This window comes from Gossypium hirsutum, chromosome A10 (assembly GCF_007990345.1).
Source record: "Gossypium hirsutum isolate 1008001.06 chromosome A10, Gossypium_hirsutum_v2.1, whole genome shotgun sequence".
NCBI lineage: Eukaryota > Viridiplantae > Streptophyta > Magnoliopsida > Malvales > Malvaceae > Gossypium > Gossypium hirsutum.
This window is the reverse complement of record NC_053433.1, coordinates 102009142-102081230: the sequence shown is the minus strand read 5'-3', so window position 1 is coordinate 102081230 and position 72089 is coordinate 102009142. Positions and strand designations below refer to the sequence as shown.

General features: G+C 33.1%; 4 protein-coding genes and 1 pseudogene across 4 annotated transcripts; all 5 read left to right on the top strand.

The window, feature by feature from the left end:
• The first annotated feature begins 13549 nt into the window (after positions 1 to 13549).
• Positions 13550 to 15303, top strand: LOC107896401 (UDP-glycosyltransferase 73C6). Its single transcript, XM_016821562.2, has one exon. The coding sequence runs from the start codon at positions 13699 to 13701 to the stop codon at positions 15163 to 15165; it is 1467 nt and encodes a 488-aa protein (XP_016677051.2). The 5' UTR covers positions 13550 to 13698; the 3' UTR covers positions 15166 to 15303.
• A 13389-nt stretch (positions 15304 to 28692) lies between these two features.
• On the top strand, positions 28693 to 30312 carry LOC107896400 (UDP-glycosyltransferase 73C6). The gene has a single exon (XM_016821561.2). It carries the CDS (start codon positions 28763 to 28765, stop codon positions 30227 to 30229), a length of 1467 nt encoding a protein of 488 aa, XP_016677050.2. The 5' UTR covers positions 28693 to 28762; the 3' UTR covers positions 30230 to 30312.
• Positions 30313 to 39074: 8762 nt separating this feature from the next.
• LOC107895438 (UDP-glycosyltransferase 73C6) lies at positions 39075 to 40808 on the top strand. Its single transcript, XM_016820718.2, has one exon. It carries the CDS (start codon positions 39245 to 39247, stop codon positions 40709 to 40711), a length of 1467 nt encoding a protein of 488 aa, XP_016676207.2. The 5' UTR covers positions 39075 to 39244; the 3' UTR covers positions 40712 to 40808.
• Positions 40809 to 54301: 13493 nt separating this feature from the next.
• Positions 54302 to 55906, top strand: LOC107895941 (UDP-glycosyltransferase 73C6-like; annotated as a pseudogene).
• An 11043-nt stretch (positions 55907 to 66949) lies between these two features.
• On the top strand, positions 66950 to 68640 carry LOC107896402 (F-box protein At5g49610). Its single transcript, XM_016821564.2, has one exon. The coding sequence runs from the start codon at positions 67238 to 67240 to the stop codon at positions 68303 to 68305; it is 1068 nt and encodes a 355-aa protein (XP_016677053.1). The 5' UTR covers positions 66950 to 67237; the 3' UTR covers positions 68306 to 68640.
• Positions 68641 to 72089: the final 3449 nt, after the last annotated feature.

The following is a 72089-nucleotide window of genomic DNA, read 5'->3' as shown; positions in this document are numbered from 1 at the left end:
CATTTGCATTAGGATCTTGGACGGTTTTTACATGTTAGATACTTTTAATTGTGTGTGAAAGGGTTATGTTTGGTGGTTTGGCAGATGCAGGCTGTAGAGAAAGAAATAAAGGAGTGAAGGTTTTTTGGGGTAAAATGTTGGACAGTTTGCCATCTTGTATGCCGTGGCAATCCAAGAATATGACCTAGTTAACATTCAGTGCATACAAGTCTTAGCCCAACTTTACCTTTACCAGAAAAATCTGTCTAAAAAAGAGGAGAAAATATCGTGGGCTGTTGGAGTTACCTTAGGATGAAATGCTTATAAAAATCCAAAAAAGGAAGCCGTAGATGTGAAGATCCGGAGGCAACAATAGAGGGTAGCAGCTGAGTAGAGATAGAAAGAGGAGACCGAAGGCAATCCCTCTTAGCCACCACAAAATATCATACTAGTAGATTGCAAATTGGTTTGACAACAATCATCTTCCTAAGTTCTTCTTTAATGATTGAAGCATATATTTGATTTAAACTACTATTTCATTCAATTGTTTTTACTTCCCAATTGTATGCATTCCCTAGATATAGATGAGTGTGTAGAATGCCCCTATACTAAATCTAATTTTGAAAAGGTTGAATTAGTTGAGCCAAATTGAATAATGCAAGTGAGTATTTGATCGAATACTTGCAGCAGACTCTAGACATATACCAGTGTTTGTACAGAATGAAGACAAAACATTGCAGGGTATCGTCCTAAGGCCTATAAACACAAGGTAGGTAACTTGAGATCTAGCTATCAAATGAAGCAGGTCACATTAGGTCTCTTCTGAATAGTAGATTGAGTATGATTATACTGAAGCATTACTGAAAGTAAGGGCAGACTCTTAGTAATCCCAACCTTCCAAATCAACATTGTAGACCTTCAAACTATTGCCGCAGCATCTTTGCCATAGCAGTCTTAGTTATTTATTTATTCACTTAAGTTTTATTCACGTAAATATTCTCTTAATTGCCATTGCATTTTTACTCTTACTTTGCCTTAGCATTTTCCAATATTAGTTAGTATATATTTCACACTCAGCTTTATTATTTTAATTTATCATTGCGTACTTAACTCGACTTTTCCATAACATTAATCATTATCATAACTTGACCATTTCTATACTTAATCTTATCTTTGTGGAGACGATCTCTCTTATTACTTTATTACTTGATTCGACGTGTATACTTGTACAATTTGCTTATCATATTCACACGTGACAATCACCTCTTGAGCAATGATGATATTATCAGAAATAATTTTTGCCCACAGTGAACCCAACCTGCTCTTATACAATTATCTTGGGGAATACTACTTTGAATCTATTAGCTATAAATTTCATAACCAGTTTATAGAGTACGGAACAAAGACTAATGGGTTGGAATTTTGAGATCTCCTCAGGTTGGGCAATCTTTAGAATAAGAACAATGAGTGTTTTATTTAAATCTTGATCAATAGGCCTACCTTTAAAAAATTCTTTAACTCATTCGCAAATTGTATCCCCAATGCTATCCTACTGATTCTGAAAGAAGATAGCGCGATAGCCATCACTTCCAGGTGCTTTTAATGGTGCCATATCTAAAGTGTCATTTTAGTTTCGTCACTTAAGACTTCTTTCCCTAGAAATTCAATGTCACTCTACTCCAATTTAGGAAACAGGCTAGGAGGTAGCTCCCTCGTCTTACTTGGCATCTCTCTGTACAGTTTTTGAAAATAATTCACTGTTTCAGATTGAATTTCATCTGGATCATACAGTCACTCACCATTCCTATTACGTAGGGCATTAATGCGATTAACTTTCCTTCTATACATTGTACGACTTTGGAGAAAATTTGTGTTCGTGTCTCCTAATTTAAGCCTAGCACACATTGATTTTTCTTCCAAAGTAAGTCTTCATGATTCAGCACCTCTTCAAGTTCCTCTCTCATATCCATATCCCTTTTTAAAAACGTGTTTGAATCTGACCTTTCTATTTCCTTCTAAATTTGACTCAAGGATTGTACTAATTTTCGTTTGCAAACTTCAATATGCCCATACACATTCCTATTCCACTTTTTGAACCCACGGTGAGTTTACCTAAAGTGTCAAACATGTCTCCACAATAGTTTCAAAAATCTTTTACGATGTCTAAAAAGCTCTGATGTTGGGTCCATTCAGCCAGAAAGCAAAAATGACGTCCTTTTGGTAAGTTAAGCTCTAGACAAAGGTTAATGAAAAGAGGTTGATGGTCTGACTTGATTCGTACTAGATGTATTACTAGGTACCTTGGAAAAGTTTGAATCCAAGTCAAATTCCCCAAAGCTCAATCTAGTATTTCAAAGGTCTCGCCTCTCTGCTAGGTCAACAAAGGCCTTCTAAACCCAAAGTCTTCTAGCTCATTAGACTTAACAAATTCTTCAAAATAAGGGCAATGTCTCCTAACATTACCTCCTCTTTTTTTGTCACTCTCAAAAAGGATAACATTAAAGTCCTCTACTACCATACAGGGAATAGAAGTATTAGAGATAATTTCTTTTAATGCTTCCCAAAGCATTCTCCTTCTAGCTTTATTCAGAATTCCATAGATGAAAACAATTATAACAACCTATATGGGACTCCCTATAAATACCCTTGTCAAAATAAACTGAGGGTGGTTTTGAACAATTTCAATTCAGAGTGTATCCTTCTAACTAATCCAAATACCACCTAAAAATCCCCTTGCTTCGACCCGGTGCGAGTTCTAGAACCCTATCTTTGCAATTCTCCCATCTGCTCTACTATCACCTACTTTTTTTTAATAGCCTAACGACATCGAGTTTGTATTCCATATTATACTCTCTAAAAATGAGTGAAAACTTTACTTGTGCATACCCTTGACAGTTCTAAGTGAATGCAGATAAATTGGCATTCATTATTAAAAAATTGATAATGTAATATGCTTCTACTTCTACCGTCAGTCACTTTCTTAAACATTTGGGCTCACACCCACCTCCTTAGATACCTCAGTCACCAAACCTTGTTGGAAATGACTTTGTAACAGTTCTACAATGTTACTTAATGACTCAACCAAAGGAACTTTCAGGGAAGAGGTTTGAAAAGACTGCCCTTGTCCCTAATAATTTTATTCAGCTTTGTTCTCTTCTTATTCCCACTATAGTTACCCCCTCAAACGTGTAAAATTCCTTATGTTGGTCAATGACATATGGCGAGTGAACCTATCGAAGAACCGGGCCAAATATTTTCCTTAAATGCCACCACTGAATGCTGACTCAAATCCAATACGCCTTTTGTGTGGACATCATCACCTCCTGCAGTCCATAGAGTCTCGATCGTTGACTAGAGTGAGAGTTAGCTTCCGTGGTGACCTCTACAAGACATTTGTCTTCCGTTGCCTCTTTTCCCCACTCCCCAACAGACATCGTACTCTATGCATGCTCCTCTATGTTAGATCTCATTTGTTCCCCCATGCTAGACTTCATCAAACCGAGAAGGATTCTTACATCCGTCGAGGTGTCGCTGCCATGTACCAGGTTGGTATCCCCTTTCCCTCTAACCCTAATTGCTAACATGTTTGGGCCTTCTTTGACCAAACTAGCCCTCTCTAGTCCACCTTCACCAATCCTCCATTTGTTTCCTTCTACGAGGACTTTCCCTTCAATGGGCTTATGCTAGCCCAATCCCATAATTAGGGGACTCTTTTCATTAAACCGATGTTGCCCCAGGCTTAGGTTGGATGCACTTGTTTCTTCCCCTCTATCCAACTCAACAGGTCCCACTCATTTTTGGCCCATAGTAATTTCTAATCCACTTCCTTCAGCAGGCCTACTTCAACCCAGTGCTCTATGCTAGGAGCTACTCACAATATTCCCTTGTTGGCCTAGACCCATATATGATGGTCCTACCTCTTTCATTATGAGTGAAACCTCTGGGCCTGCTTTCCGTTTGATTCCTAGTCCAGTCCCTTGTTCCTGGATACCTCTACCTCAGGCAGAGTTTTCAAAGCATGAAACTATAAATTATTTTTGGTATTACGTCTTGGTCGCTGCTTTTCCTGGTTGTCCTCAGCAGTCGCCTGCCTCTCATTTCCACTAACATCCAAGGGCCATAGCCATTCAAGCTCTTTGGTGTGTCATCCGAGTTTGAAGCAATGCTTCTCATTTGTTCTCCTTCTCTATGAGTGACACTTTCCTCAGATTCTTTTGGTTCATTCACTCTTTTGTGGCAAATTTCCTATATGTGGCCATTATGGCCATACGAAAAAAAAATGGTGGGTAGGTACTTGTATTCAATTCTCTATAGTACTCATTTGACCAAAACTTGAGAGATTAAACCTTTCTCCAGATTCACGTATACCATCATCCTTGCGAACCTTCCCCTAACCATATTATCCATATTGAAATATAATTTTGCCACTTTCTTTACCAATCTTTGTAACAGCCCGATTTAGACCCTAACTGGAACGATGGTTTCGGGACCACGAATCTGAGTCAAAAAAATATTTTAAAATTATTTTCTGTGTTTATTTTGTGTGAATTTATATCTGTGAAATTTTCGTGTTTTAATTTTATCGTTTGAGTATCTGATTAAATAAAAGGGCTTAATCACGTAAAATAAAAATTTGGTGGTTAAACGTGAAAGTACTTATTTGTTGATGTCCTTGTAAGTGGAGGCATTTATGATGCAATTAGACCAAAAGTAAATATGGTGGACGGTCATGACCTTAGCATATAATGGTTTATTATTTAATGTTAAAGGTTAAATTAGTAAAATAAAATAAAAACATGTTAATATATGTTATATTAAAACATAAAATAAGCCATGTTCATTATTTTCTTCTTACACCGATTATAAACAAAAGAAACAAAGAAAGAACAAGGGCTAGGTTCGGCCATCTTTCTCATCTTGATTCAAGGTTCGTACTTAGTCGGTTTTTGATAATTTTTACGTTTTTGAGATCGTTGCTTCGAGTACTACAAAACCCAAGCTTTAATTTTTGATTTTGTTGAATATTTTGAATTGTGCCATTGTTTATTGTTGGTGATTTTTTTTGTTTGAGGATGAAAAATGAAAGATATGTTTTAGATTAACATGTTTTGTATTGGAGTTTTTGATGATTTTGAGTAATTAGGACTAAATTGCAAAAATAATAATTTGAGGGACTAAAAAGTGAAATTAATGAAATATATGGATTTGTATGGTAATGGGTAAGATTCAGCCAAACATAAGTATTTGGAAATTTTGTGTATTTTTTGTTTTGTGCAGTAGGGACTAAATTGTAAAAATTGTAAATGTCAGGGGTAAAATGGTAATTTCCCATTTATGTGTTTTTGGACTAAATTGAATGAAAATATGTTTGAATGAGCTTAATTTGAATATGTTTAGATTAAGAACCAAAGAAATCAGATTTGGACCGGGGAAAAATGAAAGTTGTCGACTAGCAGCCCCGTCCCGTTTTAGGACGTCCAAGGTAAGTTTATAGGCAAATAGACATGTTTAATTGTAGTTAAATGTAAATATTATATAATGTTATGAAATATGTGAACATATACATAGCTTTGGCCGAATATGATTAAATTTGGCTACTACACTTCTGAGTTCGATTCGACCGCGATATGACGTCTGAAAGCCCATTATGAACCATAGGAATAGCTAGGATACATATGTCATGACATAGGATTCCAATATGTGTGTGCGAATAAGACTATGGCATCGATTTATGATTCCGATATGTGGTTAAATGTAAGACCATGTCTGGGACGTTGGCATTGTACGATTTATATGATTATTCGAGTGTCCTATCCAATTCCGAATGGTTCATCGGGCAAAGGTAAATCACGATCGAATGTGTAAATGAGTTAAAAAGCCAGGTATGGTTTAGCTTGTTAGCTATTGTTAATGAGGTATGTGTGAGACTTGAAATTTGATAAGTTTTATGTGATGCAAAAGACAAATTTATAGGAAATAAACAAGTATATTGATTTGAACAAATATTATGAATATTATGGAATTAATTTTGGATATATAAATATATGTGTGATCATACATGTGTTCGGCCATACTAGTAGTAAATGTATATGACATTATTATTTGGATTCTTGTACTTATACGAATAAATATGTATATGTGTTTGGTTGTATAGTGATGCTATAACCTAGAAAGTTGATTTCACATTCGGTTAATATGGTTGTGATAGCATTCGACTATGGTAGTAATAAGCATGAAAATGTTATCATTTATTTCACTTATAAATTCAAAGTTAAGATTGGCATTGTTAATACAATTCGGCATAACTTTAAATGAATTAATTATATCTTGAAATTATTTATTTGCTTTAAACTTACTAAGCTATGTTAGCTTACTTGTGTATATGATTCTTTGTCTTATAGATTTTGAAGTCAAGCTACAAACTCGGGAGATTGTCAGCCAAGTTCATCACACTATCTACTGTTTTGGTACCTTAATAGCTAAACTTAAATTATGGCATGTATAGGCTGGAACATATTTTTGAAGTGTTGATTTTGGTTATGTAACTAAGGCCATGCGAAAATGGCTTGTTACTTATGTTTAGATTTAATTTTATATGTGCTTAGTTTTGGTGTCCATGATCTTGGTTTGATATATGCGAGTATGCTTGATTATGGTTTGGTTTGTGGTAAGTATTTTGTGTAATGATAATGGCTTTATATTTTAGGTTTGAATTCGGTTTGGGTTGAATTATTGTTTAAGTCTTTTGATAAATATATTATATGTTCTGGTCTTTTAAAATCCTTATGTTATTTTGAAAGTGTATTAAAGTATATATATAGCTTGTACTTGATAAACTGCAATTTATACATATTTTTACCTCATGCTTAACACATTTTATGGATGATTTTTCCCTAGAATTGGTGAATTCGATGCTCCTATTGCTTTAATTTCATGTTTTATACTTAGGTGAGCATAGGAAAGCGAAAGGAACGAGAAACAGGTCAAAAACGGAGAAAATGGGCCAAAGTACGAAATCAACACTACCTAGACTTCCTCACACAGACATACCACACAGCCATGTCATTCTAACAGGTTCGAGCACGGCCTGAAGTAATCGCACACGGGCGTGTCCCTGCCGATGCCAAGTTTAGTCCAATTCAGAAAAGGCCAATTTTGAGGGTTCTTAGGCATTCCAAAGCCTATAAATACACCATAGAGGAACCAGAAAAAAAGAGGCATAGGGAGGAAGGAAGGAATTACTCGAAGAAAGCCAATTGATCCATCTCAGAAGCCGGATTCATCATCAAGACTGAAGATCTCCCCTCAATTTCCCTTCAGGAGTTTTGGGTTTTCTTTATGTTTTGTATTCATTATTCTTCTGAGATGTTATCTTGTTTAGTTATGAACTAAATCCCCTAAATACCTAAGGGGAATGAAACCTAAGACGAATCTTGTTATTATTTTTCTGAATTGTATGATAAATATTTAACTTGTTCTTAATTATGTGTTCTTAATTCTTGTTTTGATATCCCAGGATACTGATTCAAGATAAGCTCTTATTCAGAGGAGAAATAGACCCTGTCTAAGAGTACAATTTTCATAATTAAGCGGAGTTGATTGCGCACCTAGAGATAGGGTGACAAGATTTTTCCGGATTAGGGTGAAACCTAATAAGGGGATCCATAGATCGAGTTAATGCAACCTTAGGATGTTAATTAGAGAAAAGTCTCAATTATTCAATCTAGGGATTAGACGTTATTAGTCTTGGATGGGGATAATAAAATAACTTAGGGATCTCTACGGAACAAGTTAAATGAATAAATCGTCCGATTCAGAGTCAGAATAACAAGAGAAGTCTAGGTGGGTTCTTCCTTAGGTATTGTCTTAATTCAATCGTTTTCCAAAAGTAATCCCCCAATTCTATTTTCTGTGAATTCTTAGTTTAGTTAATTAGTTAGTTAAAACAAATCCCATTATTCTTAGGCTAGATAATAAAAAGAAAGTTAATACTAGTACTTTTAGTTCCTTTGGGTTCGACAATCCGGTTTTGCTAAAACTATACTACTGTTCGATAGGTACACTTGCCTACATCGTGATAATAGTTAGTTTCAAGAACGATTAATTATAAATATATAAAACTTACCTGTCACGAAAATCGCGATCAGTACTTGTGGTTCGGCCATATGTTTATAAATGATGTTATTTATGCTAGGGTTTGCCATGTGTTTGTTAAGTAACAAATGTCATATGCTTGTGATAAATTAATGACCATCATAATTTATACTAGGACATATGTATATGTAACATTCGACCACATTGATTTAGTTGAAATTTTATTTATACTTTACTTGTGTATAAGATGATTATATTATAGATATTATGTATATATGTAAATATGCATGTGGTTGTTTTTATAAATGTGCAGGTTGCTTGCAAGTTATATGTGTTAGGTATTATGTGTTTTGAATCGGTTTGGTGGTGATGTTAGACACAATGAATAAAAATGTTGGATAAATGTACACTAGCTTAATTGATTCGTTTGCTAAGTGATAATATTTGCATGTGTCTTGTGAATATTTGGCCAATTGTTCTATCATGTATTCAATGCTAAATGTGATCGCTACTTCAAGGTTGATTGTGTATTATGTACATGTACATGTTAACCTATTCGGCCATGGTGTAAAGTATTAAATATTTATATGTGATTACTTATTAATTATATAGTATGGTTGCATGATTAGACATGGATTCTCAGGATTTGCTCTTAATATTAAATCGTGAATGACATTAAAAGATTAATAGTTAAGAAGTGCAAGTACTGATTTACTTTGATTAAAGGATAAAGCATGCAAGTTCAATTTGCCTATTTTTTTTAAGTCGCATATAAGGTGGTTTAAAATATGTTTTATGGCTTATTAAATTAAAAAAAAATTGTGTATGCGATTTGGTTACCATATGAATAACCACATAACTAGTATTAGAAGTATGCTTGACCATGTTGGTATTAGTTAGTATTACGCATGTAAATGCCTTGATGCAGTAAGCAATACGTTGAGTTTAGTTGCGACTTGTTTATGCGAGATGTATATCTATATGTGTTCTGAAATGTGAATTGATTTTATTTTAAATTATAAATGAATTTGACTTGAGTGAATATATATATAAATGTTTGGAATTAAACTGTTGATTAGTAAAGCCTCATAATCCTATTCCGGCAACGGATACGGTTTAGGGGTATTACAATCTTTCTATTTCCCGCAAGATTCTCCATTTGTACATGTGCCCTGGCAATTCAGGAAGCCAAATCCACTCCATGACCATACGTGGGTAAGGTTGTGTTGTGTTGAAATTCATAGACCATAGTTGTACAGTTAGGTATTGCCCATAAACAATCCAAGGTCCTTGACATATGACATTTTCAAAGTCCTCCGGGCTCTAGAATTTAGCTAGGAAGTAATCTTTTTCAATGTCCATTAGGCAAAAAGGTTCAGACAGTTTCCACAAAGAATAGACCTTTATTATAAAGCGCAGAACACCCAATGCTTCTTCCCAGAAGCTTGATTACCATTGTATGAGCCATGTTGTTAATTAGGATTTGGTTCACCCATTCAAAAAAACTAATCGATGGGATGCCATTAACTGAAGAACGCACGACATGTGTTTCCAATAACTCGACTTCCCCTTCATCAAAAAAATCATGTGTGGTTGTTGTTTGTCATTCAACCTGAAGGTTAGTCCCCATTAAGCGATCCTTCCATAACAAAGGTTTCTCTGTAATAGGAGCTGAATCCATTGCCACATCCGGATCTCCCTCTGTCTCCCTGATACGAACCTTTTTTGTCGAATGCTTTGCAAGTTCTCATTCGTCACTACTCTCGCGTTCCACAGAATTCATCATCGTCGATTAGCTAAATATAGATATTAATTATGTTATTTTGATAATATCCATAACACAAAGCTAAGGATTAAAAGAGTCCAAATACTATTTAAGTTGATTAAAAAAACAACTATTTAGTTAAAATTAACAAAAAATTATTATTATTAAGAAGAGCATCATAAATTTCAAACATAAATAATAAAATGAATATAAAAATATCGAAAAAAATTTATCAAATAGATCAATCAATCCCGCAGTCCAAAAGTTTAACAATTTTGATCTATCAAATTTATCATATTTGTATAATGTATTTAGATTTTAATTCATATGAAATCTATTTTTTACCTATCCTGTTAACCTTGTATGCCACATATACGAGTTTATCATGATCTATGGTATTGACATTAAATCTTAATTAATAATTTCATGTGAATTTAGCAATAATGAAATCTATCACAATAAGCAAAACAGAACAACAAAAATAAAGGACAAGCAAGACCGACTTGAAAGCAAATTAGACAACGGGATGGGTCTAAACTCTCACATCATCATTCAAACATCAAACACGCAATTAAGGTAAGGCCAAGTACTAGTATTTCAGTTGAATTTTTAGTAATTCAATTTGATTCTTATTTAATTATTCTAATATTTAAGACTTCAATTAATGTGAACGTCTTGTTTTTAACACGTAATATTATTTTATTTTACTTATTTATATTTTTTAATAAAATATAATAAATTATCTCAATAATTATGGGAACAAAAAATATTTTTTAATTAAGAATAAATTATTTCTTTATATAGTCTGAAATCCCGAAGCACTTTCTTTTTCCAAAATTCTCTTCTATTTAATTAACTCTTTTAATTTTTAAATCTCTAATGATGAGAAACAAATTTTTAGCTTTCTTTTCTTTTTTTTTTACACCATACTCCAAAATTTTCTTTACAAGAAAAAATGAAAATGGGAAAGAAGATTGAATTATGTGAAAGAATGAATGCAAGTGGAGAAGTGGTGAGATACAAAGCAAATCTTGTCGTTAAAAGGCTATAAGTAAAAGCATGGGATGTATTATGATGAAGTCTTTACATCGAAACTAGAAACAATTTGTTTGTTTATTTCCTTGGCGACTTAAATAAAGTGGAAAATATATTAACTTGATATGAGATCGACATTTCTTAACGGTTTCTTGAAAGAAGAAGCGTACATTGACCAACCCATTGGATACAAAGCCCAAGAAGATAAATGCCTAAGCTTGAAAATGCATTATATGAGTTAAAACAAACACCTCATGCATGGTATAGCCGCATCGACAAGTATTTTTCAAGACAATGAGTATTTTTACAAAACTTCTCAAGGTTGAAAGTTTTTGAAAAATGCATAGAAATTTTGGCATAATTAAAAAAATTCAAATTATGTGGAAGTGTTGAATATTACAATTTGTAGCATTCTAGAATATACTTGCTCATTACTTACATGTACTTGTATTTAAATGAATGTATTTGCTCATGCTAGAATGTAATTGATTTTGGACCAATTAATAGTTTTAAAATATATTATTACAATATGTAATTCTATATCATATATAAAAATAGTAGTACATAATATATTAATTATTAATTATTATTGTTTATTATTATATTGGTTGAAATATGCTTTAAGTCCCTATACTATTTGTACATTTGAAAGTTAACCCTCATACTATATTATATAATGTTATATCATATCATATCATATATTACCTATACGCATTACGGTTGGGTGAGGTAATCAATTGATTTGATGTTGTCAATTCGATTCGATTCCAATTTTGATTCAAAACTATTTAAACCAAATGAACCAAATTTACATATGTTACATATAATATATATTTAAACTCAAACCCAAAACTAAATCCAATTTAAATTTTATTCAAAACCCAACCTAAATAAAAATAAACCCATCCCAAACAAAAATTAATATAAAGATAATAATGTTAATAAAATTTTAAAAATTAATCAATAAAAAAACTAAAAGCAAAACCTAATTTCTCATATTATTAAAATTAAATTTATTAGTAATGTTTTTGGTATTGCAAAATAAATTATGTTGAATCATTTGTGATAAGTAACACTAATGATCATATTATTAAATTAATATCTTATGTCATTATAATTTTATATTATCATTTTAATAACGATTAATATATTTACTATTAATATATAATTTTAATATTAAAAATATTTGTATATTCCTTTTAAAAATTTATTTTACTGTATAGTTTAACCTAAAAATTTATTATTAATTAATTTTACTATTAATGAAATTTTAATATAAATATGTAAGGCTTGTGAACATAATTTTCATAAAAAAATTATTTTTTATTTTAAAAAATATCATAAAATTATATTATTTATTAATGTCTATTGTGACTATTCAATTATAAATTCGAGTTTTTTCAAATTTTAAATTTTTTTTATTTTAGACTCGAACTGAATCGATCTTGTACTCGAATTCTTACAGACTCGGGATTTATCTCACATTTTAACTTCATTATCTCATCGAAGAATAAAAGAAAATTATTTTGAAGAAATGGAACCAAAATACATTGAAGAATATAAAAAAACCAAAAAGAGATAAGATTTGGTGTATCGGCCCATCGTCAAATTATAACAAAGGGAAACCATATATGGGTAAGCGAGGAAACAACGTAGCTTCAGTTGATGTAACCCAGTGCTCGCAGTGGCTCGATTTATTGCCTAAAAATTCACGCGTGTACGCTTGCCATGGAACACTAAGTTGTGTTGAACCTATACAACTTATTGAATTGGCCATGGGTTAGAATCATCAAAGAGGCCATTCATATGGGTCATAAGACAAGGATATAAATAAGATGAGTTGAACAAATTGAGGCTATGGGTAAGAAAATGGATGGAGGAGAAGGAGAAAAGAGAAATGGAGCATGGGGTGTTCGCATTTGAAAACAATGGAGCATCTTATATTAATGTCAGGAGATTAATCGAAGTTATAGAACAGATCAGTGGGAGAAAAGCAACTGGCTATTTGCTGCATTGAAAACAACTATATATCTTATAAAAGGTCAAAGATTTATGGCTTGAATTTATCTTTAGTGTCGACACCAATGGCATTAAAATGTTGCCATATTTCCAAAGCTTTTTCTGTCTTGGACCTCAAGGATCCGCAATGTAGACACTCAAAGAGTCATAATTCAAGGTTGAATACCCAATCTCTTTATTATTAAGATTTTGGGTCTAGTCCTAATGTCACGTTGGGTGACTAAAAGTTGTAAAATTTTTGGATTAAAATTTTATGAGGATAATTTGCACTATAATTTATAATTTTTTTTGCCAAGTAAGAATAAAATTTTATTAATAAAGAATTTTAAGCAAATTAGAGAGCTCAAGAACCAAAACATAAAACATATGTCAAACCAAAGCAAATTACTAAGAAGTCCCTCAATTCCTTAGACATGGTCAACCTAATACAACTACTATATAATATTGTTATATTTCTTTACAAGATACCTCTTGCCTGTCTAATTACATTTGGATGTTGTCACAACATAAAGCAGTGTTAAATCAATCGGAAATTGAATATTAAGCATTTCTCTCTCTTTCCTTCAAAGATACCAACCAAAACCAAAATTGACCAAGATGACATAAGTCATGATTTCCAACATCAGTTCATGTTCTACATGCCCATGTATATCCTTACATAATACTAGACCCACTACAGCATGTATAAATAACCCACTTTATCAAACTAATGAAAACAACCATAAAAAAAACACCATATTCCAATTCGTTTGAGATTTTTCATTCATTGTTACTGGTTCGTCATAGCTTAAACACTGAGAATTTCGATGGCCTTAAACTCATTTTCTCAACCTCATTTTGTGTTGATACCATTTATGTGCCAGGGACACCTTATTCCCATGGTAGATATAGCCAGGTTATTGGCAGAGCGTGGTGTGATCGTTACCGTAATCACCACACCTAAGAACGCTGCCCGCTTCAGCAGTTCAATCAATGGCGCCATCAAGTCTGGTCTAGCTATTCGTGTCAAACAGCTCGGGTTTCCTGCTGCAGAGGTTGGTTTACCCGAGGGATGCGAAACAATAGATAATCTTCCGTCGATGGAGCTCATGAGCCGCTTCTTCGCCGCAGTGAGCTTGCTGCAACAACCAGTGGAGAGGATGTTGGAGGAGCTAAAACCCCGACCAAGCTGCATCATATATGACAGAAATTTCACATGGATAATTACATTGGCTTCCAAGTATCAGATTCCGAAGATCTGGTTTGATGGAAAGAATTGCTTCTCTCTTTTGTGTTACCATAATATAATCACATCTAGGGTCCATGAATGTGTCCCCCAAGGGGAGACCTTTCCGGTGCCTGGACTGTCTGATAGAATCGAACTCACACCAGCACAGATACCTGGATTTCTACCTACCATGAAAGAACATGCTGAAAAGGCAATGGAGGCCGAAGGGGGAGCAGATGGGGTGATTATAAACAGTTTTCAAGAGTTGGAAACTGAATATTGTGAATCACTTGGAAAGGTTAAGAAACAAAAGGTGTGGTGTATTGGTCCCGTGTCACTAAGCAACAAAAACGATTTCGACAAAGCTCGAAGAGGAAACGAGGATTCAATAACCGATGAAGACAAATGCTTGAAATGGCTTGATTCATGGCCACCAAGCTCCGTAATCTATGTTTGTTTCGGGAGCCTCAATCGACTAATACCAACACAGTTGATTGAACTCGGTTTATCCTTGGAAGCATCAAAAAGGCCATTCATTTGGGTTATTAGAGGAGGGTATAAGAAGGAAGAAATGGAGAAATGGCTAAAAGAAGATGGATTCGAGGATCGAATCAAAGGACGAGGACTCTTGATAAGGGGCTGGGCGCCACAAGTTTTGATCTTATCCCACCCATCGATCGGAGGATTCTTGACACACTGTGGGTGGAACTCGACACTCGAAGGGATCTGCGCCAGCGTGCCAATGATAACCTGGCCTTTATTCGCCGAACAATTCATGAACCAGAAGCTACTTATACAAATACTGAAAGTTGGCGTAAGTATAGGTGTTGAAGTTGCAGTGCAAATGGGAGAGGAAGAAAAATTTGGGGCAATGGTGAAGAAGGGAGATATTATGAAAGCAATGGAGAGTTTAATGAATAGAGGAGATGAAGGAGAAGATAGAAGGAAAAGGGCAAAAAAGCTTGCGAAAATGGCGAGGGTAGCAGTTGAAGCAGGAGGGTCATCTTATCTTAACATTACGCTACTAATTGAATATATCATGCAACAAGCCACCAGTCAAAATTAAATGCTTTCATGTAAATCTTTGATCATTGTAAATGTAATTCAGTCGACACTCTAGCTTCCAATATTCCTCAATAATTATTACATGAAATATTTGTTTAAGGGTTGGTATTAATAAATGTATACTAGGATTATACCTGCAACATGCGCAGGTCAATATTAAAATATTTAATATAATTTTATTTTATATTTATTTAATTTTATGTTTTAGTGTTATATTTATATTTTTTGTATTTGTATTAATAATATGTTTTGTTCAACGAATTAACAATATGTTGATTAATTTTTTTAATTAGTGCTAATAGTTTTTCATAAGATATAATTTAAATATCTATTATAATTTAATTGTATAAAAATAAATTTCTTTCAAAAAGAATAAATAAAATAAATAAATTTATTAATATTACAATAATATATATATATAAACTAAAATTTATAAGCCATATTAAGGAGATGCTCATTATTTCCTAAAGATTTAATATAAGAATTGATCCATTATTTTTTAAAAGCAATGTAATTTTTATCACCCATATTAATGATATATTCATAATTATTATTTCATATATAAATATTGAATCCAAAGAGAATCATAGTTGTACTAAAAAATTGAATATATAGAGAATTAATCCTTGCAATTAAGAATAACATTTAAAATGTAATTAATTGAATTAAATATAAAATTAAAAATTGTAAATTAAAAAATAATGAGAATTTCGATTAAAGATGTTTATAAGTCTAATCAAATCATATCTCGACTTAAGTATGATATCATCACTTTTATATTTTCTTAAACTTAACATGGTCTAAATATTAACATGGTCTAAATATGTGTCTCAAATTTAGTCCATATTTATTGATATTTATAAATGCCGAACCAAATCTCAGTGTTTATCCATGTTAGTTTCTTACTTTTTTCCAAAATATGTTACTTTTAATTAATATTTAACTGTTCTATATATTTTTATTAAAATTTTAAATATGGAAGGAATATATTATGAAAATTATAAATGGTTTGAAATGTGCTTGTAAAGGTGAGTAAAACTCAATTCGATTCGATTTGAAAAAATTTTAAATTTTGAGTTAATGAAATTGAGTTATTTGATTCAGTTCAACTTGACTTGAATTTCATTTCACTTGACTCGATTTGAAAAAATTTCAAATCAATTTAGGATGATAAAATAGGACTCGTCAACTCGATTAACTTGATTTCTTTTCACTTGATCAAACGCTCATCCCGGTGCTCGTGCTTTAATGTTGGACTGTAAGTCAAAGCTATTTTTTTAAGGCTTAATATAACATTTGGTATCAGAACTTGACATTTTTTTGTTAATTTGGTACCTAAACTTTTTTTTGGCCCAATTTAGTACCTAAACTTGACACTTTTTCCTAATTTGGTACCTAAACTTTTTTGGGCCCAATTTGGTACCTAAACTTGACACTTTTTCCTAATTTGGTATCTAAACTTTTTTGGGCAGAATTTGGTACCTAAACTTGACCTTTTTTTCCTAATTTGATATCTAAGCTTTTTTTTAGGTTCAATTTTGTAACACCCCAAATTTCGTATGTTTGATTTTTTAAATTTTATAATAATTAAGTATCTATATCAGTGGTTAAGTGCCTTAATTATGTGTTTGAGGTTGTGGATTCATGTTGCACTTCTTTGGAAATTCAATTATTTTGTTTTTAGCCTTATCCTTAAGTGTTTGACTTATATTATATTTTCGGTCAACTCATGTTAGAATGAGCCTATTGGTTTAAATGGTAAGGTGTTAACTTGCCCTGAAATTTTGTGTTTGAATCCTCGCGTGGGCGAATGGTGGTAATTTTTTCTTCTGGGTGTGTATGCCATGGTGTAGTAGAGGTTTGGTGGAATTGAAATTTTGTGCTAGTTGGATGAAGATTAGTGGGTCGAATTTTGTGGGATTTGGTTGGTAGTGAGGATAGTGGGGGTTGAGAGTATTATCTTGAAATTTATTTTATTTTTATTTTTTAAATTTGTTTCCAAAATTCCCTCTTTTCTCCACATTTTGTTTCTCTACAAATTTCCCTCAGACATTATTTTTTTTAGTCCCTTCCTCTTTTTACTTTCTTCAATTCTGACAGCTTTTTGCTTGATTGGACTGCTGTGGCTTGGATTCTTTTGGTTCTTCTTAAGGTCTGGTAAGTAGGGTTTATGTGGGTTCGTTTGGTTTAGGGGTAACTTTAAGGTTCGTTGTGGAATCGGTTTTATTATCATTTTTGTTGATTGTATTATTGGGCTTGTGAACAGTGGAGAATTGTGAGGATTGGAACTCCCCCTTGTGGATCAATGGTGTTAGGAATTGTTTTGGAAGTTTGGGTAAGTGTTTGAACGCTTGGGTTTTCGAGTTTCGACTTAGTAGAGTATTAATGTTCATTGTGACTAAGTGGATGATTTTGGTTTACTTGAGGAATCGTGGCTAATTTGAGTGTTAATTGTCGATTTTAGGTACGAGAGGTCTCGTAGTTGCTTCCCTATCAGAATCGAATCAGGTGTGCTACGAGAAACCCAGAAAATAGCAAACAACAAAAGTCGAAATTGGACACTATCGACGCCACACTGTCATGTGTGACATGTAGTCTAGGCTATTTGGGGCCGTGTGGACCACATGGGTGTGTTGGCCGTGTGCCAGGCCGTGTGGGCCACACGGGTAAGCCATTTTGGGACGTGTAGGCTACACAGACGTGTGGACCCAAATTTTAAAATTTTCCTTAGGACCGTACACGTCATCTCGATCAACTGTGGGCTTTCTGTGGGGTCGGTATGTGAATATATATGCTATAAAACATGAAATCTGTCAATTTGTTAGTATAAAACTTGATGAAATTACATGTATAACACGTATGATTTGTTATGTTTAAAGCATGTTCTATGTCTGTTATAAGAACATGTCTGAGATGTAAGTTCTGGCATCTGTTATTTCTGTTTGTATCTGATTATAAGGTGGGACATATATTATGTGAAGGAAGTGTTTTGTGTAAGGTATTATACCGGCAACACTGTTGTGATTATTTTGAAAAGTGTCGTAAAGACACTAAGCGATGCGTAGGAATGAGTGGGTGTTTTATATCCCACATGGTGTGTTGAAATGGTTGAAGTTGGTGTGTAGATGATGGGGGTAGGATTATACATATCTACATCTGTACTATTCTTATATGATTCTGATTCTATATAAGATGTTTATCTGCATCTGTTTTACCATGTAATTAATTCTGAAACTCTATTTTCTTACGAGTTACACACTGAGTTATAAAAACTCATTTTCTATTTGTCTAATAATTTCAAGTAACCCTCAAACTTAGGCGGGTCGGTACGACGGGAGCTCGGTTACGTTTATCCTTCCGTAAACTAATTTTACTTAAATTAAACCTATTTAAAATTCTGGTTTAAGAGTTTTGTAAATTTTGGACTCTTTTGAATTTTGGGATTTATTTCTAATTTGGACTTTATTTTGGGATTTCTAGCATGACGTTTGATAAAACGACTTTATGAAAAATGACTGTTTTTTGCAATCAACTGTTTTCGAGAAAACAAACTTGATTTTCCAAAATACAACGTTTTAGGAAATTTTGCTGCAAAATATTCTGTTCATTTAAAAGATATAAACAAACAAAAATTTTAATTAAATAAGTATGAAAACACGTTTTCCAAATAAAACGGGCATTTTGAGTAACAAAGGTTCACACTATTTTTTTAATAAACAAAAGCAAGGTTTCAATCCATTTTATGTAATCACTCCAGATTCGGCCATAACTTCTAAGCCAGGTTTGGGGTGTTACATTTAGTGGTATCAGAGTTAGGTTACAAAACTCGGGCTGTGAAAATTTTGGGTTCAAAATTGTATTTATGAAGAACTATTTTTCCGAGTAAAGTTTATTTTTCTGAGAAGTAAGTTTGTAGAATGCCGAGTCTCCAACGCCAATCCTGTAAGTACTTCTAACTTAGAAATACTTTAGTTTAGAAAATTCTGATAAGTTAACTAGACATTGAAACATCTCTGAGACTCTTGAAATTTCTTCTAATCTTATTTGAAGCATAAATACTTGCTAATAAATATTGAAACTGATGCAAAAATTTTGTAATGTAGAAAATTTATGAACCCGATGAGTACTCATGGAACACGTGGATGCGGTACCCGTGGGCACGGTGGACGCCATAAAGGGACTCGAGCTAAGTCATCCTCGATAGGTATTATGTCTAATCTGGATACGAGTGAAACACTGGCTACACCAACTGCTAAGATCGGGTCTCAAAGTCGCTTCGCTGGGGACAACGCATTGTCCCATGACCTGCTTAGAGTGTTGGAGAGGGTCGTTGGATCTCATTTGGGTTTTAGGAGCCGGAGGTCGAAAAATGAACGAATTTGTTCTAATAGAAGTAAGTTATTTAGAGGTGTCACTAGAGTCACCTCGACTGTGGCCGAATATTGGTTGGAGGCCACTAGGAGGATCATGAATGATATTGACTGCACCCTTTAGTAGAAATTGAAGGGTATAGTATCTCTGTTTTGCGATGAGGCATATTAGTGGTGGTTAACAGTTGAAGAGGGTACTCAGCCAGATCAGATTACTTGGGATCAGTTTAAGAGCGCTATAACGACCCAATAGTTAGGGCTGTCGGAAAGCATTTTTCTAGGACTTCATACCCGTAAACCGGAACCATAAATATTTTTATTAAATATTTACAAAGCCAGGTTAGTAGCTAATTAATTTTTGGATTTTGTGAAATTGAAGTTATTAAGGTACAAGGACTAAATCGCGTAAAGGTTAAAAGTTGAATTATAAATTGAAATAAATTAAAGGGACTAAATAAGCAAATATACCTTTGTTCTCTTTAAAGTGGATGGTAATGGGCTAAAAACAATTAATATCATGTTATATATATATATATATATTATATAATATAATTATAAATTTACTTTAATATATATGTTATATAATAATAATTAAGACTACAACTATTAAATGCAAACATTAAAGAAAGAAAAGAAAGAAAGACAATGAGAAGAAGCTCACGGCACTAGGGGTTTTGAAGTTTAAATCTAAATTGGTTAGTGCAATTTAGTCCCTATACTTATAATTTTTACGTTTTTAAAATTTCGGCACTTAGAGCTACCCAACCCATGTTGTAATTTTTAGTATTGTTCAAGTTTTTAGATTAATTATTAGGGATTAAATAGATAGATTTTTAAATTAGAAATGGAAAAGGACTAAATTGTGGAATTAATTGTTGATTTTGAGTAATAGGGACTAAATTATGAAAAATTTGAAATTAAGGGTTCAAATTGGAAAAGAGGAAGCTAAATGTGGTCTAGAGTGAAATTAGCATAAAAATATGAAGTTAAATATGAAGGTTAGAATTTGTCTTGATTTAGGGACTAAGTTAAAGAATAAGCAAAATATAGTGTGAAAATTGAAATTTAATGTGAAATTGAAATGTGTAATATTAATGTCAGTTAATTGTTTTATTTCGTTGCTAAAGTCGTACCAAAATCCTTGAGTAAAAAGGGGAAGGATAAAATCAACTTCAAATAGCTCGAAATTCACGGTTTGTATTTCTATAATCCAAATTAAATAGTACATTATTGCACATATAATTGTTTGCATATGGTAAGCATTGAGGTGAGTACTTTGGTACTTTAGGATTGAATTAAATTCATAATTGAAATGAAATGGATTGATTTTATATATTATGAAATATATTGATTATGAATATATGTATATTGAGAAAAATGTGATTATTATCAAATCAAATATATGCTTATATGTGACGATATACATTCATGAAATTGAGACACTGGTTGTATTGAAAAGTGAAATGAAACCCTATTAATAGTATCGAGTTGAGTTGGATATAAATGACATGTCATAAGATAGGAAGAGTTTAGAGATTTCTTCGAAATCAAGTCAATGAGGCACTGGGTGCCAATTTGCTTCGATTTAATTGATGATACACTGGGTCTCAATTTATATAGCGTTAGGCACAATTACTACTTTGGATTTATTAGGCACAGTTATTACTTTGGATTTATCCAATGAGGCATTGGGTGCCAAACTGGTGTGTTGGTTGGATTCGTATATTCGTCTGAGTTCAAGTCGTGTTAATGGGGAAATTAAATAATAAGTTTATGTGATTGATATTGAAATGGCAAATATTAGAAATAAATATGAAATGAGAAAATATTAAAATGGAAAAGATGAGAAAAGAAATATCAAATGATGAAATGAGATGTGAAACTTGAAATGAATTCAAGTAGTGATCAAAGAGATGAATCGTGCCATTGTATGAGTTGATATATTCAAATGTTATATGAAATGCCATTGATATGTATATATATATTTGAATATGTGAAATCTTAGTAGATGTGAATAAGGAATGAGCAAAAATTATATTATTGAATTAAAACTTTTGAACATAGCTTAGTCTTTACATGTTGCTTGTTAAATGCTTATATCAAGTTTTATTATTCATATTATAAAAATACCACTGAGCTGTACTCAACGTACGGTTTTATTTTTCGTGCATAGACTAGGCATTGTTTGATTTACCGTCGACTCAGCGTCAAATCACAAATCCCAAGCTCAAGTGTGGTGATATTTCATTTTGTAATGACGTGTACCTAGGGAGTCTTTTTTGATATTGTTTATAAGGTGTCCTTATATTAGTTGCTAGTGAAATGATGGTTAAATGTGTATATGGTTGTGGTTGAGGCTATATTGGTATGTTAGCCTAGTTTATATTTTGGTATGTGATAGTTTAAAGTTTGATAGCTTAGCATAATGCTTGGTATGTACTTAGCTTCAAATTTGCACCTTTAGACGTTGAAAGTTAGTTCATTATGGTAAATATGATATGAATGGAAGTCTTGAATGTTTGATGTATTTGAACATATAAAATATGGTACCAATGAGGGTACATTGGTTAGGCACCTAATATGATTGTTTTGACATTTTTAAGTATATTTATCGTATTTTGAATAGGTTAAATGATTTTTTTGAGTTGCTTAATGCTCAAGCAAGTAAGAAATGATAAACTTGTTGTTTAAGGTACACTTTTGGTTCACACGGCCAAACACCCGCGTGTCGTCTGCTGAGTTTTAAGGGTGCAAGCCATTTAGCACACGGTTGATAGATGGGTGTATGGGGCTATTTCGAGAGTTACATGGCCTGGCACACTGGCGTGTGACACGACCGTGTGACCCTACTCAGTGAGTTACACGGCAGAGGCACGACCTGGGACATTGCCCTGTGTCTCTAGTTTGAATGTTACACGAGCAATGACACGGACTAGGACATAGTCATGTGTCTCTATTTCGATTGTTACACAACCTGAGACATGAGCGTGTGTCTCAGCCATGTGAGCCAGGCCTGAGGCACACGGCCTGGCCATACGACTGTGTGACCCCTGTATCAAAATTTTTGTAATTATTTCCTAAACTTCCAAAATTGTTTCAAATTAGTCCCTATCTATTTTCAAACTATTTTTAGGGTCTCATAGACTTAAAATAGGGGTTGTAAGAGAAAACTTTACTCTGAATTGGAATGGATTAGTAAACCTATATTAGTGCATTCTACTAACATCATCGAAGATTAAGAAAGTAAATAGTTAAAGTATTGACCTATACTCTGATGCTAATAATTGGAATAGTCTTGTGTGCAAACAACTTCTAGCACTAAAAGGGGATAAACAATGATAAGAGTGTAGACAGTGGAAGACTAAGTTTAGCAATGTATAAATAGTGATAAGAGTGTAGACAATGGAAGACCAAGTTTAGCATTGCATAGCATGGTTAGTTATTTAATTGTTTAAGGTTCTAGTATGAATGTATTAGATTGTCATGACCTGCCCCTGTATATTATAATGTTATTGTTTAGTTTACATGTTGGTTATGATTGATTAAGTGTATGATTCATTAGTAATGCCTGTGACCTTAATCCGACGACGGAGAGGGGTTAGGGGTGTTACAAGCGCCTCCCAGAGTAAATATGTGGGGGCGAGTTATGTGGATGCTCACAGACACGAGTTTATGAACCTTACCCAGGGGAATAGAACTGTGGCTGAGTATGGGGCTGAATTTCTAAGACTGAGTCACTATGCTGCTAGACGTCATGAGGACAGAGACGTTGTAACACCCTCACGCCCGAGACCGTCGCCAGAGTCGAGCACGAGGCATTACTAAACTTATTTGAGCACTTAAACAAATTCGGACAAGTTGTCCAACTGCATCACAGTTACTTAAAAATTCATATCTCGAATTCAAAAACTCGAAATCCAATTCCGTAAATTTATCCTTAAACTAGACTCATATATCTATCTACTAATTTTTTTCTAGAATTTTTGGTTGGGCCAATTAGTACAGTTGATTAGTTAAATTCTCCCTTGTATTAGGGTTCGACTGCTCTGACCTCTGTGTATTACAAATCATATATCTCCCTGTACAGAGTTTCAATAACTATGCCGTTTGTTTCTCCTGAAACTAGACTCAATAAGGATTCTAATAATATAAAATAAACCACCTAATTATTTTGGTACAATTTATGGTGAATTTCTAAAGTCAGAACAGGGGATCCAAAAATCACTCTGGCCCTGTTTCACAAAAATTGAAATATCTCATAAAATATAATTCATATACCTGTTTTGTTCAATCCATATGAAAATAGATTCATTAATATTAAATTTCATAACTTACTCATCATTTAATTCCATTTCTACCATTTTTGGATTTTTCAAATTTAAATCACTGCTGCTGTCAGATTCTGTTTTATGGCAGATTTCGCTTTACTAAGGATTTTCATGGACTAAATAGCATTTTAAACATACATAACATCAAATATGACTTAGATTGGCCATTCCAATGGCTAATCATTTACAAACCCTTTCGTTCCAAACCATAGCCATATCATAAGATCATTTACACAAAGTGAGTATTTTGCCATACATGCCACATTCAAACACACAAGCCATTTTACCAATTTAGGCCTTCGGATAGTGTGAACGAGTCTTCGACCTATCCCAATTCTCAAGCCGCTTGTTAAAACTACAATGAACGAAAAGGAGGGAGTAAGCATAAATGCTTAGTAAGTTCATATGCAAATAACAAGTAACATAACCATACAATTATACCAAATAACTTTAGCATGGTATCACCAAAACATATATCACATTTTTAAACATCATTCATCATCTTACCACCTTATCGTTGTTGTATCTATTTTCAACCCGAGGGTTAAGTACATACCTGTCCAAAGTGTCCATTTCATAACACTTACCAAAACGTCACTTGCATCTTAAGTATTCTTCCATTTCACTAGAAATTTTACCCGTTGAACACATCGGAATATAATTCGGATACATGGATAATTTGCACATAAGTGCCACATTTGTAGCCAAGCTACTCTGTACCCGCCCATAAGTGAACCCGGACTCAACTCAACGAGCTCGGGCGTTCGCATCCATAAGTGAACTCGGACTCAACTCAACGAGTTCGATGCCTAGTTACATCTCACGAACTCGGACTCAACTCAACGAGTTCGGACATTCCACATCCAAAGTGAACTCGGACTCAACTCAACGAGTTCGGATGCTCAACCATTCTAGTAACATGTCACTTGTATCCTAATCTATTCCAAAGGTTCAAACGGGATTTTCCTCGAACACATCTCCTTGCCATCTTCCGTAATATATCAAACCAAACTCGGTTGCACTTTATATTTAACAAATAATACACTTAATTTGCATTTTATTCGAAAATAACCACAACGCATATATTTCATGATAAAAATCAGCATATCATATATTTAACATCAATAACTTAAAAATAACAATTATGCTACCTTATTTACGCATGAACTTACCTCGGTACAAAATTTTTAACAATCGAGCCTATTCCTCGTAAACTTTGTTTTTCCCTCGATCACGACTTGAATCTCGTTTCTCTGATCTATAATACCAAATTAATCTTATTTAATACATACATTCATTAAAACAGTCCTTAATACGAACTTTGGCAAAATTACCATTTTGCCCCTAGGCTCGGGAATTAAACTTCATCCCTTATTATTATGTTTTATGACATGCTGATCATTTTTCCCTTCTATGGAACATCAAATTCTCATTCTAACATGTATTTATGACTACTAAATATTTTTTACCGATTAAGCCTTTTTGCTCGTTTTCACTCAAAACCGAGTAGCACAAGTTGTCTAACAAAATTTAAAACCTCATATTCTGTCATAAAACACCAAAATACACAAATTTCACCTATGGGTATTTTCCCAAATATGAACCATAGGTTGAATTATTGTTAACATAAGCTAAATCGAGCTACCGGGATTTCAAAAACATAAAAATTATTAAAAACGGGGCTTGAAATCACTTACTATGAAGTTTGAAAGTTGAAGAAACCCCAGCTATGGAGGAGAGCAAAAATCGGCAGAACAATATGGAGAAGATGATCATTTTGGGCTATTTTTCCTATTTTTATTTCATTTAATATCCAAATGACCAAAATGCCCTTACTACTAACTTTCCAAAAATTCCTTCCATGTCCTAATTTTGTCCATGAACTTAAAATTGGTCAAATTACCATTTAAGACCTCCTAATTAATATTTCAAAGAAATTTCATACTAAAAACTTCTAGAATGCAAGTTTTGCAACTTATTCGATTTAGTCCCTAATCTCAACTTAAGCACTTTATGCATAGAATTTCATCACGAAATTTTCACACAATCATGCAATCATATCATAAACCTCAAAATAATTTTAAAATAATTATTTTTATCTTGGATTTGTGGTCACAAAACCACTATTCCAATTAGGCCTTAATTCGGGATATTACAGACGTCGCTAATGTGATTATCTGTACGTTCTTTATTATATGATGTCTCTTATTTTGCATTGATAGACGTAAGGTCAACACATTCCTCTGTAGCTAGCTCTGTTTCTATAAACTTGGGGATTTTGGTTGAAAGCACCTCGGGAGAGATTATTATACTTAGTCGTTGGGTCAATCCATTCAGGCTAATAGACTATATAGGAATGTACCGTTAGAGATGCAAGGGATTGTATTTCTGACTAGTTTGATGGAGCTATCGTTTGGGGAATTCGATCTAATGTTGGGGATGGATTGGCTCGTGGAGTATCGAGTCAGTTTGGATTGTGCTACTAATAGGGTAGTTTTGAGATTAGAGAATGATGTGAAGGTGGTTATGATCGGCAAGCGTCAGGAGTGCTTATCCAATATGGTCTCCGCTCTTGTGGTCAAAAAACTAGTTCAAAAAGGGTGTGAAGCCAACTTGGCTTTTGTGAGTGATTTGGCTTTTGTGGGTTCGTCTGTTGGGAACATCTGAATGGTTAAAGAATTTTTGGATTTTTTCCCGAGGAATTACCAGGTTTGCTTCCGGATTGGAAAGTCGAGTTTGGTATTGAGCTTCTTCTGAGTATAGCTCTGGTGTCCATCGCTCCTTACCGTATGGCACTGAAAGAACTTATAGAGTTAAAAGTTCATCTTCACGAACTCATTGATCGAAGGTTCATCCGTCCTAGTGTGTCTCCGTGGGGGGCACCAGTGTTATTTGTAAATAGAATGGATGGTACCGTGAGAATGTGTATTGACTACCGGCAGTTGAATAAGCTAACGGTGAATAACAAGTACCCACTTTCGAGGATCGATGACCTATTCGATCAGTTTTGTAAGGCTTCTGTGTTTTCCAAGATAGATCTCCATTCTGGGTACCATCAGCTTAAGGTTAAGGAGGTTGATGTCTATAAAAATACTTTTAGGACTCGTTATGGGCACTACGAGTTCCTAGTCATGCCCTTTGATTTGACGAATGCTCTGGCTGCATTCATGGATCTTTTGAATCGGGTTTTTCAGCCGTACTTGGATCAGTTTGTCGTGGTCTTCATGAAAACATTTTGGTATACTCTTAAACCAAAGATGATCATGATGAGAATCTTAGAGTAGTTCTTTAGATACTTTGAGAGAAATAGCTCTACGCTAAGTTGATCGAGTGCGAATTCTAGTTGAGGGAGGTGACTTTTCTAGGGCATGTGGTTTCTGCGGAGGGGATTCGAGTTGATAGGAATATCGAGGTTGTGCTTGAGTGGAAACAGCCTAGGAATGTTTCCGAGATTCGCAGTTTTCTTTGGCTTGAGGGTTATTATCAGAGGTTTGTCAAGGGGTTCTCTTTAATTGCAGATATTCTAACTAAGTTGTTGCGTAAGAATGCACCTTTTTTCTGGACTGATGAGCAACAACTGAGTTTTGAGAAGCTCAAATCTGTTTTGACTTAGGCTTCTGTTCTGATACAGCCTGAATCTGGTATGGAGTTCATGGCATATAGGAAAGTGAAAAGAGACAAGATTTGGTGTATCGGCCCATCGACAAATTATAAGGGAAACCAGGTATGGGAAAGAGAGGAAACAACATAGCTTCAGTTGATGTAACCTAGTGCTTGCAGTGGCTCAATTTATTGCCTGAAAACTCAGGCGTGTATGCTTGCCATGTAACACTAAGTTGTGTTGAACCTATACAACTTATTGAATTCGCCATTGGGTTAGAGTCATCAAAAGGGCCATTCATGGGTCATAAGACAATGATATAAGTCAGATGAGTTGAACAAATTATGGAGGCTATGGGTAAGGAAATGGATGGAGGAGAAGAAGGAGAAGAGAGCAGTGGAGCATATTATATTAATGTCAAGAGATTAATCGAAGATATTGAACAGATCAGTGGGAGAAAAGCAACTGGCTATTTCTGCATTGAAAACAATTATATATCTTATAAAAAGTCAAAGATTTATGGCTTGAATTTGTCTTTAGAGGCGACACCAATGGCACTGAATGTTGCCATATTTCCAAAGTTTTTTCTGTCTTGGACCTCAAGGATCTGAAATCAACACTTAAAAGGTCATAATTCAAGGTTGAATACTCAATCTCTTGTTATTAAGATTTAGGGTCTAGTCCTAATCTACACTTTGGAGACTAATTTTCTTCTATGAAAAATTGTAAAATTTTGGATTAAAATTTTATGAGGGTAATTTGCACTATAGTTTATATTTTCTTTTCCAAGTCAGAATAAAATTTTATTAATAAAGAATTTTAAACAAATTAGAGAGCTCAAGAACCAAAACATAAAACATATGTCAAACCAAAGCAGATTACTAAGAAGTCCCTCAATTTCTTAGACATGGTCAACCTAATACAACTACTATATAATATTGTTATATTTCTTTACAAGATACCTCTTGCCTGTCTAATTACATTTGGATGTTGTCACAACATAAAGCAGTGTTAAATCAGGCTGAAATTGAATATTAAGCATTTCTCTCTCTTTCCTTCAAAGATACCAACCAAAACCAAAATTGACCAAGATGACATAAGTCATGATTTCCAACATCAGTTCATGTTCTACATGCCCATGTATATCCTTACATAATACTAGACCCAGTACAGCATGTATAAATAACCCACTTTATCAAACTAATGAAAACAACCATAAAAAAACACCATATTCCAATTCGTTTGAGATTTTCCATTCATTGTTACTGGTTCGTCATAGCTTAAACACTGAGAATTTCGATGGCCTTAAACTCATTTTCTCAACCTCATTTTGTGTTGATACCATTTATGTGCCAGGGACACCTTATTCCCATGGTAGATATAGCCAGGTTATTGGCAGAGCGTGGTGTGATCGTTACCGTAATCACCACACCTAAGAACGCTGCTCGCTTCAGCAGTTCAATCAATGGCGCCATCAAGTCTGGTCTAGCTATTCGTGTCAAACAGCTCAGGTTTCCTGCTGCAGAGGTTGGTTTACCAGAGGGATGCGAAACAATAGATAATCTTCCGTCGATGGAGCTCATGAGCCGCTTCTTCGCCGCAGTGAGCTTGCTGCAACAACCAGTGGAGAGGATGTTGGAGGAGCTAAAACCCCGACCAAGCTGCATCATATATGACAGAAATTTCACATGGATAGTTACATTGGCTTCCAAGTATCAGATTCCGAAGATCTGGTTTGATGGAAAGAATTGCTTCTCTCTTTTGTGTTACCATAATATAATCACATCTAGGGTCCATGAATGTGTCCCCCAAGGGGAGACCTTTACGGTGCCTGGACTGTCTGATAGAATCAAACTCACACCAGCACAGGTACCTGGATTTCTACCTACCATGAAAGAACATGCTGAAAAGGCAATGGAGGCCGAAGGGGGAGCAGATGGGGTGATTATAAACAGTTTTCAAGAGTTGGAAACTGAATATTGTGAATCACTTGGAAAGGTTAAGAAACAAAAGGTGTGGTGTATTGGTCCCGTGTCACTAAGCAACAAAAACGATTTCGACAAAGCTCTAAGAGGAAACGAGGATTCAATAACCGATGAAGACAGATGCTTGAAATGGCTTGATTCATGGCCACCAAGCTCCGTAATCTATGTTTGTTTTGGGAGCCTCAATCGACTAATACCAACACAGTTGATTGAACTCGGTTTATCCTTGGAAGCATCAAAAAGGCCATTCATTTGGGTTATTAGAGGTGGGTATAAGAAGGAAGAAATGGAGAAATGGCTAAAAGAAGATGGATTCGAGGATCGAATCAAAGGACGAGGACTCTTGATAAGGGGCTGGGCGCCACAAGTTTTGATCTTATCCCACCCATCGATCGGAGGATTCTTGACACACTGTGGGTGGAACTCGACACTCGAAGGGATCTGCGCCGGCGTGCCAATGATAACCTGGCCTTTATTCGCCGAACAATTCATGAACCAGAAGCTACTTATACAAATACTGAAAGTTGGAGTAAGTATAGATGTTGAAGTTGCAATGCAAATGGGAGAAGAAGAAAAATTTGGGGCAATGGTGAAGAAGGGAGATATTATGAAAGCAATGGAGAGTTTAATGAATGGAAGAGATGAAGGAGAAGATAGAAGGAAAAGGGCAAAAAAGCTTGCGAAAATGGCGAGGGTAGCAGTTGAAGCAGGAGGGTCATCTTATCTTAACATTACGCTACTAATTGAATATATCATGCAACAAACCACCAGTCAGAATTAAATGCTTTCATGTAAATCTTTGATCATTGTACATGTAATTCAGTCGACACTCTAGCTTCCAATATTCCTCAATAATTATTACATGAAATATTTTTTAAGGGTTGGTATTAATAAATGTATACTAGGATTATACCTGCAACATGCGCAGGTCAATATTAAAATATTTAATATAATTTTATTTTATATTTGTTTAATTTTATGTTTTAGTGTTATATTTATATTTTTTGTATTTGTATTAATAATATGTTTTGTTCAACGAATTAACAATATGTTGATTAATTTTTTTAATTAGTGCTAATAGTTTTTCATAAGATATAATTTAAATGTCTATTATAATTTAATTGTATAAAAATAAATTTCTTTCAAAAAGAATAAATAAAATAAATAAATTTATTAATATTACAATAATATATATACACTAAAATTTATAAACCATATTAATGAGATGCTCATTATTTCCTAAAGATTTAATATAAGAATTGATCCATTATTTTTTAAAAGCAATGTAATTTTTATCACCCATATTAATGATATATTCATAATTATTATTTCATATATAAATATTGAATCCAAAGAGAATCATAGTTGTACTAAAAAAATTGAATATATAGAGAATTAATCCTTGCAATTAAGAATAACATTTAAAATGTAATTAATTGAATTAAATATAAAATTAAAAATTGTAAATTAAAAAAATAATGAGAATCTCGATTAAAGATGTTTATAAGTCTAATCAAATCATATCTCGACTTAAGTATGATATCATCACTTTTATATTTTCTTAAACTTAACATGGTCTAAATATGTGTCTCAAATTTAGTCCATATTTATTGATATTTATAAATGCCGAACCAAATCTCACTGTCTATCCATGTTAGTTTCTTACTTTTTCCCAAATATGTTACTTTTAATTAATATTTAACTGTTCTATATATTTTTATTAAAATTTTAAATATGGAAGGAATATATTATGAAAATTATAAATGGTTTGAAATGTGCTTGTAAAGGTGAGTAAAACTCAATTCGATTCGATTTGAAAAAATTTTAAATTTTGAGTTAATGAAATTGAGTTATTTGATTCATTTCAACTTGACTTGAATTTCATTTCACTTGACTCGATTTGAAAAATTTCAAATCAATTTAGGATGATAAAATAGGACTCGTCAACTCGATTAACTTGATTTCTTTTTCACTTGATCAAACGCTCATCCCGGTGCTCGTGCTTTAATGTTGGACTGTAAGTCAAAGCTATTTTTTTAAGGCTTAATATAACATTTGGTATCTGAACTTGACATTTTTTTCTTAATTCGGTACCTAAACTTTTTTTTGGCCCAATTTAGTACCTAAACTTGACACTTTTTCCTAATTTGGTACCTAAACTTTTTTGGGCCCAATTTGGTACCTAAACTTGACACTTTTTCCTAATTTGGTATCTAAACTTTTTTGGGCGGAATTTGGTACCTAAACTTGACCTTTTTTCCTAATTTGATATCTAAGCTTTTTTTTAGGTTCAATTTTGTAACACCCCAAATTTCGTATGTTTGATTTTTTAAATTTTATAATAATTAAGTATCTATATCAGTGGTTAAGTGCCTTAATTATGTGTTTGAGGTTGTGGATTCAAGTTGCACTTCTTTGGAAATTCAATTTTTTTATTTTTTTTGCCTTATCCTTAAGTGTTTGACTTATATTATATTTTCGGTCAACTCATGTTAGAATGAGCCTATTGGTTTAAATGGTAAGGTGTTAACTTGCCCTGAGATTTTGTGTTTGAATCCTCGCGAGGGCGAATGGTGGTAATTTTTTCTTCTCGGTGTGTATGCCATGGTGTAGTAGAGGTTTGGTGGAATTGAAATTTTGTGCTAGTTGGATGAAGATTAGTGGGTCGAATTTTGTGGGATTTGGTTGGTAGTGAGGATAGTGGGGGTTGAGAGTATTATCTTGAAATTTATTTTCTTTTTATATTTTAAATTTGCTTCCAAAATTCCCTCTTTTCCCCACATTTTGTTTCTCTACAAATTTCCCTCAGACGTTATTTTTTTTAGTCCCTTCCTCTTTTTACTTTCTTCAATTTGACATCTTTTTGCTTGATTGGACCGCTGTGGCTTGGATTCTTTTGGTTCTTCTTAAGGTCTGGTAAGTAGGGTTTATGTGGGTTCGTTTGGTTTAGGGGTAACTTTAAGGTTCGTTGTGGAATCGATTTTATTATCATTTTTGTTGATTATATTATTGGGCATGTGAACAGTGGAGAATTGTGAGGATTGGAACTCCCCCTTGTGGATCAGTGGTGTTAGGAATTGTTTTGGAAGTTTGGGTAAGTGTTTGAACGCTTGGGTTTTCGAGTTTCGACTTAGTAGAGTATTAATGTTCATTGTGACTAAGTGGATGATTTTGGTTTACTTGAGGAATCGTGGCTGATTTGAGTGTTAATTGTCGATTTTAGGTACGAGAGGTCTCGTAGTTACTTTCCTGTCAAAATTGAATCAGGTGTGTTACGAGAAACCCAGAAAATAGTAAACAACAAAAGTCGAAATTGGACACTATCGACGCCACACTGTCATGTGTGACATGTAGTCTAGGCTATTTGTGGTCGTGTGGACCACATGGCTGTGTTGGCCGTGTGCCAGGCCGTGTGCCAGGCCGTGTGGGCCACACGGGTAAGCCATTTTGGGACGTGTAGGCTACACAGACGTGTGGACCCAAATTTTAAAATTTTCCTTAAGACCGTACACGTCATCTCGATCAACTGTGGGCTTTTCGTGGGTCGGTATGTGAATATATATGCTATAAAACATGAAATCTATCAATTTGTTAGTATAAAACTTGATGAAATTACATGTATAACACGTATGATTTGTTATGTTTAAAGCATGTTCTATGTCTGTTATAAGAACATGTCTGAGATGTAAGTTCTGGCATCTGTTATTTCTGTTTGTATCTGATTATAAGGTGGGACATATATTATGTGAAGGAAGTGTTTTGTGTAAGGTATTATACTGGCAACACTGTTGTGATTATTTTGAAAAGTGTCGTAAAGACACTAAGCGATGCGTAAGGATGAGTGGGTGTTTTATATCCCTCATGGTGTGTTGAGATGGTTAAAGTTGGTGTGTAGATGATGGTGGTAGGAGTATACATATCTACATCTGTACTATTCTTATATGATTCTGATTCTATATAAGATGTTTATCTGCATCTGTTTTACCATGTAATTAATTCTGAAACTCTATTTTCTTACGAGTTACACACTGAGTTATAAAAACTCATTTTCTAATTGTCTAATAATTTCAAGTAACCCTCAAACTTAGGCGGGTCGGTACGACGGGAGCTCGGTTACGTTTATCCTTCTGTAAACTAATTTTACTTAAATTAAACCTATTTAAAATTCTGGTTTAAGAGTTTTGTAAATTTTGGACTCTTTGGAATTTTGGGATTTATTTCTAATTTGGACTTTATTTTGGGATTTCTAGCATGACGTTTGATAAAACGACTTTATGAAAAATGACTGTTTTTCTGCAATCAACTGTTTTCGAGAAAACAAACTTGATTTTCCAAAATACAACGTTTTAAGAAATTTTGCTGCAAAATATTCTGTTTATTTAAAAGATATAAACAAACAACAATTTTAATTAAATAAGTATGAAAACACGTTTTCCAAATAAAACGGGCATTTTGAGTAACAAAGGTTCACACTATTTTTTTAATAAACAAAAGCAAGGTTTCAATCCATTTTATGTAATCACTCCAAATTCGGCCATAACATCTAAGCCAGGTTTGGGGTGTTACATTTAGTGGTATCAGAGTTAGGTTACAAAACTCGGGCTGTGAAAATTTTGGGTTCAAAATTGTATTTATAAAGAACTATTTTTCCGAGTAAAGTTTATTTTTCTGAAAAGTAAGTTTGTAGAATGCCGAGTCTCCAGCGCCAATCCTGTAAGTACTTCTAACTTAGAAATACTTTAGTTTTGAAAATTCTGATAAGTTAACTAGACATTGAAACATCTCTGAGACTCTTGAAATTTCTTCTAATCTTATTTGAAGCATAAACACTTGCTAATAAATATTGAAACTAATGCAAAAAATTTATTAATGTAGAAAATTTATGAACCCGATGAGTACTCATGGAACACGTGGATGCGGTACCCGTGGGCACGGTGGACGCCATAAAGGGACTCGAGCTAAGTCATCCTCGATAGGTATTATGTCTAATTTGGATACGAGTGAAACACTGGCTACACCAACTGCTAAGATCGGGTCTCAAAGTCGCTTCGCTGGGGACAACGCATTGTCCCAAGACCTGCTTAGAGTGTTGGAGAGGGTCGTTGGATCTCATTTGGGTTTTAGGAGCCGCAGGTCGAAAAATGAACGAATCTGTTCTAATAGCAGTAAGTTATTTAGAGGTGTCACTAGAGTCACCTCGACTGTGGCCGAATATTGGTTGGAGGCCACTAGGAGGATCATGAATGATATTGACTGCACCCTTTAGTAGAAATTGAAGGGTATATTATCTCTGTTTTGCGATGAGGCATATTAGTGGTGGTTAACAGTTGAAGAGGGTACTCAGCCAGATCAGATTACTTGGGATCAGTTTAAGAGCGCTGTAACGACCCGATAGTTAGGGCTGTCGGAAAGAATTTTTCTAAGACTTCGTACCCGTAAACCGGAACCATAAATATTTTTATTAAATATTTACAAAGCTAGCTTAGTAGCTAATTAATTTTTGGATTTTGTGAAATTGAAGTTATTAAGGTACAAGGACTAAATCACGTAAAGGTTAAAAGTTGAATTATAAATTGAAATAAATTAAAGGGACTAAATAAGCAAATATACTTTTCTTCTCTTTAAAGTGGATGGTAATGGGCTAAAAACAATTAATATCATGTTATATATATTATATAATATGATTATAAATTTACTTTAATATATATGTTATATAATAATAATTAAGACTACAACTATTAAATGCAAACATTAAAGAAAGAAAAGAAAGAAAGAAAATGAGAAGAAGCTCACGGCACTAGGGGTTTTGAAGTTTAAATCTAAATTGGTTAGTGCAATTTAGTCCCTATACTTATAATTTTGACGTTTTTAAAATTTCGGCACTTAGATCATGGCATATAGGAAAGTGAAAGGAGACAAGATTTGGTGTATCGGCACTTTATATTTAACAAATAATACACTTAATTCGCATTTTATTCGAAAATAACCACAAAGCATATATTTCATGATAAAAATCAGCATATCATATATTTAACATCAATAACTTAAAAATAACAATTATGCTACCTTATTTACGCATGAACTTACATCGGTACAAAATTTTTAACAATCGAGCCTATTCCTCGTAAACTTTGTTTTTCCCTCGATCACGACTTGAATCTCGTTTATCTTGATCTATAATACCAAATTAATCTTATTTAATACATACATTCATTAAAACAGTCCTTAATACGAACTTTGGCAAAATTACCATTTTGCCCCTAGGCTCGGGAATTAAACTTCATCCCTTATTATTATGTTTTATGACATGCTGATCATTTTTCCCTTCTATGGCAACATCAAATTCTCATTCTAACATGTATTTATGACTACTAAATATTTTTTACCGATTAAGCCTTTTTGCTCGTTTTCACTCAAAACAGAGTAGCACAAGTTGTCTAACAAAATTTAAAACCTCATATTCTGTCATAAAACACCAAAATACACAAATTTCACCTATGGGTATTTTCCCAAATATGAACCATAGGTTCAATTATTGTTAACTTAAGCTAAATCGAGCTACCGGGATTTCAAAAACATAAAAATTATTAAAAACGGGGCTTGAAATCACTTACTATGAAGTTTGAAAGTTGAAGAAACCCCAGCTATGGAGGAGAGCAAAAATCGGCAGAACAATATGGAGAAGATGATCATTTTGGGCTATTTTTCCTATTTTTATTTCATTTAATATCCAAATGACCAAAATGCCCTTACTACTAAACTTTCCAAAAATTCCTTCCATGTCCTAAGTTTGTCCATGAACTTAAAATTGGTCAAATTACCATTTATGGCCTCCTAATTAATATTTCAAAGCAAATTTCATACTAAAAACTTCTAGAATGCATGTTTTGCAACTTATTCGATTTAGTCCCTAATCTCAACTTAAGCACTTTATGCATAGAATTTCAACACGAAATTTTCACACAATCATGCAATCATATCATAAACCTCAAAATAATTTTAAAATAATTATTTTTATCTTGGATTTGTGGTCACGAAACCACTATTCCGATTAGGCCTTAATTCGGGATATTATAGACGTCGCTAATGTGATTATCTGTACGTTCTTTATTATATGATGTCTCTTATTTTGCATTGATAGACGTAAGGTCAACACATTCCTATGTAGCTAGCTCTGTTTCTATAAACTTGGGGATTTTGGTTGAAAGCACCTCGGGAGAGATTATTATACTTAGTCCGTTGGGTCAATCCATTCAGGCTAATAGACTATATAGGAATGTACCGTTAGAGATGCAAGGGATTGTATTTCTGACTAGTCTGATGGAGCTATCGTTTGGGGAATTCGATCTAATGTTGCGGATGGATTGGCTCGTGGAGTATCGAGTCAGTTTGGATTGTGCTACTAATAGGGTAGTTTTGAGATCAGAGAATGATGTGAAGGTGGTTATGATCGGCAAGCGTCAGGAGTGCTTATCCAATATGGTCTCCGCTCTTGTGGTCGAAAAACTAGTTCAAAAAGGGTGTGAAGCCAACTTGGTTTTTGTGAGTGATTTGGCTTTTGTGGGTTCGTTTGTTGGGAACATCTGAATGGTTAAAGAATTTTTGGATTTTTTCCCGAGGAATTACAAGGTTTGCTTCCAGATTGGAAATTCGAGTTTGGTATTGAGCTTTTTCTGAGTATAGCTCTGGTGTCCATCGCTCCTTACCGTATGGCACTGAAAGAACTTATAGAGTTAAAAGTTCATCTTCACGAACTCATTGATCGAAGGTTCATTCGTCCTAGTGTGTCTCCGTGGGGGGCACCAGTGTTATTTGTAAATAGAATGGATGGTACCGTGAGAATGTGTATTGACTACCGGCAGTTGAATAAGCTAACGGTGAATAACAAGTACCCACTTTCGAGGATCGATGACCTATTCGATCAGTTTTGTAAGGCTTCTGTGTTTTCCAAGATAGATCTCCATTCTGGGTACCATCAGCTTAAGGTTAAGGAGGTTGATGTCTATAAAAATACTTTTAGGACTCGTTATGGGCACTACGAGTTCCTAGTCATGCCCTTTGATTTGACGAATGCTCTGGCTGCATTCATGGATCTTTTGAATCGGGTTTTTCAGCCGTACTTGGATCAGTTTGTCGTGGTCTTCATCGAAAACATTTTGGTATACTCTTAAAACAAAGATGATCATGATGAGAATCTTAGAGTAGTTCTTTAGATACTTTGAGAGAAATAGCTCTACGCTAAGTTGATCGAGTGCGAATTCTAGTTGAGGGAGGTGACTTTTCTAGAGCATGTGGTTTCTGCGGAGGGGATTCGAGTTGATAGGAATATCGAGGTTGTGCTTGAGTGGAAACAGCCTAGGACTTTTTTCGAGATTCGCAGTTTTCTTTGGCTTGAGGGTTATTATCGGAGGTTTGTCAAGGGGTTCTCTTTAATTGCAGATATTCTAACTAAATTGTTGCGTAAGAATGCACCTTTTTTCTGGACTGATGAGCAACAACTGAGTTTTGAGAAGCTCAAATCTGTTTTGACTTAGGCTTCTGTTCTGATACAACCTGAATCTGGTATGGAGTTCATGGCATATAGGAAAGTGAAAGGAGACAAGATTTGGTGTATCGGCCCATCGTCAAATTATAAGGGAAACCAGGTATGGGAAAGAGAGGAAACAACATAGCTTCAGTTGATGTAACCTAGTGCTTGCAGTGGCTCAATTTATTGCCTGAAAACTCAGTCGTGTATGCTTGCAATGTAACACTAAGTTGTGTTGATCCTATACAACTTATTGAATTCGCCATTGGGTTAGAATCATCAAAAGGGCCATTCATGGGTCATAAGACAATGATATAAGTCAGATGAGTTGAACAAATTATGGAGGCTATGGGTAAGGAAATGGATGGAGGAGAAGAAGGAGAAGAGAGCAGTGGAGCATATTATATTAATGTCAAGAGATTAATCGAAGATATTGAACAGATCAGTGGGAGAAAAGCAACTGGCTATTTGCTGCATTGAAAACAATTATATATCTTATAAAAAGTCAAAGATTTATGGCTTGAATTTGTCTTTAGTGGCGACACCAATGGCACTGGAATGTTGCCATATTTCCAAAGTTTTTTCTGTCTTGGACCTCAAGGATCTGAAATCAACACTTAAAAGGTCATAATTCAAGGTTGAATACTCAATCTCTTGTTATTAAGATTTCGGGTCTAGTCCTAATCTACACGTTTGGAGACTAATTTTCTTTTATGAAAAATTGTAAAATTTTTGGATTAAAATTTTATGAGGGTAATTTGCACTATAGTTTATATTTTCTTTTCCAAGTCAGAATAAAATTTTATTAATAAAGAATTTTAAACAAATTAGAGAGCTCAAGAACCAAAACATAAAACATATGTCAAACCAAAGCAGATTACTAACCTAATACAACTACTATATAATATTGTTATATTTCTTTAGCAGATACCTCTTGCCTGTCTAATTACATTTGGATGTTGTCACAACATAAAGCAGTGTTAAATCAGGCGGAAATTGAATATTAAGCATTTCTCTCTCTTTCCTTCAAAGATACCAACCAAAACCAAAATTGACCAAGATGACATAAGTCATGATTTCCAACATCAGTTCATGTTCTACATGCCCATGTATATCCTTACATAATACTAGACCCACTACAGCATGTATAAATAACCCACTTTATCAAACTAATGAAAACAACCATAAAAAAAACACCATATTCCAATTCGTTTGAGATTTTCCATTCATTGTTACTGGTTCGTCATAGCTTAAACACTGAGAATTTCGATGGCCTTAAACTCATTTTCTCAACCTCATTTTGTGTTGATACCATTTATGTGCCAGGGACACCTTATTCCCATGGTAGATATAGCCAGGTTATTGGCAGAGCGTGGTGTGATCGTTACCGTAATCACCACACCTAAGAACGCTGCTCGCTTCAACAGTTCAATCAATGGCGCCATCAAGTCTAGTCTAGCTATTCGTGTCAAACAGCTCGGGTTTCCTGCTGCAGAGGTTGGTTTACCGGAGGGATACGAAACAATAGATAATCTTCCGTCGATGGAGCTCATGAGCCGCTTCTTCACCACAGTGAGCTTGCTGCAACAACCGGTGGAGAGGATGTTGAAGGAGCTAAAACCCCGACCAAGCTGCATCATATATGACAGAAATTTCACATGGATAGTTACATTGGCTTCCAAGTATCAGATTCCGAAGATCTGGTTTGATAGAAAGAATTGCTTCTCTCTTTTGTGTTACCATAATATAATCACATCTGGGGCCCATGAATGTGTCCCCCAAGGGGAGACCTTTCCGGTGCCTGGACTGTCTGATAGAATCGAACTCACACCAGCACAGGTACCTGGATTTCTACCTACCATGAAAGAACATGCTGAAAAGGCAATGGAGGCCGAAGGGGGAGCAGATGGGGTGATTATAAACAGTTTTCAAGAGTTGGAAACTGAATATTGTGAATCACTTGGAAAGGTTAAGAAACCAAAGGTGTGGTGTATTGGTCCCGTGTCACTAAGCAACAAAAACAATTTCTACAAAGCTCTAAGAGGAAACGAGGATTCAATAACCGATGAAGACAGATGCTTGAAATGGCTTGATTCATGGCCACCAAGCTCCGTAATCTATGTTTGTTTTGGGAGCCTCAATCGACTAATACCAACACAGTTGATTGAACTCGGTTTATCCTTGGAAGCATCAAAAAGGCCATTCATTTGGGTTATTAGAGGAGGGTATAAGAAGGAAGAAATGGAGAAATGGCTAAAAGAAGATGGATTCGAGGATCGAACCAAAGGACGAGGACTCTTGATAAGGGGCTGGGCGCCACAAGTTTTGATCTTATCCCACCCATCGATCGGAGGATTCTTGACACACTGTGGGTGGAACTCGACACTCGAAGGGAGCTGCGCCGGCGTGCCAATGATAACCTGGCCTTTATTCGCCGAACAATTCATGAACAAGAGGCTATTTATACAAATACTGAAAGTTGGCGTAAGTATAGGTGTTGAAGTTGCAGTGCAAATGGGAGAGGAAGAAAAATTTGGGGCAATGGTGAAGAAGGAAGATATTATGAAAGCAATGGAGAGTTTAATGAATGGAGGAGATGAAGGAGAAGATAGAAGGAAAAGGGCAAAAAAGCTTACGAAAATGGCGAGGGTAGCAGTTGAAGCAGGAGGGTCATCTTATCTTAACATTACGCTACTAATTGAATATATCATGCAACAAGCCACCAGTCAGAATTAAATGCTTTCATGTAAATCTTTGATCATTGTACATGTAATTCAGTCGACACTCTAGCTTCCAATATTCCTCAATAATTATTACATGAAATATTTGTTTAAGGGTTGGTAATAATAAATGTATACTAGGATTATACCTACGACATGCGCAGGTCAATATTAAAATATTTAATATAATTTTATTTTATATTTATTTAATTTTATGTTTTAGTGTTATATTTATATTTTTTGTATTTGTATTAATAATATGTTTTGTTCAACGAATTAACAATATGTTGATTAATTTTTTTAATTAGTGCTAATAGTTTTTCATAAGATATAAGTTAAATATCTATTATAATTTAATTGTATAAAAATAAATTTCTTTCAAAAAGAATAAATAAAATAAATAAATTTATTAATATTACAATAATATATATATAAACTAAAATTTATAAGCCATATTAAGGAGATGCTCATTATTTCCTAAAGATTTAATATAAGAATTGATCCATTATTTTTAAAAGCAATGTAATTTTTATCACCCATATTAATGATATATTCATAATTATTATTTCATATATAAATATTGAATCCAAAGAGAATCATTGTTGTACTAAAAAAATTGAATATATAGAGAATTAATCCTTGCAATTAAGAATAACATTTAAAATGTAATTAATTGAATTAAATATAAAATTAAAAATTGTAAATTAAAAAAATAATGAGAATTTCGATTAAAGATGTTTATAAGTCTAATCAAATCATATCTCGACTTAAGTATGATATCATCACTTTTATATTTTCTTAAACTTAACATGGTCTAAATATTAACATGGTCTAAATATGTGTCTCAAATTTAGTCCATATTTATTGATATTTATAAATGCCGAACCAAATCTCACTGTCTATCCATGTTAGTTTCTTACTTTTTCCAAAATATGTTACTTTTAATTAATATTTAACTGTTCTATATATTTTTATTAAAATTTTAAATATGGAAGGAATATATTATGAAAATTATAAATGGTTTGAAATGTGCTTGTAAAGGTGAGTAAAACTCAATTCGATTCGATTTGAAAAAATTTTAAATTTTGAGTTAATGAAATTGAGTTATTTGATTCAGTTCAACTTGACTTGAATTTCATTTCACTTGACTCGATTTGAAAAATTTCAAATCAATTTAGGATGATAAAATAGGACTCATCAACTCGATTAACTTGATTTCTTTTTCACTTGATCAAACGCTCATCCCGGTGCTCGTGCTTTAATGTTGGACTGTAAGTCAAAGCTATTTTTTTAAGGCTTAATATAACATTTGGTATCTGAACTTGACATTTTTTTCTTAATTGGGTACCTAAACTTTTTTTTGGCCCAATTTAGTACCTAAACTTGACACTTTTTCCTAATTTGGTACCTAAACTTTTTTGGGCCCAATTTGGTACCTAAACTTGACACTTTTTCCTAATTTGGTATCTAAACTTTTTTGGGCGGAATTTGGTACCTAAACTTGACCTTTTTTCCTAATTTGATATCTAAGCTTTTTTTTAGGTTCAATTTTGTAACACCCCAAATTTCGTATGTTTGATTTTTTAAATTTTATAATAATTAAGTATCTATATCAGTGGTTAAGTGCCTTAATTATGTGTTTGAGGTTGTGGATTCAAGTTGCACTTCTTTGGAAATTCAATTATTTTGTTTTTAGCCTTATCCTTAAGTGTTTGACTTATATTATATTTTCGGTCAGCTCATGTTAGAATGAGCCTATTGGTTTAAATGGTAAGGTGTTAACTTGCCCTGAGATTTTGTGTTTGAATCCTCGCGTCGGCGAATGGTGGTAATTTTTTCTTCTGGGTGTGTATGCCATGGTGTAGTAGAGGTGTGGTGGGATTGAAATTTTGTGCTAGTTGGATGAAGATTAGTGGGTCAAATTTTGTGGGATTTGGTTGGTAGTGAGGATAGTGGGGGTTGAGAGTATTATCTTGAAATTTATTTTATTTTTATTTTTTAAATTTGTTTCCAAAATTCCCTCTTTTCCCCACATTTTGTTTCTCTACAAATTTCCCTCAGACGTTATTTTTTTTAGTCCCTTCCTCTTTTTACTTTCTTCAATTCTGACATCTTTTTGCTTGATTGGACCGCTGTGGCTTGGATTCTTTTGGTTCTTCTTAAGGTCTGGTAAGTAGGGTTTATGTGGGTTCGTTTGGTTTAGGGGTAACTTTAAGGTTCGTTGTGGAATCGGTTTTATTATCATTTTTGTTGATTATATTATTGGGCATGTGAACAGTGGAGAATTGTGAGGATTGGAACTCCCCCTTGTGGATCAGTGGTGTTAGGAATTGTTTTGGAAGTTTGGGTAAGTGTTTGAACGCTTGGGTTTTCGAGTTTCGACTTAGTAGAGTATTAATGTTCATTGTGACTAAGTGGATGATTTTGGTTTACTTGAGGAATCGTGGCTAATTTGAGTGTTAATTGTCGATTTTAGGTACGAGAGGTCTCGTAGTTACTTTCCTGTCAAAATTGAATCAGGTGTGTTACGAGAAACCCAGAAAATAGTAAACAACAAAAGTCGAAATTGGACACTATCGACGCCACACTGTCATGTGTGACATGTAGTCTAGGCTATTTGGGGTCGTGTGGACCACATGGGTGTGTTGGCCATGTGCCAGGCCGTGTGGGCCACACGGGTAAGCCATTTTGGGACGTGTAGGCTACATAGACGTGTGGACCCAAATTTTAAAATTTTCCTTAAGACCGTACACGTCATCTCGATCAACTGTTGGTTTTCCGTGGGGTCGGTATGTGAATATATATGCTATAAAACATGAAATCTGTCAATTTGTTAGTATAAAACTTGATGAAATTACATGTATAACACGTATGATTTGTTATGTTTAAAGCATGTTCTATGTCTGTTATAAGAATATGTCTGAGATGTAAGTTCTGGCATCTGTTATTTCTGTTTGTATCTGATTATAAGGTGGGACAAATATTATGTGAAGGAAGTGTTTTGTGTAAGGTATTATACTGGCAACACTGTTGTGATTATTTTGAAAAGTGTCGTAAAGACACTAAGCGATGCGTAGGGATGAGTGGGTGTTTTATATCCCACATGGTGTGTTGAGATGGTTGAAGTTGGTGTGTAGATGATGGGGGTAGGATTATACATATCTACATCTGTACTATTCTTATATGATTCTGATTCTATATAAGATGTTTATCTGCATCTGTTTTACCATGTAATTAATTCTAAACTCTATTTTCTTACGAGTTACACACTGAGTTATAAAAACTCATTTTCTATTTGTCTAATAATTTCAAGTAACCCTCAAACTTAGGCGGGTCGGTACGACGGGAGCTCGGTTACGTTTATCCTTCCGTAAACTAATTTTACTGAAATTAAACCTATTTAAAATTCTGGTTTAAGAGTTTTGTAAATTTTCGACTCTTTGGAATTTTGGGATTTATTTCTAATTTGGACTTTATTTTGGGATTTCTAGCATGACGTTTGATAAAACGACTTTATGAAAAATGATTGTTTTTCTGCAATCAACTGTTTTCGAGAAAACAAACTTGATTTTACAAAATACAACGTTTTAAGAAATTTTGCTGCAAAATATTCTGTTTATTTAAAAGATATAAACAAACTAAAATTTTAATTAAATAAGTATGAAAACACGTTTTCCAAATAAAACGGGCATTTTGAGTAACAAAGGTTCACACTATTTTTTTAATAAACAAAAGAAGGTTTCAATCCATTTTATGTAATCACTCCAGATTCAGCCATAACATCTAAGCCAGGTTTGGGGTGTTACATTTAGTGGTATCAGAGTTAGGTTACAAACTCAGGCTGTGAAAATTTTGGGTTCAAAATTGTATTTATGAAGAACTATTTTTCCGAGTAAAGTTTATTTTTCTGAAAAGTAAGTTTGTAGAATGCCGAGTCTCCAGCGCCAATCCTGTAAGTACTTCTAACTTAGAAATACTTTAGTTTAGAAAATTCTGATAAGTTAACTAGACATTGAAACATCTCTGAGACTCTTGAAATTTCTTCTAATCTTATTTGAAGCATAAATACTTGCTAATAAATATTGAAACTGATGCAAAAAATTTTGTAATGTAGAAAATTTATGAACCCGATGAGTACTCATGGAACACGTGGATGCGGTACCCGTGGGCACGGTGGACGCCATAAAGGGACTCGAGCTAAGTCATCCTCGATAGGTATTATGTCTAATCTGGATACGAGTGAAACACTGGCTACACCAACTGCTAAGATCGGGTCTCAAAGTCGCTTCGCTGGGGACAACGCATTGTCTCAAGACCTGCTTAGAGTGTTGGAGAGGGTCGTTGGATCTCATTTGGGTTTTAGGAGCCGCAGGTCGAAAAATGAACGAAACTATTCTAATAGCAGTAAGTTATTTAAAGGTGTCACTAGAGTCACCTCGACTGTGGCCGAATATTGGTTGGAGGCCACTAGGAGGATCATGAATGATATTGACTGCACCCTTTAGTAGAAATTGAAGGGTATAGTATCTCTGTTTTGCGATGAGGCATATTAGTGGTGGTTAACAGTTGAAGAGGGTACTCAGCCAGATCAGATTACTTGGGATCAGTTTAAGAGCGCTGTAACGACCCAATAGTTAGGGCTGTCGGAAAGCCTTTTTCTAGGACTTCGTACCCGTAAACCGGAACCATAAATATTTTTATTAAATATTTACAAAGCTAGCTTAGTAGCTAATTAATTTTTGGATTTTGTGAAATTGAAGTTATTAAGGTACAAGGACTAAATCGCATAAAGGTTAAAAGTTGAATTATAAATTGAAATAAATTAAAGGGACTAAATAAGCAAATATACCTTTGTTCTCTTTAAAGTGGACGGTAATGGGCTAAAAACAATTAATATCATGTTATATATATTATATAATATGATTATAAATTTACTTTAATATATATGTTATATAATAATAATTAAGACTACAACTATTAATGCAAACATTAAAGAAAGAAAAGAAAGAAAGAAAATGAGAAGAAGCTCACGGCACTAGGGGTTTTGAAGTTTAAATCTAAATTGGTTAGTGCAATTTAGTCCCTATACTTACAATTTTTACGTTTTTAAAATTTCGGCACTTAGAGCTACCCAACCCATGTTGTAATTTTTAGTATTGTTCAAGATTTTAGATTAATTATTAGGGATTAAATAGATAGATTTTTAAATTAGAAATGGAAAGGACTAAATTGTGGAATTAATTGTTGATTTTGAGTAATAGGGACTAAATTCTGAAAAATTTGAAATTAAGGGTTCAAATTGGAAAAGAGGAAGCTAAATGTGGTCTAGAGTGAAATTAGCATAAAAATATGAAGTTAAATATGAAGGTTAGAATTAGTCTTGATTTAGGGACTAAATTAAAGAATAAGCAAAATATAGTGTGAAAATTGAAATTTAATGTGAAATTGAAATGTGTAATATTAATGTCAGTTAATTGTTTTATTTCGTTGCTAAAGTCGTACCAAAATCCTCGAGTAAAAAGGGGAAGGATAAAATCAACTTCAAATAGCTCAAATTCACGGTTTGTATTTCTATAATCCAAATTAAATAGTACATTATTGCACATATAATTGTTTGCATATGGTAAACATTGAGGTGAGTACTTTGGTACTTTAGGATTGAATTAAATTCATAATTGAAATGAAATGGATTGATTTTATATATTATGAAATATATTGATTATGAATATATGTATATTGAGAAAAATGTGATTATTATCAAATCAAATATATGCTTATATTTGATGATATACATTCATGAAATTGAGACACTGGTTGTATTGAAAAGTGAAATGAAACCCTATTAATAGTATCGAGTTGAGTTGGATATAAATGGCATGTCATAAGATAGGAAGAGTTTAGAGATTTCTTCGAAATCAAGTCAATGAGGCACTGGGTGCCAATTTGCTTCGATTTAATCGATGATACACTGGGTCTCAATTTATATAGCGTTAGGCACAATTATTACTTTTGATTTATCCAATGAGGCATTGGGTGCCAAACTGGTGTGTTGGTTGGATTCGTATATCCGTCTGAGTTCGAGTCGTGTTAATGGGGAAATTAAGTGATAAGTTTATGTGATTGATATTGAAATGGCAAATATTAGAAATAAATATGAAATGAGAAAATATTACAATGGAAAAGATGAGAAAAGAAATATCAAATGATGAAATGAGATGTGAAACTTGAAATGAATTCAAGTAGTGATCAAAGAGATGAATCGTGCCATTGCATGAGTTGATATATTCAAATGTTATATGAAATGCCATTGATATGTATATATATATTTGAATATGTGAAATCTTAGTAGATGTGAATAAGGAATGAGCAAAAATTATATTATTGAATTAAAACTTTTGAACATAGCTTAGTCTTTACATGTTGCTTGTTAAATGCTTATATCAAGTTTATATTATTCATATTATAAAAATACCACTGAGCTGTACTCAACTTACGGTTTTTTTTTTCGTGCATAGACTAGGCATTGTTTGATTTACCGCCGACTCAGCATCAAATCACAAATCCCAAGCTCAAGTGTGGTGATATTTCATTTTGTAATGACGTGTACCTAGGGAGTCTTTTTTTGATATTGTTTATAAGGTGTCCTTATATTAGTTGCTAGTGAAATGATGGTTAAATGTGTATATGGTTGTGGTTGAGGCTATATTGGTATGTTAGCCTAGTTTATATTTTGGTATGTGATAGTTTAAAGTTTGATAGCTTAGCATAATGCTTGGTATGTACTTAGCTTCAAATTTGGCACCTTTAGACGTTGAAAGTTAGTTCAATTATGGTAAATATGATATGAATGGAAGTCTTGAATGTTTGATGTATTTGAACATAAAAAATATGGTACCAATGAGGGTACATTGGTTAGGCACCTAATATGATTGTTTTGACATATTTTAAGTATATTTGATCGTATTTTGAATAGGTTAAATGATTTTTTTTTGAGTTGGTTAATGCTCAAGCAAGTAAGAAATGATAAACTTGTTGTTTAAGGTACACTTTTGGTTCACACGGCCAAACACCCGCGTGTCGTCTGCTGAGTTTTAAGGGTGCAAGCCATTTAGCACACGGTCTGATAGATGGGTGTATGGGGCTATTTCGAGAGTTACATGGCCTGGCACACTGGCGTGTGACACGACCGTGTGACCCTACTCAGTGAGTTACACGGGCAGAGGCACGACCTGGGACATTGCCCTGTGTCTCTAGTTTGAATGTTACACGAGCAATGACACGGACTAGGACATAGTCATGTGTCTCTATTTCGATTGTTACACAACCTGAGACATCAACGTGTGTCTCAGCCATGTGAGGCCAGGCCTGAGGCACACGGCCTGGCCATACGACTGTGTGACCCCTGTATCAAAATTTTGTAATTATTTCCTAAACTTCCAAAATTGTTTCAAATTAGTCCCTATCTATTTTCAAACTATTTTTAGGGTCTCATAGACTTAAAATAGGGGTTGTAAGAGTAAACTTTACTCTGAATTGGAATGGATTAGTAAACCTATACTTAGTGCATTCTACTAACATCATCGAAGATTAAGAAAGTAAACAGTTAAAGTATTGACCTATACTCTGATGCTAATAATTGGAATAGTCTTGTGTGCAAACAACTTCTAGCACTAAAAAGGGGATAAATAATGATAAGAGTGTAGACAGTGGAAGACTAAGTTTAGCAATGTATAAATAGTGATAAGAGTGTAGACAGTGGAAGACCAAGTTTAGCATTGCATAGCATGGTTAGTTATTTAATTGTTTAAGGTTCTAGTATGAACGTATTAGATTGTTATGACCTGCCCCTGTATATGATAATGTTATTGATTAGTTTACATGTTGGTTATGATTTATTAAGTGTATGATTCATTAGTAATGCCCATGACCCTATTCCGACGACGGAGAGGGGTTAGGGGTGTTACAAGCGCTTCCCAGAGTAAATATGTGGGGGCGAGTTATGTGGATGCTCACAGACACGAGTTTATGAACCTTACCCAGGGGAATAGAACTGTGGCTGAGTATGGGGCTGAATTTCTAAGACTGAGTCCCTATGCTGCTAGACGTCATGAGGACAGAGACGTTGTAACACCCCCACGCCCGAGACCGTCGCCGGAGTCGAGCACGAGGCATTACTAAACTTATTTGAGCACTTAAACAAATTCGGACAAGTTGTCCAACTGCATCACAGTTACTTAAAAATTCATATCTCAAGTTCTGAAACTTGAAATCCAATTCTGTAAATTTATCCTTAAACTAGACTCATATATCTATCTACTAATTTTTTTCTAGAATTTTTGGTCGGGCAAATTAGTACATTTTATTAGTTAAAGTCTCCCCTATTTCAGGGTTCGACTGCTCTGACCTCTGTGTATTACAAATCATATATCTCCCTGTACAGAGTTTCAATAACTATGCCGTTTGTTTCTCCTAAAACTACACTCAATAAGGATTCTAATAATATAAAATACACCACCTAATTATTTTGGTACAATTTACGGTGAATTTATAAAGTCAGAACAGGGGATCTAGAAATCACTCTGGCCCTATTTCACAAAAATTCAAATATCTCATAAAATATAATTCATATACCTGTTTTGTTCAATCCATATGAAAATAGATTCATTAATATTAAATTTCATAACTTACTCATCATTTAATTCCATTTCTACCATTTTTAGTGATTTTTCAAATTTACATCACTGCTGCTGTCAGATTCTGTTTTATGGCAGATTTGACTTTACTAAGGATTTTCATGGACTAAATAGCATTTTAAACATACATAACATCAAATATGACTTAGATTGGCCATTCCAATGGCTAATCATTTACAAACCCTTTTCTTTCCAAACCATAGCCATATCATAAGATCATTTACACAAAGTGAGTATTTTGCCATACATGCCACATTCAAAACACACAAGCCATTTTACCAATTTAGGCCTTCGGATAGTGTGAACGAGTCTTCGACCTATCCCAATTCTCAAGCCGGCTTGTTAAAACTACAATGAACGAAAAGGAGGGAGTAAGCATAAATGCTTAGTAAGTTCATATGCAAATAACAAGTAACATAACCATACAATTATACCAAACAACTTTAGCATGGTATCACCAAAACATATATCACATTTTTAAACATCATTCATCATCTTACCACCTTATCGTTGTTGTATCTATTTTCAACCCGAGGGTTAAGTACATACCTGTCCAAAGTGTCCATTTCACAACACTTACCAAAACGTCACTTGCATCTTAAGTATTCTTCCATTTCACTAGAAATTTTACCCGTTGAACACATCGGAATATAATTCGGATACATGGATAATTTGCACATAAGTGCCACATTTGTAGCCAAGCTACCCTGTAACCCGCCCATAAGTGAACTCAGACTCAACTCAACGAGCTCGGGCGTTCGCATCCATAAGTGAACTTGGACTCAACTCAACGAGTTCAGATGCCTAGTTACATCTCACGAACTCGGACTCAACTCAACAAGTTCGGACATTCCACATCCATAAGTGAACTCGGACTCAACTCAACGAGTTCGGATGCTCAACCATTCTAGTAACATGTCACTTGTATCCTAATCTATTCCTAAGGTTCAAACGGGATTTTCCTCGAACACATCTCCTTGCCATCTTCCGTAATATATCGAAACCAATACTCGGTTGCACTTTATATTTAACAAATAATACACTTAATTTACATTTTATTCGAAAATAACCACAAAGCATATATTTCATGATAAAAATCAGCATATCATATATTTAACATCAATAACTTAAAAATAACAATTATGCTACCTTATTTACGCATGAACTTACCTCGGTACAAAATTTTTAACAATCGAGCCTATTCCTCGTAAACTTTGTTTTTCCCTCGATCACGACTTGAATCTCATTTCTCTTGATCTATAATACCAAATTAATCTTATTTAATACATACATTCATTAAAACAGTCCTTAATACGAACTTTGGCAAAATTACCATTTTGCGCCTAGGCTCGGGAATTAAACTTCATCCCTTATTATTATGTTTTATGACATGCTGATCATTTTTCCCTTCTATGGCAACATCAAATTCTCATTCTAACATGTATTTATGACTACTAAATATTTTTTACTGATTAAGCCTTTTTGCTCGTTTCCACTCAAAACCGAGTAGCACAAGTTGTCTAACAAAATTTAAAACCTCATATTCTGTCATAAAACACCAAAATACACAAATTTCACCTATGGGTATTTTCCCAAATATGAACCATAGGTTGAATTATTGTTAACATAAGCTAAATCAAGCTACCGGGATTTCAAAAACATAAAAATTATTAAAAACGGCGCTTGAAATCACTTACTATGAAGTTTGAAAGTTGAAGAAACCCCAGCTATGGAGGAGAGAAAAAATCGGCAGAACAATATGGAGAAGATGATCATTTTGAGCTATTTTTCCTATTTTTATTTCATTTAATATCCAAATGACCAAAATGCCCTTACTACTAAACTTTCCAAAAATTCCTTCCATGTCCTAATTTTGTCTATGAACTTAAAATTGGTCAAATTACCATTTAAGACCTCCTAATTAATATTTCAAAGCAAATTTCATACTAAAAACTTCTAGAATGCAAGTTTTGCAACTTATTCGATTTAGTCCCTAATCTCAACTTAAGCACTTTATGAATAGAATTTCATCACGAAATTTTTACACAATCATGCAATCATATCATAAACCTCAAAATAATTTTAAAATAATTATTTTTATCTTGGATTTGTGGTCACGAAACTACTATTCCGATTAGGCCTTAATTCGGGATATTACAGACGTCGCTAATGTGATTATCTATACATTCTTTATTATATGATGTCTCTTATTTTGCATTGATAGACGTACAGTCAACACATTCCTATGTAGCTAGCTCTGTTTCTATAAACTTGGGGATTTTGGTTGAAAGCACCTCGGGAGAGATTATTATACTTAGTCCGTTGGGTCAATCCATTCAGGCTAATAGACTATATAGGAATGTACCGTTAGAGATGCAAGGGATTGTATTTCTGACTAGTCTGATGGAGCTATCGTTTGGGGAATTTGATCTAATGTTGGGGATGGATTGGCTCGTGGAGTATCGAGTCAGTTTGGATTGTGCTACTAATAGGGTAGTTTTGAGATCAGAGAATGATGTGAAGGTGGTTATGATCGGCAAGCGTCAGGAGTGCTTATCCAATATGGTCTCCGCTCTTGTGGTCGAAAAACTAGTTCAGAAAGGGTGTGAAGCCAACTTGGCTTTTTTGAGTGATTTGGCTTTTGTGGGCTCGTCTGTTGGGAACATCTGAATGGTTAAAGAATTTTTGGATTTTTTCCCGAGGAATTACCAGGTTTGCTTCCGGATTGGAAAGTCGAGTTTGGTATTGAGCTTCTTCTGAGTATAGCTCTGGTGTCCATCGCTCCTTATCGTATGGCACTGAAAGAACTTATAGAGTTAAAAGTTCATCTTCACGAACTCATTGATCGAAGGTTCATCCGTCCTAGTGTGTCTCCGTGGGGGGCACCAGTGTTATTTGTAAATAGAATGGATGGTACCGTGGGAATGTGTATTGACTACCGGCAGTTGAATAAGCTAACGGTGAATAACAAGTACCCACTTTCGAGGATCGATGACCTATTCGATCAGTTTTGTAAGGCTTCTGTGTTTTCCAAGATAGATCTCCATTCTGGGTACCATCAGCTTAAGGTTAAGGAGGTTGATGTCTATAAAAATACTTTTAGGACTCGTTATGGGCACTACGAGTTCCTAGTCATGCCCTTTGATTTGACGAATGCTCTGGCTGCATTCATGGATCTTTTGAATCGGGTTTTTCAGCCGTACTTGGATCAGTTTGTCGTGGTCTTCATCGAAAACATTTTGGTATACTCTTAAACCAAAGATGATCATGATGAGAATCTTAGAGTAGTTCTTTAGATACTTTGAGAGAAATAGCTCTTCGCTAAGTTGATCGAGTGCGAATTCTAGTTGAGGGAGGTGACTTTTCTAGGGCATGTGGTTTCTGCGGAGGGGATTCGAGTTGATAGGAATATCGAGGTTGTGCTTGAGTGGAAACAGCCTAGGAATGTTTCCGAGATTCGCAGTTTTATTTGGCTTGAGGGTTATTATCGGAGGTTTGTCAAGGGGTTCTCTTTAATTACAGATATTCTAACTAAGTTGTTCCGTAAGAATGCACATTTTTTCTGGACTGATGAGGAACAACTGAGTTTTGAGAAGCTCAAATCTGTTTTGACTTAGGCTTCTGTTCTGATACAACCTGAATCTGGTATGGAGTTCATGGCATATAGGAAAGTGAAAAGAGACAAGATTTGGTGTATCGGCCCATCGTCAAATTATAACAAAGGGAAACCAGGTATGGGAAAGAGAGGAAACAACATAGCTTCAGTTGATGTAACCTAGTGCTTGCAGTGGCTCAATTTATTGCCTGAAAACTCAGGCGTGTATGCTTGCCATGTAACACTAAGTTGTGTTGAACCTATACAACTTATTGAATTCGCCATTGGGTTAGAGTCATCAAAAGGGCCATTCATGGGTCATAAGACAATGATATAAGTCAGATGAGTTGAACAAATTATGGAGGCTATGGGTAAGGAAATGGATGGAGGAGAAGAAGGAGAAGAGAGCAGTGGAGCATATTATATTAATGTTAAGAGATTAATCGAAGATATTGAACAGATCAGTGGGAGAAAAGCAACTGGCTATTTGCTGCATTGAAAACAATTATATATCTTATAAAAAGTCAAAGATTTATGGCTTGAATTTGTCTTTAGTGGCGACACCAATGGCACTGGAATGTTGCCATATTTCCAAAGTTTTTTCTGTCTTGGACCTCAAGGATCTGAAATCAACACTTAAAAAGTCATAATTCAAGGTTGAATACTCAATCTCTTATTATTAAGATTTCGGGTCTAGTCCTAATCTACACGTTTGGAGACTAATTTTCTTTTATAAAAAATTGTAAAATTTTTGGATTAAAATTTTATGAGGGTAATTTGCACTATAGTTTATATTTTCTTTTCCAAGTCAGAATAAAATTTTATTAATAAAGAATTTTAAACAAATTAGAGAGCTCAAGAACCACAACATAAAACATATGTCAAACCAAAGTAGATTACTAAGAAGTCCCACAATTTCTTAGACATGGTCAACCTAATACAACTACTATATAATATTGTTATATTTCTTTACAAGATACCTCTTGCCTGTCTAATTACATTTGGATGTTGTCACAACATAAAGCAGTGTTAAATCGGGCGGAAATTGAATATTAAGCATTTCTCTCTCTTTCCTTCAAAGATACCAACCAAAACCAAAATTGACCAAGATGACATAAGTCACGATTTCCAACATCAGTTCATGTTCTACATGCCCATGTATATCCTTACATAATACTAGACCCACTACAGCATGTATAAATAACCCACTTTATCAAACTAATGAAAACAACCATAAAAAAAACACCATATTCCAATTCGTTTGAGATTTTCCATTCATTGTTACTAGTTCGTCATAGCTTAAACACTAAGAATTTCGATGGCCTTAAACTCATTTTCTCAACCTCATTTTGTGTTGATACCATGTATGTGCCAAGGACACCTTATTCCCATGGTAGATATAGCCAGGTTATTGGTAGAGCGTGGTGTGATCGTTACCGTAATCACCACACCTAAGAACGCTGCCCGCTTCAGCAGTTCAATCAATGGCGCCATCAAGTCTGGTCTAGCTATTCATGTCAAACAGCTCGGGTTTCCTGCTGCAGAGGTTGGTTTACCGGAGGGATGCGAAACAATAGATATTCTTCCGTCGATGGAGCTCATGAGCCGCTTCTTCGCCGCAGTGAGCTTGCTGCAACAACCAGTGGAGAGGATGTTGGAGGAGCTAAAATCCCGACCAAGCTGCATCATATATGACAGAAATTTCACATGGATAGTTACATTGGCTTCCAAGTATCAGATTTCGAAGATCTGGTTTGATGGAAAGAATTGCTTCTCTCTTTTGTGTTACCATAATATAATCACATCTAGGGTCCATGAATGTGTCCCCCAAGGGGAGACCTTTCCGGTGCCTGGACTGTCTGATAGAATCGAACTCACACCAGCACAGGTACCTGGATTTCTACCTACCATGAAAGAACATGCTGAAAAGGCAATGGAGGCCGAAGGGGGAGCAGATGGGGTGATTATAAACAGTTTTCAAGAGTTGGAAACTGAATATTGTGAATCACTTGGAAAGGTTAAGAAACAAAAGGTGTGGTGTATTGGTCCCGTGTCACTAAGCAATAAAAACGATTTCGACAATGCTCGAAGAGGAAACGAGGATTCAATAACCGATGAAGACAGATGCTTGAAATGGCTTGATTCATGGCCACCAAGCTTCGTAATCTATGTTTGTTTTGGGAGCCTCAATCGACTAATACCAACACAGTTGATTGAACTCGGTTTATCCTTGGAAGCATAAAAAAGGCCATTCATTTGGGTTATTAGAGGATGGTATAAGAAGGAAGAAATGGAGAAATGGCTAAAAGAAGATGGATTCGAGGATCGAATCAAAGGACGAGGACTCTTGATAAGGGGTTGGGCGCCACAAGTTTTGATCTTATCCCACCCATCGATCGGAGGATTCTTGACACACTGTGGGTGGAACTCGACACTCGAAAGGATCTGCGCCGGCGTGCGAATGATAACCTGGCCTTTATTCGCCGAACAATTCATGAACCAGAAGCTACTTATACAAATACTGAAAGTTGGCGTAAGTATAGGTGTTGAAGTTGCAGTGCAAATGGGAGAGGAAGAAAAATTTGAGGCAATGGTGAAGAAGGGAGATATTATGAAAGCAATGGAGAGTTTAATGAATGGAGGAGATGAAGGAGAAGATAGAAGGAAAAGGGCAAAGAAGCTTGCGAAAATGGCGAGGGTAGCAGTTGAAGCAGGAGGGTTATCTTATCTTAACATTACGCTACTAATTGAATATATCATGCAACAAGCCACCAGTCAGAATTAAATGCTTTCATGTAAATCTTTGATCATTGTACATGTAATTCAGTCGACACTCTAGCTTCCAATATTCCTCAATAATTATTACATGAAATATTTGTTTAAGGGTTGGTATTAATAAATGTATACTAGGATTATACCTGCAACATGCGCAGGTCAATATTAAAATATTTAATATAATTTTATTTTATATTTATTTAATTTTATGTTTTAGTGTTATATTTATATTTTTTTGTATTTGTATTAATAATATGTTTTGTTCAACGAATTAACAATATGTTGATTAATTTTTTTAATTAGTGCTAACAATTTTTCATAAGATATAATTTAAATGTCTATTATAATTTAATTGTATAAAAATAAATTTCTTTCAAAAAGAATAAATAAAATAAATAAATTTATTAATATTACAATAATATATATATATATACACTAAAATTTATAAGCCATATTAATGAGATGCTCATTATTTCCTAAAGATTTAATATAAAAATTGATCCATTATTTTTTTAAAAGCAATGTAATTTTATCACCCATATTAATGATATATTCATAATTATTATTTTATTTAAATTAAAAAATTATTTAATAATTCTAAATTAAAATATATGAATCTATTTTCTTAAAAATATATATTTTTTAATAATTGTTATAATATTTATTGTATTATGAACATATATATTTATAGGCCAAAAGTGATATTATAAGTTTTAAATAAATATATAAATATTGAATATAAAAAAAATCATAGTTGTACTAAAAAAATTGAATATATAGAGAATTAATCCTAGTAATTAAGAATAACATGTAAAATGTAACTAATTGAATTAAATATAGAATAAAAAGTTGTGAATTAAAAAAATAATAAAAATTTTGATTAAAAGATATTCATAGGCCTAGTAAAATCATATTTCAAATTAAGTATGATATCATCACAGTTTATATTTTCTCAAATTTAATATATATTTATTAACATTTATAAATGCGAAACCAAATACCACTGTCTATCTATGTTAGTTTCTTACTTTTTTCCAAAATATGTTACTTTTAATTAATATTTTAAATATGGAAGCAATATATTATGAAATTTAAAAATGGTTTGAAATTTGCTCATAAGGGTAAGTAAAATTCAACTCAATTCAAAACAATTTTAAATTTCGAGTTAATGAAATTGAATTATTCAAATTTTTTTGAGTCAACTCGAATAAATAATTTAAGTTTCGAGTTCGAGCCGAGTTAAAATTTACAATTTGAATAAATCTAATAATTCGAATAATAGATTAGTGTAAATATCTCTTTGGTCTTCGTCAATCTTGAAAATGAGCAAATTGGTCTCTCTCTCAACAAAAATTTCAAAAAAAATTCAAAATAATTTTTAAAAATTAAAATATTTATAAAATTCAAAATTTATATTTTTTTAAAAAATTATAAATATTCTAAAAAATATATAAAGAAAGTTAAAATTTTAAAAATTTTCTAAAATAATATTTTTGGGACCTAAATAAGTTAATTAATTATTCAAGTTTATCATATTAAAGTTTCTTTTTTATTATTTTTTCTTTGAAAAAGTTTTTAAATTTATGTGCTCTAACATGTAATTAGCTATATTGTAACAATATTTTAATTTGACATTTTTAATTTTTTAGTTTAACTCCAACAATTTCACTCGATTCAGTTCAACTCGACTTAAATTTCGTTTCACTCGATTAGATTCGAAAAAAATTTTAAATCGATTTAGGATGACAAAATAAGATTCGTCAACTCGATTAACTTGATTTTTTTTCCTCAATCAAACAGTCAGCCGGTGCTCGTGCTTTAATGTTGGACTGTAAGTCAAACCTATTTTTTTAAGGTTTAATATAATATTTGGTATCTAAACTTGATACTTTTTCCTAATTTGGTACCCAAACTTTTTTTGCCCCAATTTGGTACCTAAACTTGACATTTTTTCCTTATTTGGTACCTAAGTTTTTTTTTAGGTTCAATTTGGTACCTAAATTTATTAAATGTTATACAAATTATGCAAAACACAAATGGTGTTAAAAAAATTTTTGTTATGCTACAAAAATATTGTTAGTATTAGAGTAAATTCATGTTAAAAAATAAGTATTGAGCTATGCTTAATGAATTAATATTAAATAAGAAAAAAATATTTTTTAAAAACTCCAAATTAAAAAAATTTATTATTTTTAATTAATAGAAATAATTAATTAATTAAAACTAAAAGTAATTGAACATATAAAATAAAAAAATATTAGACATCCTTAATTAAATCCCAAAGTCAAAATCTGAATTTATTTGTTTCAAAATATTTCAAATTTAGACTAAAATAATTTGAATAAAGGTAAATCTCATGTCAAGATATTGAACACTCTGTTAACATTTCATCTTTGGACAAAATATTAACTTGTAAGTGATATATTGGTGTAATAATCAAACACTAACAATAAGAACATGTCGAATAATAAATCTTCCTTTAGGCCAATTTACTACTCACATGTAAAATTGAATAACTGTCACATGTTTATTACCATAGTTGCACATGTAATTTGTTAAATATTAACCTTCTTTTGGGTCGATCAACATTAACGTAGCTTAAGTTACATGCACACAACCTTTTATATTTTAAAACAAAATAATTTCAATATTAGATGTCACTTTGGGAACTTATTATTTTAATTAAATTATTTTAAATTATATATAATTATATCAATATTCAAATTTAAAATTTATCCAAGTCAAAGTCAAAATTAAAATTTCTGATTGCACTACAAGTTTCAAAATAACCCAAAATAAGATTATATTAATAGTGCAATTAAAAAAATAAGATTTTTGTTTTTTAAAAAATCAAAACTGAACTGCAATACTGTTGAAACAGTGATGATTTATTCATAATTTAAATTCAATTATCGAATTCAATTGCGCTAAAATTTAAAACATAAAAACTTACCCTCATTCGAGAATCAATATTCTTTTTCAACATATTTTCCTTTTTAAAATATGATGCATAATAGTTAAAGAAAAACCAATGTAAATGGTTTCATGATGAAACTCAAACACCAGTATCGTTTTTTAACAATATTTTATTTCTAAAAAATACACATAAAATGTAATTTGATTCACACGTCAATTTCCTCAAAAACTAAGTTGAAAGATATATTAATGAAATTTATAAAATTTCAAGAATAAATTAATTTAAAATAATAGAAAAACAATTTATTCTCAATAATTTAATTTGATATAACGATACTTTGATACCACTTATTAGAATTCTTTTCTGTTTTCTTTCTTTTTCGGATGTGATACTGCAAATTGCTGCCACCATTTTTCCTTCCAACGTTTCTTTGTGGTCATTTTATCAGTTGATGGGTTTCTTTTTGCGTGTGACGAACACCCCTCCGGCAGTCTAAGTGCAGTTTAGGGCCACTGTTATTTGCAAGGGTGCTGGATTTTTCACTGTCGAGTTTGCTTCATAATAATAAGTTTGACTCTTTCTTCTTATGTTGGATTAAAATCTTTAATTATGGGTACATATGTATAATGTATAATGCTATTATAAAGTATGATACAAAAGTGACTAATTATATTATAAGTATTATAGGTATTAAAGTGTTGTGAAAATAATGTGCAGATATCATAAGTTCCATTTATAATTTGATGAGGGCAAAATGATAAATATTCAAAATTAATTTAATAATCAGCTATTTAAAAAGGTAATAATCCCAAAAAAATAAGGTTATCTTATATCTCTTAGCAATCTCTAATAATAAATTCAAGTATGTTTCTGCATATAGTCTTGTTCTTGATGTTCTGACATAATAATTTTAATTTTAATAAAATTTTATATTAAATATTAATTTTACGATTCTAACATCTTAATCCTATGTATTTACCACTAAATTCTAACAATTCTAGATGGTGGAAGAATTTGTCAAGGAACATACCTGTCATGTCTGCCAAGTGTTAACCAAACCTAGTGGTAAGTAAAATAACTATTCCTTTGTGGAATCACTAAAGAAAATGATAGCTCAAAATTTAATATGCTCTTTGTTTACCCTTTGCAGCTTCATACTCCTCATTTTCCAAGCCATGGAATGTGAAAAGTAAGTGGATCAAACATGATATCGACTCAAATGCTAACTCCAAATTTGGATAAGTGATGCAAAATGTTGTTTGCTCAATGGGTGTAATGATAAGTACTGTTAGTGTATAGTTATTTTCAACCATAACTTCAGTTTTGGTTTCAAGTGTCTCCGTATTGATGTTTGTCTCTTCTTTAGGGAGTAAAGAGAAAAGAGATTTGGTAAGTTGTTGTTTCCTCGAATTACCTCCTTTCTCAAGGTATAAGTTGTGTTCTCAATTTTTAAATCAAATTTAAGAATACTTATACATTTAGATCTGGTTATTAAAAGAATCAACATTTATTAATACCAATCCTCAACAATAGTATTAAAATATTGATGAACGTTGAATCTATTAAATTTAATTTTTTTATATTTAAAACCAGAATAAACTTAAAAGTAGAGTCGAATCACATAGTGACTAATAAAAAGGATTAAATTTTGTTTTGAACTGAAATTAGTCATGGGCACATGTCTAAGTAATATGTGAGGAAAATAAATAAAAAGGATTTTTAATTATTTAAAAAATAATAAATATAAATATAAACAAGAGAAAATAGAATGGTAAAATAGTATAAATTCGAAACAAGAAGGAACTAATATGATAAAAGCTGACGCCTCAAGTGCGCTGTCAATTTCAATATTGAGATTCATCATGGATTATATGATATCTTCTTACTCAATGATAAACAAGTTATAGTGAAGAATAATTTCAAATCACTAATTTTTTCTCATCAATTTTAAATCTTTAATGCAAATGCTGATTAAAACTTAATGCTCTTTGTAGAGGCTCAAATTTGCCAGGAGCCCAACAACCAAAAATAATAATTAATTAAACAGTCCACTTACATTAGCCCAAATAAAAACTAAATAGACTTAAACCAAACTAAGTCCACTACCCAAACTAACCCTAAGCCCACAACCTAAACATCCCATCAGCTGAGCAAAAAACCCTAGTCCCATGTGCGCCATACCCCTCCACTGGGCACGTCTGCAGCACGCCACCGTCCCATCGCTTACACCTCCAAAGATCTGCAAACACGCAATAAAAAGAAAGCAAGACAGACGCAGATGACATCATAAACAGTAGCAAATAATAGCAAAGACCAAGTGTAATATTAGGCTATAAAAGCCTCGAAAAATCGTTGTAAAAAAAAGGGGAGATTTTGAAAAAAATCAGGAGATTGTGAATGTAAAAATCAGTGTTTTCAAACATATATTTGAATACAAAAAAAAACAGCAAGATTTGAAAGAAAAAAAAACAGATTCGAAGGTGCCAAAGTCCCCATTTCTTTTTTCTTTTATTTTCATTCTTCGACTACACATATATATACATGTTTTCTCTATTTTTTTTTAAAAACAGTATATATATTTTTATATATAAATATAGCAAAAAAATTATCTTTTTTCGATTTCAGGCCACCGTGTGGCGAACGATGACTGGTCCTTGGCCAGAGTGGGGACAGGGTGAGAGAGTTTGAGAGAAAGGGTTAAGTTTTTTTTATGAAATGGGGAAAATGAATTTTATTGATGAAAATTTGACTTTTATAGCCCATCCAAACAACGTCGTTTTGGGCTTAAGTCACTAAAGCCAAAACGACGGTTTTGGCATGAAACGGGTCGACCCGATCAGCTAGCCAAGGTCCGCGTGTTTCTTAAGCAGAAGGGATGTTTGCGCTGCAAGTCCTTCCGCTTTTCTACATGTTTTAATTAGATTTTTTATTATTGTTTTTCCTTTTAATTTGGCCTAATGATTTCCATTCTATTTCATTTTAATCCTGCATAAGGTGCGGCGTTTTGAAGGGCGGGATATTTTCTCCTTTAATCCCTCCTTGTTATTCGCGCATTCAATGTGGTCCATTTCTTTCTTTATTTATTTTGAATTTGCCCCGAATATTTGTTTTAAATTCAATTGAGTCCTTTTTTAGCTATTTGGCAATTTTATTTATTTATTTATTTATTTATTTATTTTCTCTTTTACTGTTGTTATTGTTATTATTATATTATTACTATTATTATTAGCATAGTATTAAACTAATTCATTTTGTATTGTCTTCATTACACCATATATTATTCTGTTTTTACTTACTATTATTATTATGGTTTGTGTTTTATTACTATTTTCGCTGTTATCATTATTGTTTTTCTTCTTATTATTCATTGTTATTACTTTACTTTTTGTTACTATTATTATTATCATTATTACTATCTTTATTTTATTTTATTTTATTTTGCTATCGCCATTATATTACTATTATTATTGTATACATATATTTTTTTATCTTTATTAACATATTGTGATTTTAATTTCATATTTCTCATTAACATATATCATATAGTATTTAATTTAAACCGTTTTATAAGTAATTCATTTTAAATTTTCATATATTATTTTAAAGTTCCTTTTATTATTTATTCTAAGTTTTTATACCTTATTCATTTGAAACACTCTTTTATATTCTTCATTTATAATTGTTTCATTTGTTATTTATTTTAAACCGTTTTACTCACTTTAAAATTTTTCATATATTATTTCGTTTCATTCTTTTGTGATTATTAATGTTGATCTTTTTAAATTAGTGTATTATGTGAACATGATCTATTATGTACTCTAGAAATTATTTGTTAATGTATTCATGTTGTTGACATTCATTGACCTAGCATTTAATTTATGTATTATTATTTTGCGCTCTATATTCCCTTTTGTTTCATTTCGTTTAAATTATATTGTGTATTAAAGCTCAAATGCATGTATTTAATATAGACTGTTTTATCTTATTCTAAACTAAAAAAATATACATTGCTAGATGTTGCACTTTTTATTATTCAAAAAAATTTTAAGTAAGACAATATTCTGTATTTGGAAATTCGAGAGATCGTGCCTTAACGTACTGGGTTTCGATTTTTCTTGTTTGATCCAAATGACCGAATAACCTTTTAAAATTAAAACATGTGAGTCTTGAAAATCAAAAGACCAACTCGTTCTCGAGGGTTTGAAATGTTGTGTCCTAACGTACTGGATGTAGCATTTTATTACTTCGGGACAAGAAAGTCTTTAGGATCCATTTCGATTTACTCAAGCAAATTCTTCGTATAGATCAACATAAAAAAAGAGATCGTATTCTAAATTCTTTTTTGAGTTTTTAAATTTTGACATTAAGACATTAATTAATCAATTAGGTACCAATTTTGGGCGCTACGAGGGTGCTAATCCTTCCTCGTACGCAACCGACTCCCGAACCCGTTTTCTCAAATTTCATAGACCAAAATCGTTGTTTTAGTAAATCAAAATGTTTATTAAAATGACCAAATTTCTAGGTGATCCGATCACACCTAAACAAAAAAGATTGGTGGCGACTCCCAATTTTCATTTTCTTTTCAAAATATAAAGTTGATCCCCGCTTTCAAAAAAAAATGGTTTCGACACTCTTAAAAGCTTAAATCCATTAAAATTTAAAAATCATTAATATTTAAAATCCAAATTGATAATTTAATTTTTTTATGATATTCATTTTAATTTTTAATATTTAAAATATAAATAAAAACCAAATTGATATATACCTATTAAGAATAGTAGAAGACATGGAAATTGTATGCTGACTGTGTGAAAAAATAAATATTTTTTGAGTTCATTAAAATTGTTTAATTTAATCTTTAATGTTTTTATAATGAATTTGAAATAAAATTAAAACTAATATGATATACTAAATTGAATAAATAAAACAATTATGTGAAAAAAATTAAAGGAACTAAAATTATAAGTACCTCAATTAGAAATTTCTTTTTCAACCAAAAAAACTATAAATCAAAAAATCGAACCCAACTGAACCAAAAAAAAATTTGTTTGATTTATTCAAATTTTCTCTAAAATCATTTGATTTATTCGGTTACATGAATAATTTGATTTATTCGATTTTTGGCATAAAAAAATTGCATACCCTATTGGAAGGAAAGGAAATAACATTTTCTAATAATCGTATATAACTTCAAAGTAATCAAAAATGCTCTCTAATTCGCAACTTTCCAGCAATAATGGGGATGGTGATCCTCACCCTGAAAGCGATCGGAATACTAAAAAAGTGAGATTTAAAGACAATTTAGTTGAAGAATACATCTCTATGGATGGGGATCCAGATCCAAAACCGACTTTGTCGTGGAAAGACAAACTTTTGGGAGGCTTCACTGGTGATTCTGGTCCAGATTGTACTGTTCCTACTGAGGGGAGCAATAATGATTTTGAATTGCTTTAAGGAGATGTGAATGCGACTACTATTGACGGTGTTCCGGCTATCACTTTCTCTGATCGCATAAATATTATTCTGTTTAGAGAAATGGAATTAACGGTCATCGTTAAATTATTAAGGCGTAACATTGATTATAATGCCTTACATAATCGCATCCTTTCTCTTTGGAAACCAGTGAATTCTATTCGAATAATGGACACTACTGACGGATATTATTTGGTTAAATTTCAGGCTATTGAGGACTATAACAGAGTATTGTCGTAAGGTCCCTGGATTGTTTATGGCCAATACCTGACAGTGCAACAATGGACTAAACATTTTAGCCCCATACAACCTTACCCTAGCGTGGTGTTGGCTTGGATTCGTCTGCCGAATCTCCTGGGACACCTATATAAAAGGAAAATAATAGAAGCCATTGGAAGTTTCATCGGGAAGGTGGTCAAACTCGATGTACATTCCAAAAATCAGACAAGAGGGAGATTTGCTCGTTTAGCCATTTATATTAACATGGAAAAGCCTTTGATTTCACAGGTTTTAGTTAACGTAGCCGCTCAACGCGTCGAATACGAGGCCCTTCCGATCGTTTGCTTCACCTGTGGTAAGTATGGGCATGTTAAAGATATGTGCCCAACGGCTGAAACAGAGCAAAATCTAGCAGCGTCTTATGGTAAACCGTCGATCGAGGTAGACGACCCAAATGAAAGCAAATTGGACGGCAATTCAACAGGTTCCAGAAGCAGGGAGAAAGAACCAGAGTTTGGGCCATGAATGTTGGTGGAAAAGAGATATTCATGGCGGGGGAAAAGGGATTTTTCGGCGGAGAATATAGAAAAAAAAAACAGCCGCTAAGATCTAGATTCTCAGCGTTGATGGGAGAGGAGGATTCTAATGGCGAAAGGAGATCTTCAGTTGGAGGATTTCAGGGGAAAATGGAAATAGGAAAGTGGCTAGTAGTCAAAGTGGTTTTAAATCTAGGGTTAGTAAAGATGATAGGGGGACTTCTTTTAACAAGGCCGGACATGAGGGTGATAAAGTTTTGGGCCTACCTAATGGGTCTGATGTGAAGAAGGGATTGGATAGTGAAAATTTAGAAATGGGCTGAATACCCAAAAATACTTTGGACAAATCATTTGGGAAAAGGTCAATAAGTTTGGACGGCCTGGTCAATAATCTTGGGGACTCTTCGGCTAAATTACCAATTTCAAATTATTCTACGCTGCTTCAACAGTCTTAGATCTTGCAGTTTCACAAAATGACAATCTTTTTAATGTTGCAAGTGATCAAGGCCTTTTGACTTCTAAAAACCTGACCAATATAGACACTGAAAATTTGGAAAAAATTAAAGCACACTATAACCTTGTTTTTGACGAATCCAAAGGCTTTGTAGTCCCTATATCCGATAATACTCTAGATCTAGGTAAGCATTCCGCAGTTATTTTAAAAAAATAATAATATTCCTTCTAATCAACAAGTTAAATCAGATTCACTGTCTATAGAGCTCCTAGATTCGGTCTCGAGTACTTTTTTAAATGGTTCCAAAGACAGAAGAAGCGATGGTATTCGAAGTAATCGTAAGACCTCTTTTGCCTTACAGGGTGGAATTTATACATCTTTCAAGGCAAACCGTGGAGCTCAAAAGAAATAGTTCAAGGATCCTACAGTTGGGCATTACATTTCTCCTCTTCCTCTCAAGAGGTCCTTTCTGGATATCTTGATCAATCTGTTAAAGTTCATACCTCTGAAGAACAGGTTCTTCTTTTTACTGATGGGGCAGTGCAATTAGATTCTGGACTTGCTGCAACTGGGGGAGTTGTTTGAGATAAGGAGGGGCATTGGATCATGGGCTTTCACCGATTTCTTGAAAAATGCTCAGTTTTTAATGTGGAACTGTGAGGTATTCTTGAGAGCCTTAAACTAATTCAACGGTTGGACTATGATCACGTTATCATTCATTCTGATATCTTGGAAGTTGTTAAAGGCATTCTCGAAAGCTCTTCAACTGTCTGTAATTTCGCATTAATTAGGCGTATCCATAATATTATGTCTCAGGAAAATCATTGATTTTTGCAGTATATTCCGAGAGAACAAAATCAGATTGCGGATTGTTTAGCTAAACAAGCTTTGCTTGAGAAAGGAAATTTACAAGTGCTCGACGTTCCACCTGAGATGGCTCGTGTTTTAATTGATAGGAATAAGTCTTCAAGCGGTTTTTTTGATTAAGTGCTATTCTTGTAATTTTTTTTTCTCTCACAAAAAAAAATTTCTTCAACAATAAATTTATTTACCTCAATATGTTATTTTTTATTTTATTAAATTTATGAAATATCTATTTTTTGTGTGCCTTTATGCATTTTATTTTTGGTTAAAATATGCTCTTAGTCCTTCTATTTATATAGAATTTGAGATTTATTCCCTATAATTTAAAGGTTAAAAATTTTAAACCAAAATTCTTAATCCAATCATTATGTTTGTTAGTAGTTTTTGTTAAAATTTGTTAACTTATCATGTTTATTTTCTATTAATTATATGTCACACATCATATGAGAATAGCCTAATCAAATTTCTAACTTGACAAGTTTTGGGAGAAAATACTTACAATTTTAATGATTAGACTGAGATTTTTAAATAAAAAAGTAAGACTTGATTTTTATTTTTTAAAGTAAAAGGACTAAATCCTAATGTTTTCAAAGTATAGGGACTAATAGCAGATTTTAACCTTTATTGTCTTAACCAAAATCCTTGGTTTCATTTGGACAAAATCAATCGGCTGAAAAAGCCCATTTAGTTATATTTTCATGGATGCGTAGTGGACCCATTAGCCCTTGACTCTGCTATTTCATCGCTTTGCAGTTCGCTCCCTTCGGCAACATAACTGAAAAAGCTTCTTCCCTATCAGGTCGCTAATTAATCTGCCTCGAAACTACCATCATCCTCTTCTTCCCATAATTTGCTTTACTATTCGATTCTTCAACCCCCCCCCCCAAAAAAAGCTAAACAAAAGGCTTTCTTTTGTTGTTGTTTCAGTTGAAATCCCCAATTCACTCCCCTGGTAAGCAAACCTTGATTTTCTTTCTTCTTTCGCTTTTCTTGATTGAATTATGAATTTGAAAGATGGGTATTTTTCCTGATGAAGTTATCCTTCAAGTTCTTGCGAGATTGCCTGTAAAGCCCCTTTTCAAAAATAAAACTGTTTGCAAACTTTGGTATAGATTAGTCTCTGACAAGTATTTCATAAAACTCTATAATGAGGTGTCTGCTAAGAACCTAATGGTCTTGATTGAGACTTCGGGTTCACCAGAATCCAGATCAAGCTTGGTCTGTGTTGATAATTTGAGGGGTGTCTCTGAAGTCTCGTTGGATTTCTTGAAAGATAGAGTCAAGGTCAGAGCTTCATGTAATGGCTTGCTGTGTTGCTCTAGCATTCCCGATAAGGGTGTTTACTACGTTTGTAACCCTATGACTAGAGACTTTAAGTTGCTTCCTAGGTGTAGGGAGAGGCCTGTTACTCGGTTTTATCCCGATGGTGAAGCCACGCTTGTTGGTTTAGCATGTGATGTATCAAAGAACAAGTTTAATGTTGTGTTAGCAGGGTATCATCGTACGTTTGGTCATAGACCTGATGGGACTTTCATATGTTTGATATTTGATTCGGATTCGAATAAGTGGAAGAAGTTTGTTTCACATCGAGACGATCATTTCACTCATATGAACAAGAACCAAGTTGTATTTGTTAACGGTGCCCTTCATTGGTTGACCGGTAGTTGTTCCTATATACTTGCACTTGATCTTGATTATGATGTTTGGAGGAAGATTTCTTTGCCTGATGAAGTGAGTTATGGGACTGGAAATCGAGTTTATTTGTTGGATTCCGATGGATGCTTATCTTTGATTCAGATTTCGGACGCATGGATGAATATTTGGGTAATGAAAGACTACGAAAAAGAAGTATGGTATATGGTGGATAGAGTGAGCCTTAGATGCATTAGGGGACTAGTGCCTGGCATATTCCCCATTGCACAAACTGGTGAATGTATATTCTTGGCAACTCACAAGCAGATCTTAGTATACCATCAGAAGAGTCGAGTGTGGAAGGAAATGTACTCTGTGAAGAACAGTGCTAGCCTCCCATTGTGGTTCTCGGCATATGCATTTCGGAGCACAATCTTCCCTTCTGATTAAGGTGTGGTCAGCATATAATGAACTTTAGTTGTACATAAATAACTTGTTTTAGACATTGTGAGTCATACATTTCTGATTTTAAACTTTGTCTTTTGTCATCTAGAATTTAGTATATGCAATTGTTTATATAAACTACTTATTAACCTCGGTGCTACCCTCCCATTGTGGTTCTCAGCACATGCATTTCGGATCACAATCATCCCTTCTGATTAAGGTGTTGTGGTCAACATATAATGAACTTCTGTACATCAATAGCTCAATTTCAGACACCATGACTCGTACATTTATCATTTAAAGAATACATGAGAGAGTTTGCTTGTGGTTTCTAAGAGTTATATTTTTGTTTGCAGCAGTTCTTGTCGTAAGTTATAATTATCTTTATGAAGTATGTTAATTGAATTTTGGCTGACCATCACTATAGATGAAAGCTTCGGTTAATATTAGATGAAATCACACCATCAGATAAATGCCTGCATTCTATCCTAGAAAAGTATCCCTTTCACCTTTGTTTCCTCATTTAGGTTTCACTGACATGGAACCCCGTTCCAGAATTGTTTATTTATTGAAGGCTAGAAGGTTTTCCTCTCCAGAAAGCTAAAACAGATCAAATATCCCCATTGATCCTTATCCTTTTAGCCATTTATGTACCCTTTTTAAGAGTGGATATGAGGTCAAAAGTTGTGCATGTTACTTTGTCCCTCTTCTCCTCTTCCATCTTGAAGCTTGTAAATGGAGTTATGCTTTTGGCTTTCTGCATGGCATTCAAAGGTGAGATAATGCTTTATATATGTTTGGATAATTGAATGGAATTTAGCATGTTTGACTTATTGCAGGAATGGTTTGGTTTTAGATAGATGGAATCAGTAATAAACAAATATAAGCATGCAGATGTTAATCAATTATCTGTCGAACTTGGACATTAACAACATTGGCAAATGGTAATCATCCTTTGGTCTTTGCTAAATTCATGGGGTATTTTCTTTTCTTTTTTTTCTTTTTTTTTCCCCAAAGATAAGAAATTGCTTATGTTTATATCTTACTGTTTTTGGTTTGTAGTTAGACAGTATTCTATCCTTAAATGTCTTCAATTCTATCTACTTAATTCAGTTGAAAATGGGTATCTACATACACACCTTCTAAGCTAATACTTCTATAATTATATCTCCAATTTTTAATCATTGTGGATAGCGTTAAGATTAAGCTTCAACTAGATATAAAATAGTTTTTGCATCAACTTCTTTTTATGTTTGAAGAAAGGAAGTCTACATCTGGAAAAAAAAATGGTCAATTTTAATAATTTGCCTAAGTTACGAAATGCATAGTCAATATTATATAATTTGCTTAAATTGATTAAAAAGTCCGTAAAAATTAAGTCTTTAAAAAAACAGCACTCATGAATTGAATTCCATTAAGCCCTTGAAATATAGGATCATTAAGTGGATGTGACCGTAATGATGTAGTACTATGACAAGTGACCTGGCATTTCACATGGAAAAACGATAATGTATTATTAATTGATTTTTTTATCATGGTTTTTTAACATATAAATCTAAAAGAATATTTAAATTTATAAAAAATTATAGAAAATTTATTTAAAATTATATAAGAATATAGAAAATTATTGCAAAATATAAAAATTATTAACATTTTAAAATTATAGGGAAATTAATAAACTTTTATAAAAATAAAATAAAATAATTTTTACATAAAAATTATTCAAATGATAAAAAATTATAAGAATTTATTAAAAATTATTAAAATTTTAGTTGGGGAAATGGAAATTGATAATGAAAGACTGAGATATGATATAGGATTATGTTTGGGAAAACAAGAAAGAGTAGTGTTTTTAATTTTTTTAATAATTTTCTACATTTCTATATTTTTATAATGTTTTAATACTTTCTAATTTTTTTAAAATTAATAACTATTTATAATATTTTAATTTTTTTAATGATTTCTAACAACTTTTTTAGAATTTTTTAAATAAATTATTTAGAATATTTCCAAAATTTTAGAATTTTTTCTACATCAATTGCAAAGTAATTATTTCCCATGTCAACTGTCACAAGGTGTTTATTGTTGACTCCATATAAAGTATCTAAATCAATTTTTCAACTTCAGGCTTAACTTGAAAAATAGGCTTACATTTTTGCTCAAGCTCAACTCAATTTAAGAAAAATAAATTTAAGCTTGACTTAACACACTCATATTTGATTTTTTTAGATTAGTTTTTATTTAAAAATAATTTTTTTTAAATGTAATACATTAAATGCACTAAAAAATCTAAAATAAAAGTTTTCTAACACATTAAAAATACATTAAAGAATATTTATATTAAAAAATATTACAATAAATATAATACTCAAATAAATGTATAATATATTGAGTGGAGAAAATAGATCTTAGGACGATATTGAATTAAACAATAGACTTCAAGGCGTGGGTGACGCTTTTCAAAGAGAACTATTTGCTGTCACACAAAGTAGCTAGAGGGTTAAGACAAAGTTCCTTCCGAGATACAACAGAGCTTTTGAATTTCCTTTGATTAGCAAAATCGAGAATTTCTGAACTCTTACTCTAATTTTTAAAAATAGGATTGATTGTAATAATTTTTGTGAGCTCCATAGACCTTTCTATTTATATGCACTCAATGGATCTTATTTTGAAGAGTCATAACCCTTATGTTGGACATACTTCTTAGAAAAAATATGTGTCTCATGGAAATGTATCCATTAAATGATAAATCATCACTTTCTAAACTTGAATAAGTGCTCATCAATAATTAAATTTGCAATCTAATTTCCAACAATAAATATAATAAATAGACTTAATTGTTATTAAATTAATGATTTAATGTAAATACATAAAATTATAATTTAACATATATAATTAATATAATTATTTTTTACTACCTATTTAATACCTCAGTGGATACCTACAAAAACAACCCATCAAAAGGATTTGTCCAAATAAAAAAAAACAAAAAAACAAAAACACTAAAGATGAAATTCAAGAAAGGAAAAGAGAGCGGTTGAGTTGGTATCACAAATCCATAATTAGACATTAATTTAATTGAAAAATGACTAACGACCCATTATTCTTCGGGATCGACCCGTATAAACAACGAGATAGTAAAAGTGGAGAAAAATGAACACAAATATTTTACGTGAAAAACCCTCCAAGAGGGAAAAACCACAGGCAAATGAGGTATTGACTTTTCACTAAATGAGTAAATAAACGAGAGTACAATATGGAGAAAATAAACCTAAATGTACTAAGCATACATTACCCAAACCCCTAAAAAAAAGCATCAACTCAAGAACAAAATTATCTCCATGGTTACCATGAAACTCTCACCAAAACTCTAAATCTTAAAACCCTAACTCCCACCAAAACATCTTGTTGCCCTCAAAGAAAAACCCTTGTTGATTAGCGTAACGAAATAGGGCCACAATGGCCCCTTTAAATAGGCTTAGATTAGAGGTCTAATCAAACTAAAATAACCCTGAAGTAATCCTATTGAGCTGTACAAAACGGGTTGCATAACATTAAAAATCGTTGTGATGTCGTGACCTGTCGGCTTTCCTCGTCACGACATTGTTGCCATGTCCATCGCCAAAAACTATCACATCGTCCCGATGTCGAGCCTGTTTTGGCCCTTCTTTGATTACTTGTCTATTCTCGTCTAAAGTGTTTGCAACATATCCGATAAATGCGAGGCATACCCCACAGTTATATTTAAAATATGACAAAGTTTATCATGAAAGTATTTTTTTATTTATAT

Excerpts from the sequence above, each read along its gene's own strand:
- LOC107896401 (XM_016821562.2), top strand. The coding sequence starts at position 13,699 with ATGGCCTTAAACTCATTTTCTCAACCTCATTTTGTGTTGATACCATTT.
- LOC107895438 (XM_016820718.2), top strand. The coding sequence starts at position 39,245 with ATGGCCTTAAACTCATTTTCTCAACCTCATTTTGTGTTGATACCATTT.
- LOC107896400 (XM_016821561.2), top strand. The coding sequence starts at position 28,763 with ATGGCCTTAAACTCATTTTCTCAACCTCATTTTGTGTTGATACCATTT.
- LOC107896402 (XM_016821564.2), top strand. The coding sequence starts at position 67,238 with ATGGGTATTTTTCCTGATGAAGTTATCCTTCAAGTTCTTGCGAGATTG.